The following is a 69983-nucleotide window of genomic DNA, read 5'->3' as shown; positions in this document are numbered from 1 at the left end:
GTGTCTTTCAAATAGTCTACATGGAAGATTCAGTTGAGTAGGAAGCACGTTTTAATTAGCCTCTTTGTCCCACTGCTAGGTCCAGACGGGCCACAGGCCCAGCACGAAGGAGATAGTCCACTTTTCCAAACTCTTTGAGGATCAGCTGACCTTGGAACACCTTGACCGGCCTCAGCTGGTCGCCCTTTGCAAACTGCTAGAACTGCAGTCCTTTGGAACCAACAATCTGCTCCGCTTTCAACTCCTGATGAGACTGAAGTCAATAAAAGCAGATGATGAAGTAAGAGCTTAACTCGAGGTGTAAGGAATCAGCAAGGCGTTGGGGGCTGTCTTAGGGTGGCTTTGTGATGGAGTGCAGTGTCTCCTGGGAGGTCTGCTCATGGACTGGTTCTGGTAAAATGAGTGGTTTAAACAACCCTGACAACCTGAACCTCGATTACTCCTTTCAGGAGCCGTCTGTTTTGCTTGGACCCACATTCTTGAGGAGGCCATTGCAAGCAGTTAGTAATTTGGATGTCTTAGCTGGGGCTATTCTAGCAGCTAGGACCCGCTGGGAAGGAGCAGAAGAAAAGCAGACCCCTGAGAATAGTAGATTCCACTGCCAAGGATAGTGCTTTGCCCCCGCCACCTCTGTTTCCCTCCCGCAGAGCTGGGCCAGTCTGCCTGATGAGAAGGGGTGGCAAAGAATAACTCGGGGGTGAAGGCAGAGCCTCAACACCTTCTGGAACAAGGGTACCATTTGGACCATAGTTACTAATTAGAGTCCTTAAAAAGTGGAAAGGATGTTTTTTGAATCTGAATCAGCTGCTTTAAAAGCCTTCTGCCTGAGGAAGCAGGATTCCCAGAACTGAGAAGGCATGATCCCATCCACCCCATTTGGATTTCAGCTGTTGCTCTCAGAACTTTGGAACAAACAGTACTGGTCCCAGAAGTACCATTGTTTGGGGTCATACCAGGCAGCAAGTGTGTTAAGTTATTTATTGAAGGAGTTTGCAAACCAGAGAGTTAGGGCGGTTCCTGGGTTGGTGGTGGGGTTGGGGGACGAACATTCCTGAAATGTACAACAAATGGTATACTGAAAGCTTTTCAAGTGGAGTATTTTTCTAACAAGTCTCAAAGCTGCTATAAAAGGGAAGAGGAGTAGCGATGTCACAACCAGGCAAAGAGCGAATCAAGAGGGGAAGGAATGACTCCGGTGACAGACTTGAGGAGGAGTTCTGTAAATATCTCTCATGTTAGTAACACCTGTGGGCAGGACTCCATCTCAACCGCTGCACCTCCCTAAGTCACCTTGTTTTATTTAAGTTCCTTGTCTTTGCAGCAGTCAGCGCAGGGCACAAAGCGTGAAAGCGTCAGAGGCTGCGTGTCCCCTGGTTTGCTGGGATTTAGGGATTAGGTAAAACTGGAATCCAAAGACCCAGTGCCATTCCTTACATGTTCTTCAGATAATTGCCAAGGAAGGGGTGAGTGTTCTGAGTGTGTCAGAACTGCAAGCCGCCTGCAGGGCCCGAGGGATGAGGTCGCTGGGTCTCACTGAGGAGCAACTGAGACAACAGCTCACAGAGGCAAGTAGCAGCTTCCCCGGGGCCCCTTCGCCGGCACCCTCTCCCCTCCCCTTTGCAGACCTCGCTCTGTGGTTTCTGCTTTGCCAGCGAACCATCTTACCTAATTTGCCTTCTGGAGCTGGGCAGCAAGAAGCTGAGGAAGCTGGATGTCTGTTAGTTTCCTATTGCTGCTGGCAAACCACCGCAGTGGCTCAAAGCAACATCCATTGACTGGCTCAGGGTCCAGCAGGTCAAGAAGCGCAGGCTGTTTTCCTCTCTGGAGGCCGTCAGGGAGACTCTGCTGCCAAGCTCCTCCAGTTTGTTGGCTGAATTTAGTTCCTCGCAGCTGTGGGAGGGAGGTCCCTGTTTCCTCACTGGCTCCCAGCCCCCTGCTACTCTCAGCCCTGGAGACCCCTCCATCTGCAAAGCCAGCAAGTGAACTTTTCGCATGACCTCCAGGTCCAGATGTAAAGGTCTCACGTGATTAGGCAAGCCCTACCCGATAATCTTTCGATTTTAAGGTCAGCTGACTTGGGACTTTGATTATATCTGCAGAATCCCTACATGGCAGCACTTCGACTAGTGTTCAGTGAGGAACTGGCAGAAAGTGTAGATACACCAGGGACTGGAAGTCTTGGGGCCACCTTTGAATTTTGCCCCCTCCAGGTATTGTAAGGGCTTGAGCAAAAGCTTAACACAGGAGCTGGCATCTGCGTAAACCCACCTGGGGGTCTTAACCTTGCTGGTGGCTCACCTGGGGCTGCTTTCCCAATCAGTGCCCCAAACCAGTGTAGAGTGTCGTCTTTGTAACACATTTGCCCCTCAGATAACAGACTTTCCCTCAAATAACGGATTTTAATTAAGATTGTCAATGCCTTCAAAGGAAGTAGTAACTCCTATTAAAATCCTCATTCCTAGAAACGTAAAAAAAAAAAACTCTGTGAAGTGTACACAGATCATTGAGATAGGAGCCATTGCTGTGACTTTGAAACCATGTCAGGTAGCTGTTTCTTCCCATGCTGGACCCACGCTGGTTGGTAGATGAATATATTGTAGTTACTTAGACATCAATTTATTTCTTGAACATGGAGTATTAAGTGACTTCATACTGTCAACCTGCTTTCTTGAAAGGATGTATCATTTCACGGTCCCACTTCAAGGGGGTGAGAATACCAATCCAACCATGTGATACTCAGCACTATGTATTATTAACGGTAAACTTACAAAACATCTTCACTTCGTAAAAAGAGAAATGAAAACCATGAGATTCCATAGTCAGCTGTTAGGTTGGGAAAGGTCAGGGTTGACGACGCAGTGTTGGGGAGGGTGTGAGGAAGGGGCACTCATGCACTGCTGGTAAAACCCTCCGTGGACGTTTGGCAGGAACTTTCACAGTTTAAAAGTGCATTTACTTTGACCTAGAAATTTCACTTCTAGGAATTTATCCTATATTCCTGCATATGTGCAAAATGATGTATCTGCAAGCTTATCCATTGCAGCACCATAGCAAAAGACTGAAAACTGCCAAAAGTTCATTAGTAGAGTCAAATAAATTATGGCATTTCTATATAGTGGAATCCCTTACAGATGTTTACAAAGAAGGCAGCTCTGCATCTGGTGGTATGAATCAATTTCCAGGACATTTCAGTGAAAGAAAGCAAAGGACGAAGCAGTCTGTCTCATCCTTGGTATAGAGATAAACGTATAGATGCATATTTGTCTGTGCACCTCTGGAAGGTTGTATAAGGTGGTTGCTTCTAGGGAGGTAAATAGGGTAACTAGGAAATAGGGGTAGAAGGCAGGCTCATTTTCACTGATTACATTTTATTTACCTTTTGAATTTTGTCTCTCTTGTATGTATTACTGATCTAAATATATATATATTTTAAAATGTGGCCAATTTGATACTTGAAAAATTACATCTCATTCTCATTTTAATGTTTGTTTCTTTGGTTATGAATGAAGCCGATTTATTCTTTTACACACATTACCTACTGTGTATCCAAGAGAAGATACTTAGCTACTTGGATCCACAATTGGTTCGAGAGTCTGACTGAACGTTCCATCTCCCTCGAGTGTGATCCGTGATCCCACTCCCACTGGGGTGAGGGGCTGCAGGGCCCACGCCCAGGAGATGAGTGTTCCTGGCCTGGTCCAGCCCATGGTACCCGGTGGGCGCCTGGGGGGCTGTAAAGCCAGGGAAGAGCCCGTGACAGTGGGTCAGGCCCAGCGCTAACGTTCTGTGATTGTCATGTTTCACCCCCTCCTGTTCTCCAGTGGCAGGACCTCCACCTGAAGGAGAATGTCCCCCCTTCTCTTTTGCTCCTGTCTCGAACCTTCTACCTGATAGACGTGAAGCCAAAGCCAATTGAGATACCTCTCAGTGGGGAGGTGAGTCCTGGGTCGGTGGGGAATCTGGACCCCATGACTGGGGCCTCGGCACAAATGTCTTATTTCTTTACAGTCGGGTTAGGCTTCTCTTTTGGCATATCTTTTGGAACTTGTCCTACCTGGCTTTAAAATCTTTTTTAAAATTCCTTAAAAAAGTGAAAATCGCTCAATGACCTCTAGCTATCGGGCTGTTACTGTCTTTAACCCCAGCTTGATTTAGAAGTCTTCCCAATAGGAGTCCAGTTTATTCTTTCTCCTTAACTATCTAGTCTTCATTAGCAGACTTTTTTTCCCCATCACTGCTCTTTCTCCTTTGAGACTGAACAGTTCCCATTCTTTTATGTCTATTTCATTTGTCCAGATTCCTATTAATGTTTAAGCAGTGAATGGCCAATCTAGAATGTAAACACATTTTTTGGTCTTCCCTAACCCTCATTTCCTTAATCATTTTGTGTTGCCTTTAACTCAGCAGTTTTTCTTCTCCCCGTGTTTTACTGAAGGACCCAGGATGGCCCAAGCACTAGAGCATCTTGCTCTGGGTCCATCAAGAAGGGCCTCTCACGTCCCTACTTTGTGGCTTCAAGTCTCAGGACTTGAGTGGGTGAGAGGGGAGGGACCATGAGAGAAGTTGCTGCACACATGGCTGAGTGGGGTCAGCTACGTGCTCTGGAATGAGGACAGTCATTCTGAATCTTAGCTGTGCAAGCGAGTCCTGGGGGAAGCCAGCGACAATGGTATAAAGTCCAGCATGAAAAATGCATTGAGGAAAGGCCATCTTGCTCTCCCTTTCCACACCTCCAGAGACCACTCAGGATTTGAGCTTTGTCCAGAAAGGATTCTAGGAGACGAGGAGCAATTCTGGAGCACAGACCAGGCCCTAACGGGCGTCTGGGTTCTTACTCTCTCTGAGACAGACCGGCTATTTGTTATCCTCAGACGGCTCTCAGGAGCAAGGAAATCTTGGAGTAGCACCATGCCTCGGAGCTAAATTTGAGTTTCGGAATTCTTCTAGAGTGGCATAAACTCTTGATCCAGATGTTGCTTTCTGGAATGGTTAAGAAAGACCGAGGAATTAAGAACAAGCTCCTAGACATTTCGTTGTTTTTGTTTTTGAAATCCATGTTTTTAAACTTCTATTCTCCATATGTACAAAATGAGAACGAGTAGTGTGCTAGGTTCTATAGAGAACTGAGATGTCAAACTGAATATACTATAATTTTCGATATATGTAGCCTTTTCCCTCCAAAGTACATTTAGAAATTACTTCCAAAGAGCAATGATATATTTACTTTTCAAATCTAATTAACGTAATTGCTGAAGACAGGTTAGCTAGCTATTCTAAAGCACCACTCCCTGTCTTAAATATTAGAATCTAATTAGAGTACAACTTTTATTTATAGGATGCTCAAAACTCACAGGATAAATTACACTAAGTTTCTATTTCAGGGACATATACTTCATATGTTATTCATAAAGGAAGTCAGGGATTTAGTGGAAAGCAAACTTTGCTAGACAGCTTTGACTACTGCAGAAGAGCTTATGAGCTTCAGAAAGGCTTAGTTTATATAAAATATTTCTCTTTCTAGGCTCCGAAGACGGAGATTCCTGTAGGATCACCCACTTCCCCTGAATCTAAAGAGAACGTGGTGGGGTTAGCACCTCAACTGAACGGAACTAAGGTTAGACAATTACTTTTCACTTGATTAATTAGGTTAAAAAGTGAAAATAACAGAAAGTCGATTTCTCTGTTTTTTAACCCCCTTAACGGTGCTGAAATTCCAGACAATGGTGTTCTTTCAGAAGGAATTTGTATTATACTGTTTGATCTGTTTCTAAGAAAGTTCAACATTTGGCTATATGTATTCAGCTTCCAGATTTTGCCTCTTGAGTCCTGTGCCAGGTGTGAAGTAGTTGTTTCAAGTTCCTGGTAGTCATGGCAGTGACTGTAGCTCCAACACACACTGTGTTTTAAGCCAGTAACCCAACTCTCACCTCTGATGTTTAAGGATGAAGAATTGATACAACTCCCACCAGTGACATCACCACCCACACCACTATCAAAGCCTATTTCATTACCTAAAGGATCCATCACCTCTGCTAAAGAAGCTGTAAGTTTCTAAAAAAAAGAAACCCCTTTCCCTCTAGTTATTTTTAAAGGGCAGCAAGAATCCAAATTTAGAACCGTTGCAGAACAGGGCTCCAGCTCTTCCTGTTGTCCTAACAGGAAGTTGTAGGCTGAACGTTAGACATCTTATAACCACTACATTAAAAAAAACAAAAACTCAATTATCCAAAAGCAAAAAAAAAAAAAAAAAAATCAACAAACACAATCATGGATGCGACCTAAACATGTTAAGTCTAGAAGCTAATTACAATGTAGGCAGATTCTTAACTTTCTTTCACACCAGATGGAAATAGTTCCCATATGGTGTGTATTTCACACAGGCTTCAGATGTCAGGAAATACTAGCAGGGAAGCAATTTAAATCTTAGAAGTGCACGTAAATAAGAAATTACTTATTTACCCACTTTTCCCATTTGGGGTGAGAGCAGAAAGCATGACAGTAAACTGTAGAGGGTCACGAGAGAGCTGATCTGGGGGGCCCTCAACTGGCTCCCGAGGACCAAAGAGAGAACCAGTAGAACACCCAGATCTTTAATCCGGGGGCCTTGTTTGCATGTCTTCTTTATTTTTATTACCAAGGGAAATTATAAGCTGATTTGATGTTGTGATCTGTCATTATTTTGGGGAAAAAGACTCCCCTCAAATTGTGCAGGTCTCATGGTGACCAGCACCTAAAGTCCTTATGTTTTGTGTCTTGACACCCCAGGCCAAGTCACAAAAGACAACCCAGAGCAGCAAGTCTAGTTCAAAAGGAGCCTAAGGACTAGTGGAGGATGAAGCTCCCTCTCTCCAGCCTCCTGACCTCAGCACTGGCCTCCAGAAAGGACCGATGTCCCAGCTAAGACTGCTGTCTCTGGTCTGAGACAGAAGATCAGCTGTTTAGTCCTTGGGGCAGCCTTTCTGAGGTCTCGCAACCATTCAGATGACGTCAGCAGCGAGCCCAAGCTCAGAGCACTTGGAAAACGATCATCACAAAGTCCATTTGCTCTGTAGCATCAGGTCATCCCACTGGCCCTTGGGTGAAGCCCACTCGCCATGTTCTTTTTGAACAGCTGCATGTCCTTCAAGGGAGGAAGTTTTCTGCATAGTGGAATCAGCTTGGTGACCCCAAGGTCACTTGGAAACTCCAAAAGCCAGTGACTGTGAGAGCACCTGACTGGCCTTTTCAGTGACACATCAGCGGGGACAGTGCCCTGGAAACAAAGCAGCTTGTGAGATGGGATGGATAGAACTCCGCGGTCAGGCCTTCTTGGATATAAAGAAGAAAAAGCTTCTTGGAGAAGAAAGTGGGGCGCCAAACAGACTGGCAGTCACAAAGACTTGGCTGCTCTGAGACATTCCCTCCCAGGCCTGCAGGTTCCCAGCCTGTGGGAGCCTGGGAGCTGCCACTGCTCTAGCTCACGTGGCTTCCATCAGCCTCCATCTTGCTAGGAAACGTAATTAAGGGCTTAAGACTTAACCATTTGTCTGTGCTGGGTGTGTGTTTTTCCTGGTCTGTTTGTCTCTCACAAACAAGACTCTTTGTTAGTCATTGGGCTGGTTAGAGTCGGATGTAATCCTTCCACTACCCAGTAACAAGTATTACGTTCAGATATTTTCTGTTGGGTGTCTTCCGTGCTGTCAATACTGAAAAAAACCTAATAAATAGATCACCACGCAGCTGAGCAACAGCTCTCTTCCCTTGCGGGGTGTTTAGACGGGAAGAGGTATTTCAGCTGTGGGTGATGAAATTAGATTTCTTTACTTGCTGTGAAATTGCCATCAGTCAGACGGGAGGCCAGGGAATCGAGTCAAACGCAACCCTCCCCGTCTGCGATCTTCTAAACGAGGAGTGTTGTCAGCACTTGGCAGCAAGGAAATGCATTTTAGGGCGCTGCCTGAACCTCCCCTCCACCAGAGGACAAGCCTCACCACGTCCTGCTGGGGACTCCAGTTCCTGGAGGGTGACGAATCCTGATGGGCGGCGTTCTGTGGAGCTGGCCGTTGGCCTCGCCAAGGTGATTCACAGGCAGCGTTCCCGTTTTCAAAATGATGGGTGTTTCTTTTCATTAGTTCACATTTCAAGTAAGAAAAGGACTAGCTGTTCACGGGCTGGATGATTCACAGGCGCTGCTGGGCTGTCCTCCACGTCTCTCCGGCTTCGCCCATGAGCAGCATGGGACTGGTTAGGTCCAGGGGCCCCCAGTCAATGTGCTGTCAGATGGACTTTGCCCGTTTTTGCTTCATAAACAGGCATCTAGGACACCCGATGCACCTCTCTTCCCATTCTTCTGCGAGTGGCTCAGAGACGTCAGGGTTGCTACTTTGTTCTCATGTAGAGCACTTAGCTGTCGGGTTCCATGATCGTCAGACCCAGCCCCGGGCCGAACCCGACTGGCAGCGTTCTGGTAAATAAATGATCAACAACCCACCCCGGCGGGGCATGGCTGCGGGGAGCCCTGAATTATAGCATCTGCAGATTCCAGGGATGTAAGTGACGCCCACACGGCTGATTTCAAACTCCCAACAGGAGGACACTGAGCATCCCAGAGGTGGGAAGTGATGTGCACAATCAGCTCGAGACCACACTTGACCCATCCCAGCCCTCCTGGAGTAACAAGTAAACCTCTAGTTGGTGTGTGCAGCCAATGTGTCGGTTCTGAGCACCAATACAGACATGTGGGACGCAGCACAACGTACGTGGCCCTAGATACTGATAAGTGCTGAACACCCAGGCTCCTGCTGACCTCCCTCTCCCTGGCTCTCATCCGCGGAGGGGCTAGAAAGGCGCTCTCCCACTCTCCACCCTTCCCTGCAGATGCAAGTGCCTGTACCAGCTGCTAATAGTCTCACTGAGTACAATTTTAGGCATTTTCTACAGCCCCACCTCAGTGGTGATGTCAGGCTTGGCCTGTGTTGCACACACTGAGGGGAGTTCTACTACAACAGAAAGGCGTTGGTGGCACTGGACACATACGGACCTGCACTTGGTCTAATTCTGTATCTCAACCATTACAAGTCACCCCGGTGACATCGAATCAATGCCCTATAATGTTAAAACTGAGGCTAAAGGTCTCCCAGTCACCACTTGTGCACACCTGGAGGTAAGATCGGACTAAGGGAACCTGAAAGCAGACTGGCATATGACCTAACCTTGACTGAGAGTCTGGCCTGCTGGCTCCTCCCAGTGGCGGCTGATAAACACAGCGACTTCATTGTCATTGAGATCGATTTCTTCATCTGAGGTTCAATCTTACTTACCTGGGGTCGATATAGTACATTAGTGGTGCCTGGGGACTGAAGACGCCCAGCCTATGGCAATTAGAAAGGGCAGGAAGGCAGTATTGATTAACTCAGCGGTGATCCCAGGCCCTCGTCTTTTAACCCTCAGGAAACCAGACAGATTCAGTGCCCTGACAGCACGACATCTTCATTAGATGAACTGGATTCCTTTCCTCAGGAGACCCAATCTGGTCATCTAAGTAAAATGGCCATTTCATTTTCTCTCAGGTCAATTTCACTATCTTTTATTTGACAGCCAGCTCGGTCTCTTGGGAAATTTGCGGGGGAGTAGAGTAGTAACAGCAAGGACATCACTGTTATGATAACAGTACCTTAGATCCCCCAGCACCTCTCCTGAAGGCACATGAAGCCCTTTTTAACAGATCCTCCATCCATTCATGCAACATGGCTTCCAGGGAGGGCCAGGCAGAAATTACCATCACTGATTTACAAGGAAAGACACCACTCTCAGGTCTCAAGCAAATGGTTTTAAGAGCTAAAATTCACTTCTGGCTCTGTTCACCAACTTAATGCCTTCTTTAAACATAAACACGAATCACGCTATGTTGACAGTTGCATATTTACAGAGAGACACAGGAGAAGAGAGAACTTTTACAACAGTGGCCAACACGGCAGCTGCCAAGAAATAGCTAGCTCGGAAAGAAAAGTTCAAGAGCAATCCTGTTCTCCCTCTAGAAAAAAGGAAAGGATTTTTCTTTTGTACCCAGAAGGGGTTCAGCAAAGAGCAAGCTTGAGATGTAGAGGCCGCTGACTAGCAGGCTGAGCGCTAAGGTTCCGAGGAGCCAGGACCCACCTCGCGAGGGCAGTGATGGGCCAGGAGGTGGCAGGGGAAGAAAATTTCCAAGCAGCCAAAACACCATCGTTAAGAGAATTTCTACCCTTTCCTGAGGGATGAGGTCTGTACAGAAAGAACTACAGGAAGCCAAGATGGGGGACAGGCCCAACACACGTGGTCTGATCACTCGAATACAGGCAGAATGGGACGGGGAGGAGCATGAACACAGGAAAGTCTGGGAAACGAGAAACCTGAAGCAGGGGGCCTGGAGGTAAAGCTAGTCTCAGGTGACAAGTGCGTGCTCAACGGAACCATACCCACGCCCACACAGAGGGGCAGCTCTGGGCTGGGCTGGAATGTCTGCAGACTCTTGTCAAACCATCCTTAGCTCTCTGCTTCATCACATTCTCTCTACCCCCTGGGCTCAACTGAGCCTGGCTCAGCCCCCACCTGGCCTCACCATTTCCCCCAGGAAATGGTCAGTCATGGGGGACTTCGGGACCTGGCCCTGGACCTCCGCTTCCTGCCCATACTGCACCCACCTTCTGTCCCTGCCTTTCCAAGAGCATCAGAAAGGTAGGAGGCTTGTCCGGAGGCCTGGGGGCAGGACCTAAGGGGAGGAACAGGAGGAGGGGACCCAGGCAGCAAGCTGCGCCCTCGGTACAGACAGCCCCCACCCCAGCCCGTCAGCCTGTCTTCTTCCCAGCTGACGTTCCCTTCCGCGTCACACAGCCTGCAGAGCAATGAAGCAGCAGCAGTTTTTATTGAGGGACCTAAACTGAAAATAGGTTTAGAACATAATTTAAAAAAATAAAACAGCAAAAGTAGCAAAAAATATATGACCTTTTTAAAAACATTTTCCTTTTTTTTTTTTTTTGCTTTTTTTCCTTTGTTTTTCATATATAGCAATGGATGTCTCCCAGCCGCCAGGAGCATCTTACCCAATGGGTAAACCTCTGGTAACGACCCTTTTAAAAAGACATGTAAATATATACTCAGATTTATACACTTTGTGTTTTCTTCATAGCTATGTACAGAGCCCCCGGGTTGGGGCTGGGCCCCAGGGCCACGACACTGCCCCCAGCCTCTGCGTCCCCATCCTCTGGTACCAGGTATTTGGTCAGCAAAGCAAATTAGTATTGGAATTAATAAGCCACTGGCACCATCCATCTGGGGCAGAGGTCGCCTTCAACCGAGGCCTGAGCGCCGATTCCCACCCCTCCCCACACCCCACCCCCGACTACCGCTGTAGCCGGAGGACCAGGCACCCGCCACCAGAACACCGGTGTCAGGGCCACAGTGGAGCAGACAAAACCAACACAGGAAAGCTCGGTGGGCTCTCGCTCGTGTGCTGCTCATCTTCCACTTCCCGACCCTCCAGGCGTCGGGCAGGGGCCTTGGTCCCACATCTGGGAGGCAACGAAGTGGCCTTCAGCGAGTACCTGCTTCCCTGCTCCTCTGTGTCACCAGCAGGCTGAGAGGAGGAGGGGGCGACGGGGGAGCTCAGGGGTGAAGGCCTCAGGTGGGCAGCTGGCTCCTGCCAGCAGGAAGGGGCAGAGGGAAGGCAGTGAGTCCAGCAGGAGTGGGGGCAGGGCCGCAGCTGAGGATGGAGTCCGGACAGGGGTGCTGGGGGGCTAGTCAGCGCCGTTTGAGTCCGCCATTGGCAAGCTGGGCCGGGTGTCGGGGCAGGCAGGGCTCCTCGGGCAAGGGCTCATGAGAGAAGACGGAATCCTCTCCGGAGGAGCAGGTGGAGCTGCGGGTGTCGGGGAAGCTGGGGGAGTATTGGTCCAGGGGCATCGACAGGTCCAGATACTCCTGCGGAAGGAGACAGAAGGACGCTGGCCCCGCGCTCTCCTCTCGGCGGCAGGATTAATTCAGAGAGGACCTGGCTGGTGGTGACTGAAGACCTGGGAAGGGCAGCCTCACCTGGTTGGAGGTCAAGGCCACGATGCGGTCCAGGTCTTCCACCAGCTGCTTGAAGGTAGGTCTTTGTGAGGGGACTGCATGCCAACAGTCTCGCATCATCATGTACCTGGGACAGGACGAGGAGGTCAAGGGAGGAAGGACGAAAGCAGGCTTACGGCGGAGTGACCGTCTGGAGAGGGCGTCTGGCTCGGCACCCCTTCCTTCCTCTCCCTGCCAAGCCCATCCCTCCCCCAGGGCCCAGCCCAGGACTCCGGGCATCTCCTCACGCTTACAGCTCATTGGTGCAGTTACTGGGCTTGTCCATACGATGACCCTCTTTCAGCAGCTTGAAAAGCTCCTCCACAGGTACACCAGGATACGGGGAGCCGCCCAGAGTGAAGATCTCCCATAGGAGCACCCCAAAAGACCACCTGTGGACAGGTGCAGGGCCTCTGGGTGTCACGGGCACAGAGCTAGGCCACCCCGGAGTCCTTGCCCCTCTCCCACGCCAGCACCTGAATCCACCCTCCGCCAACACAAGTCCTTCATCCCAGGGGATGCCAGGGGACAGTGGCCTTTCACCCTCAGGGAACAAAGTGATGGAACACATACAATTTTTTTTTTTCCTTTTTCTTTTTCTCTCCAGGATGGGATGCAGGACTCCCTGCACTGGAAACTCTCCCCGGATATCCCCAGCAATTGCTCATTTCAGACTTACACATCACTCTGGTGGGTGTAGATCCGGTCAAACAATGCCTCGGGCGCCATCCACTTCACAGGCAGCCGGCCCTGCAAGCAGCACGAGGAGATTGGGGGTGGCCCAGGGCAGGGCGGTGAGAGGATGGAGGGGCACACACAGGACGGACGCGGGGCAGGCACATTCTCAGCTCTGCCCGCAGCGCCAGTTTCTCAGGGAGGAAGCCCAGCGGGGCAGAGTCCCGAGCAGAGGACAGGCACCTGGTGCGTTGCCAGCACTTACGTTGGTCGTCTTTTTATAGTAGTCGATGTGGTGGATGTCGCGAGCGAGGCCAAAGTCTGCAATCTTCATCACGTTATCCTCTGTCACCAGGACGTTCCTGGCGGCCAGGTCTCGGTGTATGCACTGCAGAGACAGGACAGGGGGGAGATGAAAGAAAGGAGGGTGGCAGGCAGGGGAGGGTGACCCTCCGGCCCCAGTGTCTGCTCTGCAGCTGCCAGGCACTTCCTGAACATTCCAGATTCCTGCTACAATGTCCCTCTCCTCCATGTCAAACCCAGTCATCCAAATGCCTCCAGCTCCAGGCCTCTTCATCACTTTAGCAGACCCTTCATATCTGCCATCCTTTCTTGCTCCTCACAGCTCTTAGCTTTGGATTTGTACCCAGAAAGCTGAATCTTTATGCTCGTGTCTGCACCAGCATCACGCCCTGTCTCCCTGGGTGCATCACATCCATGCTGGGCTGGGCTTAAACAAAGCAGCACCTAATGAGCACCAAGACTGTGCTGAACTCTCCCACATAGGACCTGTTCCACCCCCATAACCATTCTACAGCTGAGGTGTCATCATTCTGACTTCCCCTTTGAGGAAATTTAAGTCGGTGGCTGTCTGAGGAAGGTAATCCAGTCTGGCCACAAGGTCACGCTGGCTCTCCTGACACTGAGGTCCCCTGAGAGCAGTCCACACGCCCTCCACTCCACCCAGGGGAGCCTTCAGGTGCTGCACCTTCTTGGAGGCGAGATACTCCATGCCTCGGGCCACCTGGTAGGCGCAGGATACCAGGTCCTTGGAGGAGAGCTGCTCCTCCGGGTTGTGGCTGGGGTTGTAGCAGTATTCCAGCCCGGGCGGCCTCCGGGCCTGCAGGTACTCCCGGAGGTTGCCCTTGGAGGCGTACTCCACGATGACATAGAGAGGACCTGGGGGCACGAGGAGGCGGAGGCCATCAGGACAGGCCGGCTGGCACACAGGCTTAGTCTCACCCCCAGCAGCACACCGCAAGCGTGTTCTCCAGTCCTAAGCTCCCCTTTAGGGACCCCGGAAACTCGTTCCACTACCCAAAGAAAGTCAGGGGAATCATTCTTCCAGGGATAGTCCAGGAAGTTCCCAAGCAAAGCTGGGGGCAAGAGCCCTAACCTAGACCACAGTAACTCACCTGTTCCTGTCCACACACTGTGTGTGAATCCAGGTGCCAGTATTTTCAGACAAACCCCAAAGGGCATCAGCCCAGACGCTGAGAAACACATCCCAACTATTGCTAAACCGGGCTCTCCTCCCAACCCGCTTCCCTGAGCGTGGCTGAGAGATGCCCAGCCTGTTGCTGACACCCCAGCTTGGTTGTCTTCTCCCTGAGAGACAGCGAGAGGCCCCGGTGCCTGCCCGAGCCCCTCCCGCGCTAGCACGCGGGCGGGAAGCCAGCGGGGCTCGGCGCCTACCGTCCTGCGTGCAGGCCCCCAGCAGGTTGATGATGTTCTTGTGTTTCCCGATCATCTTCATCATCTCCATCTCGGAGATCAGGTCTGACAAGTCTTTCTCTGTTGCATCCGCTTTACAGACAAACCAGAGAAGGGGGTGAGACTTGTTTGCTTAGGAAGGGAGGAGAACAAGTGAGGGGGAGGGCTAAGATGTATGCCCAGGGCGCCCTCTTCTCTGGGATGTGCTTCTCTCCTCCCCTTTTAACCTCCAAATTTACTTTCCTCTCTCCTCTCCTGAGGGCCAGTGTTGCTGTAAGAGGTAGTGAGCGGGGCAGAGGCTATGCAGGAAAGTCAGCTGGCAGTGGGATCTGGAAACATCTGGGGGAGGGTGTAGCTCAGGGGTAGAGCGTGTGCTTAGCACGCACAAGGTCCTGGGTTCAATCCCCAGTACCTCCATTACAAAAAAATACATAAACCTAATTATCCACTTCCCCCACCAAAAAAATTAAAAATAGATAAACAACAGGTTTCTACTGTAAATACAGAGAACTATATGCAATATCTTGTAGTAACCTCTAATGAGAAAGAATATGAAAAGGAACATATGTATGTACATGTATCACTGAAGCGGGATGCAGTACACCAGAATTTGACACGGCATTGTAAACTGACTAGACTTCAATTGAAAAAAAAGTTGACTAAACACCTGACCACAACCCAGGTGGATGCCAAGGAACAAACTGGGATCACAGTGATTCTGGGGTGCAGAACACCCCCCACTCCTGGACGGACAACCCTAAGCAGGCCATGTAGCAGGTGCAGGCACTGGAAGGGCCCCAGGCAGGGTGTTCTCCTTGGCCCGAGGCCCACACCCTGCTTGGAAAGGGGAAAGGTCGTTTCTGCTAGAACAGAAATGCCACTCACACTTCAGCATCTTCACAGCCACTTTGGTCACACGGTTGGGTTTGTCCTTGTCCAGCCCAATGGCCTCGGCCAACACCACCTGCCCAAAGCAGCCCTCTCCCAGGGGTTTGCCTAAAACCAGTCTTTTGGGGAAACAAGGGTGGTATAAGCTGGGAGTGTAAAGTTCAAACCCAAAAGGACACCCCATCCCCCCTCCACGTGTCCCCCCAGCCGAGAGCAGGAAGAGGAAGTCATGGTTTCTGGATGCACCTGGTGCACCATCACTTCCTGGGAGGTCCAAGCCCATGCGACTTCCACCATTAGAATGACAAGTGGGGACTCCTCAGGAAGGGGAGAGGGTTACCTGTCTCGAGGGAGCTCCCAGCGAGGGTCTTCGGGAAGCTCGTATTCAGAGACCCCAGCCAGCATGGGGGTTCCACTGGAGGAGAGCCGGGAGGGCCGAACCAGCAGGACTCCTGAGTTCATGGACGCGCTGGAGTCAGCCGACACCTACAGGGAAGCGTGGGGTCACCCTTCTAGCGGAGATGGGGGGAGCGGCAGCAGATTCCTCCCACCCCACTCAGCGCTTTTGGCCACTGGCAGAGGGGTGTCCCTGTCATCTGAGTCCCCTCCCCAACACAGAGAGGCAGAAAGACCACAAGAGGTCAGAAGACCTATGTTCTATTTATTATTTTATAATTTGGGGGGGAGGTAATTAGGTTTATTTTTTTATTTTTTAATAGAGGTACTGGAGATTGAACCCAGGACCTCGTGCATGCTAAGCAGACACTTTACCACTGAGCTATACCCTCCCCCTGAACTACATTCTAAAACTGACTTATTTTCGCCACCAATGAGCCTTTCTGGGCTTCAGTTTACTCACCTTACTCATAAGCATTCCAGACTGACGTTTTGTAACTTATCACTGCAATAGCAACTCTACTCTTGTCCCAGTTCATTGTGAAAACCCTGCCTTAGATTCTGGATTGCTGATTCCCAAAGCTCTTTCCAGAATTAGCACGGCTCTGGGTGAAGGCTCCCTACTTTCACATGCCTGAACCTTCTGTTCCATTTCCTGGGACAAAGGGAGGTGGGTGCATGGGAGATGGATGGCCATCTTCCTCTCCCCTACTCTGTACCTTGGTACTGCTAACCAGCCCTCAGGGGGGGCTGTTCAAATGTGTGTTCAGCACAGCTGCGTGTTCAGCACAGCTAGGACTATCTCCCAGTCTGCGTGCCGGGTGAGCAGGGCACTGTGGGGGGGTGGGGTAAGGTGGGCACAGGGAATCCATAGGCTGGAACAGCCGACAGCGTGGGTCTGAGCACTGAGGTCAGGATGTTCCCCTGCCCTGGCCCAGAGGCCAGGAGCAAAGCCTGGGGTGGTCAGTTGAAGACAGTGCACAGGACAGGGGGTTAGAGGGTCCCGGGGAAGCCCCTGGGGCACAGGGAGCCGGTGTGGCAGGGAGTGCAAATCCCCCATCTACTTTCTGTTACCTGTCTGCGCAGAGGGATGCTCTTGGCCAGCTTGTGCACGGCCATCTGGCTGTGGAAGTCACTCTTTTTGGTGCCGCTCTTCATCTTGTAGATGATGACAGACCCCACCATGCAGGAGATGAGGAAGGCCCCTGTGCAGTAGATGATGATCTCCAGGTACAGGGGCGAGGTCATCACCGCTGGTCGCTCTTCCAGGGCTGGGTCAGTGCGAACAGGGTGTTAGCGAGCTTGCAGGGCCCAGTCCACTAGGGTCCCAGCTCCTTAAGAAACTCAACACCCATCTCCTTTCTTCTGCGAATCTTAAGGGCAGGGAAGAACCAAGCCAGGTAGTAGCTAGGATGGGGTTCTGGTGCTGAACAGATGACACAATCTGTGATCTTTGAGGCTTCCTGATGCTGACTTGAATCCCAAGAGGGATGGACTAGAACTACTGCTATACCAGGCCCATCCTCATGAACTCAGGGGCCCTCCGTGCTCAGCCGCACTGCTGGGCTGGATGGGTACCAGGTACCCTGTGAGAGATGGCTGGGAACCCACTTCCGCTAGATGCCTTCCTCAGCGTCCCCATGGAAATGTGCCCCTTCTCTGCAGTGCGAGCACCAGGTCAAACACCTATCACTGGGGACAGCCGACCGTCCACGAGTCTGTTGTTATAGACAGTCCTCCAGTATCTTGAGGGCCCGGATGGCACCTCACTTGTGTCTGGAGGCCACGGCGCCTGGCATCAGGGGCACTCACAGAACGAGGACACGTTGGTGGGGGGAGAGAAAACCAGCCCGTGTCCTGACTGAATTCCTCCCCCTCGCCTGTGTCATCTGTGCAGGTCAGACACGTGCACGCCAGACCACAGGCAAGACTAACTTAATTTCCAAACATGTCTGGGCGGCTAAGGAGGAAAATGTAAGCTTTACTGCACTTCTTAAGAATTCTACTCACAGGCCTAACTCCTAAAACCGAAGAAGGAAGCTGGGGAGGGGGGAACTGTCTGATTCTCTTCTCTATTGAGAGTACGCCCTGCTCTCACCCCCACAGAAACTCGTGCAGTTCAAGCCCCCTCTCCCTCCCAAACAGAGGCTGGGGGGGGTCCCATCTAGCACCGGCTTCATAGAACGCCCCCTCCCCGACGTGGAGGAGTCCCTCTTTCCCCAGAGCTCTCCTCCCACTCCTCCCCTTTTAAAGACCCCAGCCAGCCACAGGGGCTGGCACCCCGCGGACCTCCCCTGGGAGGCCCTAAGTGTGACCTCAGATGAGCCCAAAGAGAACTTCCCGAGGCCTGACAAGGGGACGGCAGAGCTGATAACACGGAGAAGTGTTTCTGTTTTTCTCTTTCCCCAGCGTCGAGAAACAGAGACAATGGACTGAGAGCGCACACAGGACACTGACAGCGACGATGATAAAAACAGAACGCTTCTCTGCCTCCAGTGGGGGCGTTATCAGAGGAGGAGACGGTGAGAGAGAAGACAAGAGGCCCGAGTCTGCAGAAAGCACAGCAGCAGAGCGCCCAGACCACGTGCAGCCCCGCAGCCACCAGCCCGCCACCCTGCACGGGCTGCAGTCTCCTTCCTTCCCGGCCCCGCACACACGCCTCCCTGCCGGAGGGTAAATGGACACCACCAAGCCCGCTGCGCTGTGCTGCCCGGGACAGGCCTTGCTTAAAGCAGCTCAGGTCTGCTCATCTGAGCTCCCCTCCCGCTCCGCTCCGAGGTCAGGGCAGGGCGGCAGCGTGGGAGTGTGGAGGATGTTGTTCCTTGCAAGCGGCAACCCCTCCTTCCAGCGGGGGCCTACATTCAGTTAGAAGAGGAGTGTGGCCTTTCTGAGACCTTGGGGGCTGGCCATAAAGGATCAGATGAGAGAAGGGAGGCCGCTGGACCTGAGGATGGAAGGAGCTTGCCCTGGAGGAGAGCCCGGCTGCAGGTTAAATCCAGATCCCATGCATGCATTGCACTGGACAAGGGGAGAGCCAGTCGCAGGCGTGCAGGTGGGGGAGGCCTCCGCCTTCCCGCACCACTAGGAAAAGCTCCCGTGTGAGCTGGGAGGATTCGACCCACAAGGCCGGACAAGCAGCTAGAGCCGCCTGCTGGCCCTTGAAGCCCGGCTCTGCGTCTTCCCCGGCCCCTCAATGCATGCTCCCCCCGTGCCCGTGGTGAGGGCGGGACATCGAGAGGAGAAGTCCAGTGTATACCTTCCAGAACGGTCAACCATGCAGAGTGATGGGAGAGTCCGATAGAGTTACCCGCCAAGCATGTATACTCCCCCGCGTCCTCAAAGGAGACATTCCTTAAGTGAAGCACCTCCATCTCTTTGTCGGTGGTATTAACTCCGGCAGTCTAGAAGAGACAACGGAAGCAAAATGGACAAGCCCGGGACATGAGACCTCTCAGAGATGCAGAGAGAGAGGGAAGGAGGAAGAGCAAAGAGGGGATTAAAAAAACCCAGAGGAAGAAATGCTCCCCAGCATCTCCTTTGCAACAAGGAACAAACAAAAACCACCAGGCAGCGCGAGACCTGTTAGAGGAAGAGAGTGAGACCCTGAGGGAGGAAGGCCGGCAGACCTGAGACGACGGTGGGGTGGCTGGTTATGACCCGTCACCAGACGCTGGCAGCCCCGGCCCATCCCAGCATGCGGCGGCGAGCTGCATGGAGAAATGCGGCCCGGCGTGCGGGCGGCTGTTTGGTTTCCAGTAAAGAAAGTCTCAGAAGGCACACACAGGAGGGATGGAGGGGGCTGCAGCCACACACACACTCACACACACACCCCTGTGGATGCTCGTCCTTTCTCTCCTCCATCACTGAGGACGCAGCAGGACCATCCCCCACGCAGCCGAGGAACACACACAAGGCACAGAGGGGGCGACACCAACACAGAACCAAACCAAACCAGCCTCCCAGGCCAGGTATTTTTCCATGGCTCCGGGCACTAGAAACACAGCAGGACAACAGGGAGGGCTGGGCGCTGGCCTCCCCACCTGCCCCAGCAGCTAGGGGCCCCCTCCGTATTCCCGTTACCTTTTGCCACAGGTCTGGTGACAGTGAGCCACGCAGACTGGTTAGCTTCACCAATATAGTTGGAAACCTTACACACATACTCCCCGCTCTGGGCCTCTGTCACATTGAACAGGGTCAGCACCTCTGCATCCGAGCTATTTATCCCCGAATGCTGGAACAAACCAACGACATGCCATCAGTTGGGCCAACCCTGAGATGTGGCCAGATTTTGCTCCAAGGCAATGTCACAGGCAGGCCCAGGGAGCTGAGGGAAGGGAGGAGCAAGAGAGACTTAGCACCTTTCCCTTCTGAGCAGGACGCAAGTGGATTTCAAAAGTCCGAAGCCCTTGACTGAAAAATGAACTTCAAAACGTCACTACCCACCCCAATCAAATGTTCTGTCTGTGTTAAACCCTCTCCTCCAGGACGAGGGCAGGAATTGTGAATGGAGACATGGTCACAGCCCCACTTCCTACGTGGCAGTTTCAGCACCAGGAGTGAGGGTGGCCAGTAAATCTTTGGGGGTAATCAGGCCAGGGAGGACGAGGTCTAACGCTGGGACCAGGAGGGAAACCACTTTCCCAGCTTCTGGTTACTTCCTGTTGTAGGATCCACTGGAGAATTAGGTAATTCTCTTCCCTGGATTAATGGGGCATTCAGGGACAAGGGCTGGGAGTGAGAGGAGAAAGGAAGAAAGAGCCATTACTCCTGAAACTCTGAGGGCTGACCTGTGGCCTTTGCCTTTCCAGCCCTACCTAAGTCGTGCCCGGTCATTCACCCCACGGGCCAGAAAGGACGTGACTCAGGAGCCAGGGCAGAGACTGGGAGACGCCTGCTGGAGAGGCTTTGGTCGCGGGCCATGGGAAGGCAGGAGTGCACACACCTTCCTGGAGCAGCTGCCCCGAAAGCCTGGGCACAGTCACTCTGGAAGCTCTTTAGAAGCCAGCAGTGCCCACCCTCCAGCCCTCCGTGCCCCTCGCATCTCCACCTGTGACCTGCCTCTGGTGGTCCTGCAGGATGTGGCTAGGTCCCCATTTAAGTCGGAGCCCGTGCGTGGAGGGAAGGGATGGGTCCCTGTCTTGGGCCCTGAGCTCGACCACAGCAACCTGGACCCTGGGAGACACAGGTCTCCTCCCCAGAGCCCAGCCCACGGAGACTAGGGCCAAGATTACCTTCAAGATCTGGACATAAGGCAGGTTGTCTGGACCAATCTTACTCCCGTTCACCTCGATGTGCTTCAGCCACTGGATGTGGGGCTGTGGGTCACTGTACACCTTACACATAAACTCCACGTTGCTGCCCAGGGCCACTGTCTTGTTGGCGGGCAAGCCTGCCTGAAGGATGGGCCGGTGAGGGGACCGCTCTGCAGAGGAAAGGAGTACAGGATGGAGGCCCATGAGGCTCTGCCGTGGCAGCTCCTGCCTGGGATGCTGATAGAGGGCATCCCGAAGACCGCCGAGAAGCGTGCACCCGCCTCGGCTCTCTCGGGGATGAGCAGTGCGCTTCCCAGGCCCTCGGACGGGAGCTGGGAGAAGGGATACTACCCTTCTCTATTAGGAGCCTGTTCCCTGAAGCAATGCATCTACATTCACAGGCATAAGACGTCTCTCTTTGCTTAAGGCAGAACCTCATACCTTAGTCGCTCCCAGACCTCAGCCCAGCCTACCTGCCCTCAGCTAAAATCAGTCACTCAGAGACGTGCTGTTCAAGTGTGGTCCACCAGCAGCAGCACCAGCATCTCCAGGAGCTTGTTACAAAGGCTGAACCTCAGACCCCACCCCAGACCTCCTGGGCCAGAAGCTTATTTTCACACCATATCCTTCAAGCCGAGGCAGAACGCTGGCTGTGTAACTATTTATTTACCTTAAGGTGCTAGAGAATGAGATGCAGAACCTCTAGAAGGAAGAGGCTGAAGCAGTAGCACCCAGAAGCATGATGTTCTTCCTAGTGTCTCATGCAACACCTGGAGCTCTGCATTAACTAGGTGTCTGACCTCTCTGAGCCTCAGTCTGCTCTTCTGTGCAATGGGAACAACAGCATCTCCCTTGTAGAGGCGCCATGAGAGCTGCCTGTGGTGTATTTATGGTACCCAGCAGGGCAGGCTGCTAGCATTGCGGAGTGATAGCTACTATTATCCTAAATTTAACATCACTACTCCAGTCACCGCCTGCAGGGGAGACTATCAACAGCACCTTTCACTCTACGAGTCTGTGGTACAGGCTGATCCCTGCAGCTCTATTCACAGATAAGAAAAGGGGGTGGGGAGGTTGCAGTTCAATGACAGTGTGCTTAGATGCACGAGGTCCTGGGTTCAATCCCCAGTACTTCCGTTAAAAAATAAACAAATAAATAAACACACCTAATTACCTCTCCCTGTAAAAAATTAATTGTACAAAAATAAATGTTCTAAAAAGAAAAGAAAAGGGAGGCACAAAACAGGAAGGTGATGGAGCTAATAAATGCCACAGTGTCCTGACTGCATCCCTGAGTCAGCCTGGCCCCCGGCTCGCGGTCTTACCCACGACGTCCAGCTGGTAGGTGTGGTTGATGCTACCGTATTCGTTCTCCACGATGCAGGTGTAGTTGCCTTTATCTGAAGGCACCACTGAATCCATTATGATGCTCCAGGTGGCATAACGGACCTGAGGGGAAACATGCCAAAGGGCCCCACTGTGGGTCTGGAGGCAAACGGGAGCAAAGCCACGTGGCAGCGGTATTGGGGCCCAGTGGCTGTTACCGTCCCATCAGAGCACAGAGCCGAGTGCGGGCTGCACCATGAGCCAGGACAAGGCAGGCACTGCCACCCCAGCCCCTTTACACTCTGCAGGAGAGAAGCAGGCAGACCAGGGTGAGAACTCTGGAGGTCTGCCCACAACGGGCAAGGCCATCCATGATCTGGACAAACGTGCCGTCCTCACTCTCCCAAATACACTGGGAACTCTCCCAGCCCTGCACCTCTGTCCACGCTGTTCCTGTGCCAGAACGGCTCCCTGCTAAGAGTCCAGCCCTGTCCGCCCGCCCTTGAGATCTCATTTCAAAAACCATCTCCTCCAGCCCCGTCTCCGGCCAGAACTGTCCTCTCGTCCCTCTGTGCCCCACAGATGCTTTCCATGGCAGTGGTCACGGATGCCTGCTGTCCTATTAGGTGGAATGCTTTATGCGCAGGACGCTGCTTTGCAACACTCAGAGCACAGAGTCTTGCATACAGCAAGTGTCTGGTGAATTAATTTTAAAGGTTTCCTTATTTTTTCTGATCACCTCTGCTTTTCTTACACAAGATGCTTGAGAAAAAAGCAGCCAGGTGAGATGCGAGAGAAACAGGGATGACATGCGTGATCAGAGACTCTAAAGGAGGGATTCTGATGTTCTGAAAAGCGTTAAACAGGCAAAGGACACGAACAAACAATTTACACACCAGGAACTGGAAACTGCTTATTAACATGTAAATTCTAACTTTGTTACTAAGCAAAACAGCCAGTGAACAATGAGATATTTTCATGTGTCAAATTTGTTGATGAAGGTAGAGTGAGCTTGTCATTTTCATACTCTGCCGTGGGAGGGCGAATTCATTTTCCGTTTTAAGAAAGTAACTGTTACCACAATAAAATAAAATTAAAAAAATAAAATCACACCCTCAACTCATGACATCGCCCTCCCTTAAGAGTAATTTATCACAGTAAAATTTTTTGTCTTCCCATTGTACTTTGAACTCTGTTGCCTAGTACATTTTCTGGAAAGACATGTGTTCAAGAAATGTTCACGTAATAAATGAACAAGTGAATGAATAAATAAAATTACCTAATTATGGGGGAAAAGTAATTGGGTGACGTGCGTCAAGGGCTTAAAAAAAAATGCTTGTACTTTGATCTAGTAACTTCTAGCAATCTGTCCTAAGGCAGAATATTTTAAAATATGGTAACAAAGACTTAAGTACAAAGATATTCACTGCAACTTTATAGCAGTGAACAACTGGAAATTAACTTGTATCACAAAACAGTTCATTAAATGATGGGATATTGTAATACTGGAACATTATGCAGCCATGAAAAATTATCTTTCAAACACATGGCAAAAGACATATGTTATAATGTTAACAACTGACAAGAAATTATATACACAATGTGATCAACCATGTAAAAATCATATACAAAGAAAAAAAAGACTGAAAAGATTGAACTTTACTGGCACTTTTCTGTATCTGAAGATTTTCTAATTTTACAGATAGAAAGCATTATTTAAAACAATCAAAGGCATATAAAAAAGGATTTTCTAAGTAGCATCTCCTGCTCCTCTTACTCTGACCTTCATATGAACACATGTACCTTGTAGCCTCCGATCCTGTGGTCAGGTTTGAATTCCTTGCCATTTTTCAGCCAGCGCAGGGTGGGGTTGGGAGTCCCACTGGAGGGGCATTTGAACTTCACTGTCTTGGCAGCTGGCACTGCGTGCAATTTCTTTTCCATCTTTTCTGGGGACGTCCAGTAGGGAGCCACGGCTGCCCGGGGAGAGACGAGAAAGACGGGCAGGGGCTGGTCAGGCTCAGGAGCGAGGACCCCCGCCTGCACACCTGCCCACCAGCTGGGAACAATGCCTGCACTGATCTGATCCCCCGAGGGATCCCACCGCAAGCATCGTGATGCCACATGTCCTCTCCTCCCCTTCTCCAGACAATCACCAGAGCTTCCCCCTTGCCGGTTCAAACCCGACACCCAGGCCCGGAGGGCAGTAAGGTAGGAAACAGTGTCTCACGCATACGGTTTGGTTTGGTGTTATCCGTCTCTTTCTCCTCTGAAGAGGAGTCATCATCGTCATCGTCGTCCTCCGAGGAGGGGAGGGCATCTACGGGAAGGAGAAGGGAGCACTGAGGTCCCTCCAAGGGAAAGGGGGCCGGCGAGCTTCCCATCCAACCCACAGCCACCCCATGAACAAAAAGGCCAGTCAGCTATAGATATACTGACTCCAGTCCCCGCCTCCCTTAGTGACTGTCCCTCTGGAATAGAAACCGTTTGTTTAAGAACTGCAGGCTCTACGCCTGTGCCCCTCCACCCCCAGCCCCAGCGCACTGCACCCCTCTGCCCAGAGGCCTTTACCCCGGGCAGTTCCATCACGGGCAGGTGAGTCCTCTTTCATCTAACTCCACCCTGCATTCAGAGGCTCACTCAACTCATCATGCCCCAGATGCGCTGAGTCTCAGAACTAGCAGCCAGGGAAACTGTCTCCTCCTCTGGAGACCCAGACAGATCTAGGCACTGCAGCCAGAAGCCACTTCCGAAGCCACGGGCCGAACTACCTCCAGTCAGAATCTGTCCAGCACGTGTCTGCTGAGGTTTGGAAACTGCCCTTCTAAACCAGAGCGGGTAGGAAGCCCACCACGCGGTCCGTCCACCAACACCTGCCCCCAGTAAGTATCCATCCCTTTTAAAAGGCTTGACACACATGTGGTCACCAATCAGGGTAATGCCAGATCTTTTCCCAGACCTTCCTAGTACTTTTGGGGTCTGGAAAGAAATAAAGAAGGCAAGTCCTCAGGGAGGGGCAGGTTCTGGATGATGCCTGGGGGAGGAAGTTTCAGACCCGCACCCTGGGATACACGAGTACAGGGACCTTCAGCTCGACTTCGTTTAATCTAGGGTTTTGTAAAAGTCACATTCGACAAGTGGCAGATCCCCAAAGTCACTGAGTCCCAGGGTTCCCTCACGGCCCTAACATAGCTCTGGAAGCTGGGTGACAGATGTTTCTCATCAAGCTGTGGCTATGGCGATGCACCTTCGTCACCCCTGGTCACAGGAGGGACCTCACCACATATTCGGGGGCTCTAATCACTAAGCCAAGTCCCAAGTCCAAATGGTAAGGGAATGAGAGGATGGATGCTGTCTGGGCCCCCGGAGCACCCCAGAGACCTCACAGTGTCTCACTGCCCCGGGTTCGTCCGCAATCGCCTGCGGGGTGGAGCCCGGAGGCCCGCGCTCTCTGGCCCGAGGCCCGCACCATTGGTCACCCCCCAAGAGCTAAGCCACGCGGCGGGCGGGGAGCGATGTTAGTGGGCGGCAGCTTCTGAAGCAGAGTGGGGGGCAGATCACGGAAGGGGAGGAGGTCTGGCTCCCCCTGAAACCAGCAGAGAGGCTTGGAGGGGTGGGGGGAGGGGAGGGCGAGGGTGGACTTGGCTACCAACCTGAGACGTTGACGGAGAAGTAGGTGGTGTCGCTGCCCGAGGGGCTGCTGGTCACACAGGCGTAGAGGCCGGAGTCGGCGGGCACGGAGTCCCGCACCTCCACCTCCTCCCCTGTGATGCGGGTGCGGTTGCTTTCCACCAGCTGCACCCCGTCCCGCAGCCAGTTGATGCTCTGCACATCGTCCCGCAGCCGACAGCGGAGCTGCAGCAGGTCACCGGGGTGGACCAGGAGGGACTCCACTTCCACGGGGGCTCCCCAGGGCTGGGCTGCAGCCACCACAGGGGCCGCGAAGAGGGCGCGCGGGGCAGGGGAGGAGGAGGGGAAAGACAAAGGGCATTACGCCAGCCGCACTGAGCTGCAACATCCCAGGGGTTACAGAGCTGGGGAAGTGGGAACGGGAACACGGGTCAGTCGGGAGACGGCTGGCTATCTGGGCACCCCCATCACTGCGTCTCTACCCCAGTCCTCCAGAGGGCAAAGGGAGAAAGAGGCAAAGTTAGGAAGCAGCTGCAGCAGCATTAAGCGGTTCACGTTTCATTTCCCTCCATCCAAGGGGTGACTTGTGTGTGTCCAGAGTGCCCCCTCCCCACACACATAGTTCTTTGCCAAGAATGGTGGCTTCCCAGAGGAACACTCCGTTTGCTTCTGGCTGGGGCGGCCTCACCCCTCGCCCTAGGAGCCCTTGAACAAGCCCCCCCAAACCCAGGAGCCCCCACTCACGTCGAGAGAAGGCAGTTTGTCACTGGGGGGCTCTGGGTTCCAGTGATTCAGCATTGGGGGTGGGACTGAGCCCCGCAGAGTCAGTGCATAGGATGCATATGTGGGAGAGACAGCCCAAGGAGAGGTCAGCTCAGGGGAGCCTCTAGCTAACAGGTGTCGGGCCAGCGGATTCGGAGCTTTTGACTATATTAGGAACGAAGGCCTGCAGCTGCCACAAAACCCACACTTGCTCTGGCAGCAAAAGCCACTGCACACAAAGCTCCTTTCTCCTCACCCGACTGCAGGGCTCCCCCTCTGGGGCCCCCCACCTTCCTCTGCCCTGTCCTCCCCCAACGCACTGGCACTCACAGCCTCTCCCCCTCACCGCTCCTTCCCTGGAGCCCGGGGGGCCACACACCCAACCCCCTTGCCCAGCAACACCACAGTCAGGCTAACAAGAAGGCCTGAGGCTGGACACACCGGTGAGTCCACCGTCCCGTGCTGACCGGTCCTCTGAGCACCCCTGTCTTCACTAACAAGGGGAAAGGCAGCGCCTAGTAACTCTTGGGACGTGCAAACCTGCAATCCTGCTCCCGGCATCCTCTGCTCCCTGCCCATCCCCCATCAGAAGAACACACCTGTTGAGCTCGCGTCCACCACCTGACTAGTCTCTAGCACCTTCTACAGCCTTCTTTCCTTCTCGGGTACCGGTTCACCATCAGAGGCTTGTCGGGGACCCCTGAAGGTCCCCTGATGCCTGAGGCTCTGCTGGGCTCTCTCCACACCCTCCTGCTCTCATCCCTTTCTAACCCCAGTCTGGGTCAGGTGCCCTCCCATGGCACTGGTCACACTGAAGGACAGTCCCCTTTCTTGACTGAGTTGCGAGGGTGGGGACATGTCACATTTACCTTCAAACCCCAGCACCTGGGACGGCGCTTCCTGAATAATGTGATAACATCATCTCTTCATCACCTCCTTCCAGACTCCCTTTTCTCCTTCACCACCTCATTCTAACCGACTCTTTCTGAGATCCTCAATAGGTTTCTGCTGGAAACCTCACCAATGAAGAAATGAGTTTCCAGGCATTGGCCGGGGCTAGGGACTAAGGGCAGTTTCCCCCAGAGGGGCCAGGATGGGGCTCAGGGGCCAAGAATGCGGGCCCCAGCGCCTTTCCACCTGAGGGCTCCGTCTTAAATTTGGGGTAAATATTGAGTCATCCAAGGGGTTGCTGCTTGAAAAGGGTTTGGAAACCACTCGGCCAGGACTCATTTATTTTTGTGAATCAGGTCAGGAGGAACACCACAAAGGTGAACAGACCGCACAACTGATTAAAAATAAGCCTTTGTGGGTCTTGGGGAAAAAAAAAGTTATTCTTTCCATTTTTAATGGTTTGTGGTTTTGCCAAAAGGAGGTAGAAGAAAAGCCATTCAGACTTGACCCTGAAGGAAAACAGAAGACGCTCCGAGGGATCAAATCTCACTTCCCCGCAGTGACCTCACTGATTAAATATTTTGCAGCTCGTGATCTGGACCAGCCGTTGGTCCAACAGTAAACTCCGGTAAACTCAAATTCTTAGCCGTTGGCATCACGGCCTATTTTGACAGGTCCCAGAAACAAAAAGGTAGCCAGGAGAACACGGGCGTTTCCCCAGGAAGAAGCAGCGAAGGGAGACGGGCCCTGCCGAGGCCAACCCCTGGTGGATCCAGTCTGGAACTTCCCGCTCATCCCAACCAGGATGCGAACACAAAACCCTTCTGCGTGACCTATAAATCTCCTCAAGAGCCAGCTTTCTTCTCCCCGCCCCTGGAGGTCAGAGTCACCCTGAGGCTCCAGGATTTGGTGAGAACGCCTCATTCATTCTCCTGATCAAGGTTCTACACATTTTAAAGGATGAATTCTAACCCCGTGATCACCTCCCCATGTGACCTTCTTCCCCCCACCTTCCACTACAAGTCTCTTCTCTGCACCAGCTGTATTCTGCCCACACACAGCAAAACCTCTTTCTGCTAGAGGCTGTCAGCCATCTCTCTAGAGCCCCCCACTCTTCTCAAAGTGCACCATCAAAGACGTCCAGGAAGACTTCCTCTGGCACAAGTGTCTTTATCCACGCTTTCTGTCAGTTACTGTCTGAACCACACATTTGCACTCAGTTCCATACCATCTTGTACTGCTGCTTTTTCAAACATCTTGATTGAGACAGAATTCACATGCCATAAAGTTCACCCATTTAGAGTGTATAATGCAATGTTTTGCTTTGTTTTGCTTTTTAGTATATTCACAGTTATGCAATCTAACTTCAGAGATTTGGATCACCCCCAAAAGAAACCTTGTACCCAGGCGCAGTCACTCAGTATCCCCTCTCCCTCCGCCCAGTCCAGGCAACCACTGATCTCCGCTGTCTCTAGATTTCCCTCTTCTGGCTATTTCACAACAGTGGACTCATACAATATATGGTCTTTCATGTCCTGCTTTCATTTAGCATGATGTTTTCAAGGTTCTCCCATGCTGTACCATGTCTCAGTACTTCATCTCTTTTAATGGCCAAATAATATCCCATTGTATGGATATACCATGTTTTATTAATCCATTCATCGGTTGATGGACACGCGGGTGTATTGTTTCCCAATTGTCAAAAGTGTCCATATCTTGCCTCTTCTAGGAAATAGCAAGCAACTCAGGGCAGATTGCCCATTCTAATTTTCCCACAGTGCCTAGGAATGTCAGAAACACAGAAAATGCTCTGCAGGTCTTGAAGTGGATTGAGCATCTGGCAAAGGCTAATTTTTGGAAGAACCAAAAACCAGCCTACGGCTCTTGGGTTATACTGGATTTTCCCTGGTTCTTGAATGTGTGTCAAAGTCTCCATTTACAGGACAGAGATAATGCCACTTTCTCCTAGGAGGTGATGGAATGGTAATTGACCATTGCTGGTTTACTGCCGAGAGCAGCAGTCCTGACCTTGGGGAGTTCCACGTAAGGCAGCTGATGTGGGACATCTCTGGTCGCCTGCAACAATCAGGTCACTCCCCTACATTCTCTTTTAGTCTTTCCAGTGTCCTCCATTTGCGTCCTCATTGGAAAGGCCCTTGTATCTGTGGCTCCATCTCTGCTGAGCTGGCCTTTCTCTGGTCAAGACCAATGGGCCAGGGTGATACTTGTTGGGGATCACTTAGCAAGAAAGGAGCTGAGTGATTTATTTATTTATTTTTATTGGGCTGTTCATGAAAGACGAAGAAAAGAAGGCAGTTTATTGCTCAGCCACTTGAAAAGACATGCCAGCTCTTGAGCCCCTGATGAATTGGAATGGGGACACTGTGAGGGAGGCAGCAAACCAAAACACTTGCTCTATGTGTCTTGTTTCCTGAGAGACGAGGTGGGGAACGGAGGCTGGAGGACATTCGGTATCTGGATTCCCTGGTGACCAAGCCTGAGGCTGAAAGCGGTTGGCCTGAGTCTCACTTGTACGGCCTCGGAAACGCACATTCTGCTTTCACGCCCTCAACACAGTCGCTGTTTTCATTACCCTCCGGGAGTGGGGAGATTGGGGTTAGGGTTGGGTTTGATTTGAACACACTTGGAGGATTAAGGCTGTCAATGCCTTGGTCATCTCTCCAGAAAACAGGAGAGAACAAAGGCTTCGGCTCAGTGGTCTGAATCGAGACTGAGGAGGACTCTGGACCTGGGGCAGTTCCTGGGACAGTGCAGAGGGCAGGTGGACCGCGGAAGGCTGTGGATCCTGTATCCCCATTAGTGGGAGTGAAAGGGATTCATACAGCCATCCCTAGTCCCACCCTTCTTTCTAATGGAGTCTCTCCATTCCCCAGGGGTGCAGACCAGGGACCCACACTTTTGAGTAATCTTCAGGAACACAGCTAGAAAGACAGAGAGGTAAGGGGTGGTGTTGCCAAGTCAAGGAGCATGATTAATGTCAACAGGGCCCTGCTGAGTCCCTCTCCCTTCCTACTTTCCTCCAAAATACCAGGGCTTTGCAATTCCCACCAAGCCCAAAGGTTGTGGCATTTTGCTTATGGCAGGACTGGCCAGAAATCTGCCACTGTCACCTAGGAGGGGGTTCTGCCTGGGTTCGTCAGGTCAGATCCAAGTTCTGGATTCCAAACTTTGAGTCTTCTGCCAGCCGTGAGCACTGTGTGGGGTCGGGCCCAGGCTTGAGGAGGCTCAAATCCATACACACCTTGTCATTCTTATAAGAAGATGAGACCCCAGCTCCCCCAAATCGAGGGAAAAGAGAGGGAACTTTCTTCAAAATAGCTATCACTGGAGGACTCTGCGAGCCCTTGTTACTGTGAAAAAAGAGAAGTAATGGGTAAAGTAAGGAGCGGAAGACCCGTACCTTGCGCTAACCAGGGTGATACGATGTACGAAGCGCTGTATCATGAGACACGAGGACCGGGAGAAGAATGGCGAGCCCAGGACAGCCAATCCAACACAGGATCTGAGGTTACAGAACTCAAGTACTGGGGCTCAGAGCAGACAGCAGTGTTCACGGCGGAGGTGCTCACAGCGGTAGGGAAAGGGAGCAAAAGTTGGCGGCGGGGGCGGGGGGGGGAAGAATGAGGTGCTTACGAGCAGGGCTGTGCCTCAGGATGAGGGGGAATGAGAGATGCGGTCAGATCGTACGGTTGAAAGCTGGGCGTAGACCACAACCACCAGAGAAGTCCCAGGGAACACATTTCTCTGCAGAGACTATGAATGCAGGCCTTTCATGCCCCAAGGATGAATATACCTGAAAACGTATTTTGAAATACCGTGTTATCGGCCCTGGTCCCATAAGAACCAATTTGGTCTGGAAGTGATCCCTCCCCAAGCCCCATGACTTAACGTGAACCCCGTGAAAAGTTAATAGCTGATATTTGCATAGCGCTTTGCAATTTACCACGTGCCTTGCCATATATTATCTTGGGATCCTTCCACAAGTCTGAAAACAGTAATGCTAATACTGGCCAGTATTGGCAGCGTGCTTATGATACATCCCATATAGTGTGAGAGCTTTTTTAACACCGACCATCATTGAATCCTATGAGGTCAATACCAATGTTATCTCTACCCGATGGGCCCGGAGGCTGACAGTGTGCCAAGCAGAGCTGCTTCACAATAACCCTATGAAGGAGGTATTATCCTCATTTTATGGCAGGGACACTGAGGCACAAGCAGGTTCAGGGTGTGTCCAAGATGGCCTACCTAGTCAGGAAGTGGCTGGGCAGGGATTCGAACCCAGGTGGCCTGGCTCTCCAGAATCCACACGCACTCCAGAGCCCTGGTCTACCACTTTGAAAGGCAGCCTCTATTTTCACTGTCTTTGCAACCCATGACTTTCAAAGAGTGACAGAAACCCTTTCTGGTCAGCCCACTGGTCCTGTCCAAAGGCGTCCAGGTTTCCTACCGTCTCACGTGAGATTCTAAAGTTGGCAGCTTTGGCCTCAGCCTCCCCTTTCCTTCCCTCAGCCCCCCCACCACTACTTTGTTACTTAGTGTTTTTAAGTTAGAAATGCACTTTCCCGGCCATGCTCACCTGCCCTGTAACGCTGAGCAGGTATGACTGTGCACACTGGCAGATGAGGAAATTAGGGGTGGCACTGTGACAGTGGCAGACTCAGGACTAACCGTAATGCTTTCTTTGATGTGGCACCTGAAACTTCACCAGGCATGTTGATTCACAATCGTGTTGATTCGTCTTCACTCTCATTTAAACGTGAGAAAATGGAGGCTGAGAGACTTCTCCCAAAGTCACAAAGCGGGGCTCAGCCCTGGCTCTTGGGGCTGGGTCTGCTGGGTCCTGGGCTCCTTACCCAGCACACGGGACAGTGGCAGGGACTTACAGCCCTGCCTTGGCCATGGGTACACAGCCTGGCCCCTCCCTCCCACCTGGGTCCCTGGCTCAATCCCGGACCAACCAGCCACCTGACACCTTCTCTGGTCCCAAGCCCCTCATCTTGAGTACAGCTTACAGCTGAGCTGATGGCCGCAGATGACCCCTGCCTGACTCCACTGAGAAGATTAAGGACATCAGGCAAAGGGGCTCTCAAACCTTCACTTGGGCCAGCTTGCCTGATCACACATCCTCAGACTGTCCGGTTCTCAAGTGCTGACCCCTCAGCGCAGGCTCTCTGCATCCATCCCTGCACGCTCCCCAAGAGCCCCGGTTTGGTCCTCCTCCTCCTCCTCCAGGACCTGGGCCCACTCAACTACCTCCCCTGCTCTCCCCGCCCCCCAGCTCCCCTGGTTCCATCTCTGCAGCCAAGCTAACATCTTCTCTGCCCCTTTTTCTTTTGCTTTCTCCCAAAATGCTTTTCTCCTCCTATCTCCCCATCACTTCCCCAGATGTGAAAATTCACTCTCTGGAGGAGACCTCCTCAACTCCATTCTCCATCTCATTCTTAATGGGACTTACAAATTTTCGTGGCTTTTATCATGCACTCATTCAAGCTGTTATATATAAGTATATATATAACATACATTATATGTACACATATGTATATATAATAGACATGTTTTATATATATATATGTGTGTGTGTATATATATATATATATACACACACACATATATATACATACATGTGAATATGTCTTTTCTACTCTCTGAGGTCAGGGGCAGCATCATCTATCATTCCACACTCCGAAGGGGAAGGACATAGTGTTTGGATAACCAGCCCCCAACAAAATCCAGGCGTGACGCCTTGGGGTCCCCACTGAGGTCATCCCTAGGAAATCCTTTTGATTTTGCATTTCTGGGCTAAGAAAATTAGGGGAGAGTGGCCATGCTCTTCAGGAACGTGGGGGAACTGGTGGTCCAGGCTTGTTTACAGTCTTGGCACTAACTCCCCAGAGATAAATGAGGGGGCAGTTGTGGGCAGTGGGGAGGAACTCGGGGTGGCTTGGAAAGCAACTTAAAAGGAACACAGAACAGCCCAGCAGGGCTCCAGGAGCCCTCTGCAGAGGTTTTTATACGTTCTTTTGGCTTTGAAATGGAACTGAAAACTTACTTTAGTCCGGCCAGGCCAGAGGGAGATCTCGCCGAAATCCTGGGGAACAGCTATCATCCGGCAAGGATGGGGGGTACCGAGAAGCCCTCCAGTCACGTGATTCCCTGAACGTCCCCAGGGGACAGGGAAAGCGGCAGAAATGGGGAGCAGAGGCATGTGTGGCAGGGGAGACAGGAACTCCAAATCAATTAGTGGGTTCTGACACCCTGACCCAGCCGCGTTCACCAGGCCCCGACCCAGGGGGCTTGGAGTGTAGGATGGTGTTTTTTTGACAGAAAAGAGGGAAAGAAGTAAGAAGAAGCATTTTGCATGCAAATGGGCCATTGCCAGAAGAGCCCATTAAAATGTAAAAGCGCCACATTCAGCCTGACAAAGCGGTGCAAACTGCTGTGTTTGCCAGAGGGGCAGCGACACAGCTCCCGACAAAGGGGCCGGGGAACAATGGGACCTGAATGGCCCCAGTCAGCAGGTCCCCTCTCGCGTTGCCATGGGGACCCCACCGGGGCTTACTAAAGGTATTTCCTGAGGAGAAAGGCAGCGCACACAGGCCCAGGCGGCCCGGCTAATCCTGACAGGAAGCCATCACCATTCAGCAGCCCAGGGGCTTGGGGCCGGGACTTGTGTTTTGTTTTTATTAAAAAAAGCTTTTGGGGCTTTTGTGTGTCCCACCTCGTCACTGTAATTTACTGCAGAGCTGCCTGCGCTGGCCAAAGCCACAGCCGGGGGCCCTGCACCCACTCCAAGACCCCCCAAAACCAGCTTCCCCAGGAAGGAATCGGGAGGGGAGGCCAGTTTCGTGCACACCTTCCAACAGATGCGGTGATGGGAAACCCAGCATCAGACTGGAGTCCGGCTTCTACCTGAAGCCTCCGTGGTACCTGGATTTTCTTCCCTCCTAGGGATTGGGCCCCCCTACCCCTGCTTCCCCAATACCTCCCACCACGGGGAGCACGCTTGCAGGCTGGGGGGAAGACCTGTAATTAAGTGATTAACAAAGGAATGTGCCCAGGAGTTGTTTTAAAAGAAATTTCCCCTCTGCCTCTCTCCCCAGGTGTTTACAGACACGCTCCAGGCAAAGCCGAAAAGGAAACTCTTCCTGCGCCCAGTTCCCAAAAGGATTCCAAGGATTCCCGGTACCCTTGGCTGCTCTCCTGCCTACCTCTACCAGGAAGAAAGAGCAGCCCTGGGCGGAGGCAAGCTCACCTTAGACGTGCAGGAATCCACTCACCCAAGACCAGCAAAGGTAGGTGCCCGGCGGCTACCAGGAAGGGAGGCCCAAACTCCCGGTTCCTAGAAGCTGGTGTCACTGGCTCACATTTGGCACCAGAGGAATCAGCCTTGGCAGATTCAGGGAAGAAAGCCAACAACACAGCTGGCAGTGGAGACAGAAACTCCTGTGTGACAACTGCCCCCCTCGGACACAGTTTAGGGTCAATGAACACTTTCTGAGTAAACCTGTAAGTGGAAGGAGCTGGCTCCAGTGTCGATGGTAAAACCAGGGAGGCTCTACTCACTCAGGTCCGTGTGTTTGCAAAGCCCACGCTCTTGCCTCTAACTGACCCCCCCAAACACACACACACACACAAATGTTTTGAGCCTGGCCATTTTGATAGAATCATAAGGAGTTAAATTGATCATCTTGGCAGCATTAAGACTATCCTGCAACAGCCCTGAACACCTGGGAAGTTTCGAGAGCCACGCATGGTGGGTCCTATTTTGGGAGAAGGCGCTGGAGAGCCTTGTTCAATGATGGAAAACTCCCCCGACTCAAGCCCGGTAGGCACACTTATGTGGATGTAAACTGAGCAGCTCGGGATGCTCAGGTGGGGGTCTTCCCTGACTTTATTGAAAATCACGTCCCAAACTCAAAGCAAAAGTTATGTTACAACTGTTGCAACTCAGAAGGAACAACACCTTCCACTGAGTTGTCAGGGAAAAGCCGGGCAATTAGCTGAAGTGGGGTGTGCGTGTGCACGCGCGCGTGCGTGTATGTGCAGGGGTCCCGCTGCTAGAAGGGGAGCTCAGACCCTCCCACCACTGGCCCGCAGCCCAGGCCTCCCAGCCATGTGTCTGCAGCTGTGACCTGTCATGCACTTCCTGGTCTGGGTTCTGTAATGGAAAGATCATTAAGAGTAGGGGGAGGGAGGACAGTGAGGAGGTAGCCCCGCAGCTCCCACTCCACCAGGCTCTGACCTTAAAGTCCGGTCAGGTTCCTTGAAGAAAAGAATGTATGGCCCCCCCACCCCCACCCCCAGGGCCTCTGCACGGCCTCCCCTCCCCCAGGCTCAGCGGAGCTGGTTTGGGGAAGGAAACACCAGCAGCTGGGTAGGAAAGAGCTGCCGCTCCTGAAACTTGCTGATAAATTAGTGGAGGCCACAGCTGTTTCAGAACCTGCCTTCTGGCCCCCCCAAACCTCTGCACAATACACCAGAGCTCTCGGCAGCCCAGTGGGTCTGCCATCTACCCTCCCTGGCTGTCCGATGGATGGCAGGTCTGGGTCACCGCCCACTGCCGTGGGCAAAAGAATGGCTCTTCATAAAGTCCTATTTTCTTTTCCAATGTTAAAGAAATGCCCCTTATTTTTACATTATGAGAATAAAGGTGATAAATATCCTTTTAAAAGGAAGTGGTGTAAAAAAGGTGGTTGCCAGGAGCTGGAGGAGCGGAGACTGGGGAGTTAAGCGTTTAAATGGGTAGAGTTTCAGTCGGGAAGGTGAACCGTTCTGGAGATGGATAGTCATGATGGTGGCTCAACAGTGTGAATGTACTTAATGCCACAGAACTGTGCACTTAAAAATGGTGAATTTTACATTATGTATATTTTACCACAATAAAAATGGTAATGGTAGTGGACATGACAGCATTGGGTTTTTAAAAAATGTTCTTAAGTGGCAAAGTAAATTGTCAGCCCAAAATACCAGGGGGAAATGTGACCCATGAAACGTCAAAATCTGGAACCAATGGTCTATTCCACAGATTGGCAGGAAAGCGGGGACTCCCAGGACCCATCGACCACATAGTCATTCTCTCCCCATCACACGCACCGTGAGACTTGAGCGTTCAGTACTGTTTTCAGAAGCTGAAAGAGCGTGGTTTAGGGATTTTGCTACCTGAGTGGGTAGGGCTGTCAGGCACAGAGCTGGTAGAGCAACCAGGATCAAGGCTTGGGGGGGACAGCATCTGCAGTGGGGACCCCTTCACTCACACAACCAGAGGGGTCTTGAACCATGAGGCTCCTGGGGGAGGTTCCCACTCTGGGCAATGTCCACATTCCGGTGTGTCCTAAGGGATGAGAGCCTTGAAATCCTTGGAAAAACCACTTAGTCCCAAACTTTGCTTGAGCCACAGGTGGTTGTAACCGCAGAGTATCTACATGGAAATGGCGGGGGTGACTGGCCCCGCCACTGACCATGTGACCCCGGGCACGTCATCTCCCCACTCGGCCTCTGTGTCCTCAACTGTGAAATGGAAGGGCCGACTGGTCCAGCGCGAGGCTCCCTACAGCTCTAACCCACATCTCGGTGCCACTGGGCCTTCGGAGCTGAGTACCACCCACCGCCCCGCCCGCCCCCCCAGCCCAGGGCTCTCTCTGGTGTGAGGGGTGGCCAGAGACCAAGAGACCTCGCATTCATTTTTGAAGAAGAGGGGATGCTCTTTGGTCACAGAGTTCCGGCCACCAGCACCTTCAACAAACATCTCTCGCCATCTTTTCCCTCTGGCCAGAGACATTCTCCCCAGAAGAATCCCTCCGCATCTTTTACACATTAAAACAATGGAATTTTATTTTGATGAAGAAGAACAGAGGATACAGAGTTGCTAAGAGGCTAAGTGACTGGCAGAAGGCTGGGAGCCCGGGGGTTCTGGGAGGATTTATTCACTGTCCTTTTTTGATGCTCGTGATAAGCCCCAGAATTGGCTACGCACATCAATGTTAAAAATGGACTGGGAAACTTTACAAATCAACTACACTTAAAAAAAAAAAACAGACTGGGGGTCTGAAGGTAGGAGAAAGGGGTAACGTTACAAAACAAATGCTGCTTCCAGTGTACGCTTCAGGCATTAATGCAGGTTTTTTGGGGGGATGGGTAGGGATCAAATCATTTCATTGAGGGGCTTCAGGGTAGGGTTGAAGGGCTGGGAGGACAATTAGATCCAACCGGGATCTCTCTGGCTTCACAGTTGCTGAAAGCATATAGGGTTTTTTTTCCCCCCTAAAGTTAAAACACCAGATTTTATTCTAAAAGAATAAAAAATTTAAAAATTACTTTACAAGTGATATATGACTTTTTAATGACATTCCAGCCAAAAAAAAAAGAAAAAAAGGAATAATGACTTCAAATCCAAGTAGCTAGAAGTTATTCTTATTAAACAAGTGATCATCAGTCGAGACGTCCCTATCTATATGTGTAAATACAGAGAAATAATGGAGACATGACTATAAAATAGCGTTTGTTCTATGCGTGTTTTAAAATCATTTAATCTTTTGCAGTTAACAGCAAAACAGAATTGAAACATGAAACATTCTAATTTTAGATAAATGTTTACCGCTAAAGCTGATAAAAATCACAATGGAAAAAAATTGAGTGGTTGGAACTTAATATGGTCTTGAGGTTCACATAACATCAATGAAAGTTTTGGATGCCAAGGGGAGAACTTCATTCAGGAGGTTAGTGAAGGAGCCCGACACTTCTAAGGTTCAAAAGCTAATTCCTAAAACCCAAGGAAAATAAACCTTAATTCCAAAAGTAAACCCTGAAGTTTGACAATCAAGGGGCAGATATTTCTGAATGCCAAAGGACCCTTCCAAGGGCAGGAGAGGTGATCAGCATTCCAAAGGCAGTGATAATTGACTTAAAGCCCCCAGCAAAGCAGGAGGAGGGCGGGCCAGGAAGAGAGTCTCCTTCCTTCCAGAAAAAGCTTTTAGACAACTTTCTAGCCCTAGTCCTTCCTCCCTCCCAATGCCTCCAGGCAAACGGACTCAGTCTACTTCTGCCAGCCTCACCTCCCCAGTCTTCCCAGAACAGAGGTTAGAGTCCTAGGCAGTGATGTCAGGTAGACCTGCGTCCGAACTCAAGCGCCGCCATGTATTTTTGCTGTTTAACCTTGGCAGGTGTTTGCCTGTTTGCCCTCTCTGAGTCAGTTTCATGAACCATTCAATGGAAACAACATCTCCCTCACAGACTTTTGGGGGTGAGAAGTCACTGATATCAAAGATGCTCAAAGTGTGGTCCCCAGACCGGCAGCATCTGCATCCTCTGGGAACTTGATAGAACTCCCCTGCTCGGGCCCTGCTTCAGAGTCCAGAACTCTGGGGATGGACGGTGAGGTGACGGGTTTTAACAAGCTCACCTGGGTGATGTCCCTGCTAGGAAAATCTGAGAACCACTGCACCAGGTGGTACAAAGCGTTTGTTACGTGGCAGCAATAACGACTTCTCACCTATTTTCCTTATCTTTCTGTTGAAAAGGATTTTATTTCTTTTTTTTTTAAACTAGAAATTGTAGGTATCTCTTTAAGGAAAGAAAAGGGATAGTTACTTCCCTGTGTGCTCATGTATGCATTCATTTATTCCAAAAGCCTTAATCAGTACCTGATTTGGAGCAGACACTCCTCTAAGGCGTGATGAAAAATCAGAACAAAACCCCTGCCTTCACAATGTCTGTATACACACACATCACAGCCCGCAGACGATGGTCAAGTTGACCCTCTCCTGTGGCTTCAGATGTCCTCATAATTTGGGTTTTATGTCCTTATTTGAGGTTGTCTTTGGATGACGCTTCTTCAATGAGTCACTCATTGTTTTTGCCTCTATGGAGTAACAGTTACACTGGTCAGGATGGGGGCCTGACCGTGATGAGGCTGGGGTAGCGGGTGGCATTTGTCCCGGGCCTCCCATCCAAGCCCGGCCTCCAAGGATTTTCGTGCTTTTCCCCCAAAGGTTACACAGATAGTTACTGACAAAACTGAGAAAACATTTACCAGACAACTCTCCATAAATCTGTGTCCCATTTCTGGGGCCCACGTCAAGACAGTATCCCACAAATTAATATATATATTTTAAAGTCCTATAATTATTCAGTGACTAGCCCAACTACATTGTAATGTATATTTTTGCTTAAAACATTAAGTTGTTCAATGTAAACACTAAGAAAAACAAAATTTTAGGACTCCTCCCCCACTGTTTTTTTGTATTTCTTCATGTTTTAAAATTATATATAAATACATATATATATATACTTTATATATATATATATATAGACACATACATACATACATACTGGTAGCCTCAAAACAATGCTAATGCTTCAGGCTTCCTGAACCTTTTATTTTTAATTTTTTTCTTATGGAGACACTGGGGATTGAACCCAGGACCTCGTGCATGCTAAGCATGCGCTCAACCACTGAGCTATGCCCTCCCCTAGGCTTCATGAACCTTTTAACATGCTTATTTCCACCCATCAGTCATTGCTGGACCAATGTAGAAGCAATCTAGGTGGATTTCTGCGCCCCAGCAATCTGACTATATTCTAGAATAAGTGTGACCTACAAGGAAAGCTCAGGTGGGGCATCTGACACTTCAGAGACCTCTGATGCCAGACCTTCTCCCAGTGGGTCTCAGCTACAGTGGAAGAGGCAGCCTCAGTGGGGTTTTTGTTCTAGTGACTATTCTAAGCCAGGGAACCGCTTTCATTAGGGCAGCTCACAGACCTATGACCGATGCACAACCTTGCGGCCAAGAGCAGAGTGTCACACAAGGAAGGACACAAGGCAGGCGGCTCCAGCTGCCCTTACCCCAGTCACACACGTACGTACCATCCCAGAAAGGGACCTGGAGCCTGATTCCTATGAGGTAAAGGTGACTGACCCAGCCATGTTTAAATTCCAGTGTTAGTCTGTCTGACTTTGGAGGAGAAACAGGGACATAGTATAATACACTGGGAAAAAAAATACTGGATTCAGACCTACCTGAGCCTGAATCCCACACCCACCTCTCACCAACTAGACGACCTGAGGCAAATTACTTAACTTCTTGAACCTCAGTTTCCTCATCTGATTATGGGAATAAAACCAATGGCCATGGTATCAGTGTAAAGACGTAAAAATGTGTAAAGCATGTGGAGTGTGCAGATGAAATAAATAGTATTTATTATTATTTTAAAAGACCTTTACTGGTATTACCTTTCTAGGGCAGTATGTAATCAAAACTTTCAGAATATAAATATCCTTTGATACATGAACACCTGGACAAATTTTATTTGCAAAAGTATGTTACTTAAGTGCAAATTATTGAAAATAACTTAAATGCCCAATAGTAGAGGACTGAGTACATAAATTTTGCACACCCATACAGTGGCATACTATGTAGTTATTTAACCATGATGGAAAGATCTCTGCATGACAGTAAGTACCCACTTAAGGTACAAACCAGGACATAATGTGTAAATTCCATTTTTGAAAATGCAATTTTTAAATGCAAGAACAAGACTCTAAAGAAATAGTCGCTGTTAATAGTGATTATTTTGGGAAGAGGGAATGTTAAGAGCTTTCCTTTTTCTCTTTACAAGTCTATATTTTCTACAATAAACCTAGATTACGTATCAAAATATCCATGTTTTAAAAGAACAAATTAAAGCAGTCTTTTTGATTGCACAGAACTTTGGTCTAGTGGAGGAAACAGCCACATGTTAAAAACTCCATCTAATGTAAGGGAGGGAAAGTAAAGTGCTGGACTGAAAGTTGCACAGAAAGGGGGAAAAGGAGTGATTAACTTGGAGGCAGAGGAGGGCTTCAAGAGGGAGGTGGCCCTTAAGCTACACCTTAAGCTAAACCCAAGCTAGACTTTAACCTAAGAGCAAGAATTACAAACAGTGAAAGGAGAAGAGGTTAGGGATGGAAAATCCCAGCTCAGAGACTGGAATAAACAATGGTTGTGTATGAATGTGTACGTTGTATTCAACCAGAAAAAAAGAAGTCTTGTTTGGCCGGATGGATGGATGGATGGATGGAAGAGAGGGAAGGAAAGAAGAAAAGAGAAAACTAAATCAGTAAACAAATGAAGGGACCATTAACCAGAGGCTAGTTTTCGATCCTGGAGGACACAGAGGAAGACCTAAGCTCTAAATTCAACTTTCTTGGTTGATTAAGTATTTGAAGCTTCAGTGTTGACAGTTCTGAACCCCTTTCCCCGCCCAAGCACATCACCACTAATGTCCACTCTCTGCTGAACTCCCTGACCCTCTCACCCACTTGGGGCTCAATGCGCCTACACACCCAGGGCCTGGGAAACACGGCAGGGCCCCGCTGCCCCAGTATTCACCTCCTTTTACACAACCCGCCCCAGGAGGCTTGGCCACCACACAACATGTCAGTTCAGGAAGGAGCCCTGGGTTTCCAGCCAACTTTCTCAGTGCTTGGAACAAGCTGGGCAGACGCCTGTGCCCAGCAGCCCCGTCTGCAAGGAGAAAGGCTTTAAATGAAGGCACTGGGCACTTCGTCTGGCAAGGGGACGGGGAGAGTCGATGTGAACTGAGAACAGGACAAGGTACCACCAAGAGGCACCCAGCCCACCCTGGAGGCATTAGGCAATTGTCCCCACTACTTGGCCGTCACCAGCTGTGAGTCAGAGCAAACCACCAAGCTCAGGAGCAGCCCACACTCCAGAAGGCTTCTCCTAAGAGGACGCAGCTTGGGATTTACCCCAGGCCTTAGGAGCCCAGGTGGAGCAGTTAACTTTCAGGGGAATCACGTGGGGAGGGGGGCTGCGGCAGGGGAGGTGGTGGGCAGAGAAGGGAATGCCTGCAACAAGTCTGCAGATGGACCGTTGCTCCAGAATGAGCAGGGAGGCCTGGGCGGCTGGATCTGGGAGACCGGCAGTGCCAGAGCAGCTGGACTCTCCCTCCCGGTCAGCAGGGAAACAGTTGTCCCGTGGCCAGGCTTCAGGGAGGGAAGAGGCAGAGGTGGTGTCTATAGACTGAGCTGGAGCCCCCAGTGGCTTCCAAGGAACGAGGTACTGTGAAAACAGGGCGCAGCTGCCGGTCAGGCTCTCTGACCCTGGACCTCGCCCTCCCGGGTAATGACTCCCCAGAACTCACTTCTCCCCGGGCCATCCATCACCGCCCCAGACACAAGCCATCACTCACTGCTTCGGCCTGACCAGGAGCAAGCGTCCCAGCCGGGCCCGCAAAGACCTCTCTGGCCCTCTCTCTCCAGTTCCTGCTCACCCCAGACTCCAGGGGGTCCCAGAAACCGGGGTGGGGGGTGGGGAGGAACGGGCGACAGCATCCCAGCCTGATTCTTTGTTTGGGCTCCCTCCCTTCCCCCACCCCAGCCAGGGCTCTGGACAGCCATTTGTTCTTCCCTGAGAAATTCCTCCTCCCTGACTTCGGGGAGCTGGCTGGCAAAGCCAGAGTGGAAAATCGGTGGAGCTAATGGTGTAGCAATGCGGGAGCCGGAGCCAAGAACACGGCCCTGGGGTGGCTCTGCTGCACTCACCCAGCGTGGTCAAGCGGACACGTGAGCCTCCACCCTCCTCCCTCTCATGCTCTCACAGGCTGGGTCCTCCCTACCCCCGCCCTCTGCAAAGCTCAGCTCCCGGAACACTTGCAAACACACCCTTCCAGAGCCACCTCTCTCTGGGATGTGGCAGAGAGCAGATCCCCTGGGAAAACCGGGCAGCCAAGCGCACTGCAGATTCCCACAGACCGGAATCCTCCACCCTGGTTCTCAAGGGGGTCACCCCACACCAGTCTATGTGCCGTGTAATTCCACTCGCCTTCTGGCAGAGGGTGAAGAAACTTCTCTTAAACATTCAGTGTGAATTAGAAGTAAACAGGTTCTTTGCACAAGGAGAAATTATGCTGGGGACCGGGTGTGATGGAGGAGCCCTCCTGTATGTTCCCGGGGCAGCCACGGGACACTGGTCCTCCGGACATTGGTCCCCCGGCCTCGCCAATCAGCCACAGCCAGTGGGATCACAGCCTGTGCGAGGCTCGTGGTGGGATGCCCTCTGGTACATATCTGAGGTCCCCCCACAGCCAGGCTGCAATGCCTACCCCTTGGGGCCAAAGACAGCTGCAGGACCACCTTGTGGGGGTGCCTTGGGCAGCCAGGGCCCTGGACTAAACTTGAAGCTGGGGCAGTTTCTCTGGCACACTTGCAGCCTCTCCCCCATGGGCCCAGGTTTCTGCAGGATGCAGAGACAAAGGCTTGCTTTGTGGCGCCCGGCATCCAGGGGGCTCACAGCCAGAAATGGAAACGTGCGGCTTTTCCATCAAGTGTAACCTCTCCCCCTTCAACCGGCCACCAGACTCCTTCAAATCTGGGTAGGTGGGAGGAGCTGTAAAACCCCAGCCATTAAATCGTTTATTAGTTGCAGGTTTCTGAGCGTGTAGGCAAGTATTTTGAGGCTGCAAGACTCATACGGTGCCCTCCACCATGGGGCCTGGGGGGTTTAACCCCGGTTACTGCTGAAAAGGGGGGCAGGACCCCCCACCCCCAATTATGAGAAGTGGCCTTGCAAGCAGTTTTGGATTCATCCACTTGCTTTTCTCCAACTCTCAGTCTAAAAGAGAGGAAAAATACACAGAAACAAGCCTCTTCAAGCTCAAAGTGTCTTTCAAGCTGGTGCTTATCTTTTTAAAGGGGTAGTCTACCCACACCCTCTGTCCCACCCCCGCCCCAAAGCCTGGTTTGAAACAAGCGGAGCCTCTTTAAGATCCCAAACTAGAGAATGGGAAGGAGAAGGGAGGGAAGGAGGGAGGCTGGTTTTCCTGGAACCCTTATTAAATCAACTTTCCAAGGACAGCCAGGAACTCCAGGCCCTCCCCACTCCCCGAGGAGCATTTGCAGACTGGGGGAGGGGCTCCCGAGACACACACACACACACACACACTCACAGCAAAACTTTCGAAAGGGGAAAAGCTCTGTCAGTGTGACAGAGGTTTTGGGTGGTTGGCTTTAAACTTTTGGGCAAACCTTTTACACCCAAATTGTAGCCTTTTCTGGAGGACAACAGCAGCATTGTTATTTAATAGTTAGGGAATACTTTACATTTATGAGATACGTTATAGTTTACAAAGGATGGAGACAGACTTTCCCTTAGGATGGATTTCACAGCAGTTCTCTGAAGATGGTGGGGCCTGAGTTCTGCTCTCACAGAGCTCAGAAGGAATCATCAATGTGAAGAGGCCAAACCACCAGAGGGGCTGACAACCAAACAGGGACCTGGGACTCGATCTCCAAGTCTGGTGGATTTCCACCTCTGCATCCTAAGACATTCTGGGTCTATCCAGGAAACAAGCTCCTCACTAGAGCATCCCCTGTGGGCAAAGGGACCCACAGGACTCCCACTTACGGCTCATTGACTGTGTCATTTGCACCTGATATTTGCAATGACCTTAGGAGAGATTATCATGACCAGTACATTTGATGGAGGCGCAGAGAGAACTTTTCCACCAAGAGCCAACAGTCAGTAAGAAATGGGCCCAAAATTAAAACCACGGCAGTGTAGGGAAGACTCACACCCACAGATATGTACTCGAATGTTCACAGGAGTTTTCGTAATAAAGGCCTGAAGTGTTAACAACCCAAAGGGCCACCAACAGGTGAATGGAGACACGTTCACCATGTAATTCCATTCTGGGAAATTCTAGAATAGGCAGAACTAACCAACAGTGGTGGGAAGTAGATTGGTGATAGCCTGAGTCCAGTGCGGGAAAGGGTGCGAGGGAGGTTTTGGGGGTGATGGATGGAAATCTTCCATATTTTGATTGGGGTGGTACTTACGTGGGACGTTACATTGATCAAAACACATCGAACTGTACACTGAAAACTGGTGCACTTTGTAGAATGTAAATGCTACCTCAATTAAGTTGAGCTTTTAAAAATAGTAGTCTAACTTCACTCTTCATTGCCACGGAGCCTAATAGCCCCTCCACCTCTCCGGCCCAGTCCCACCCCTTCCTGGAACCTGTACTTTGTTCTCAGCAAGACCTCCAGCCCCCTGGCTCCACCCTCCATCACTGCCTCGGCTCCCTTCCCTGTCCCGATGCACAACCAGGCGCTTCAGTGTCCATCTCCTCCCCCAACTCCTTACGCTTGGACCCTTGGACACCCCCTTCCTGCTTACAGATGCGCCAGTCCAATACCTACTATTCCCTTTCTCCATCCTCCATTCTCAGGCTGCAAAAGGGATTGTTAGAGAAAGTTTAAAAAAAAAATGCTTTAGGGTCCACCATAAATTCATATTCTCAAACGTCATCCAGGCGCTCCGTGCTTTTGGATTCACCACCGTCTTACGCTGTGGCTGACCCAAAGCTTCTGCATCCAGTCCGCACAAGCCTCCCAGCCGAACTCACTCCCCTCTGCTCTCATCAGTCCCCCAGAGATGACATCCAACCTACTCAACCCCACAGATTCCACTTCTACGGTGTCTCTGCCATTTTTCCTTCCTTTACATCCTTTACCAGAGTCCCTACCCTTTCTTTCTCAAGCTAGACATTCAAAACAACCAGTTAACTGACGCGTCAGTCTAGCAACAGTGGTAGAGGCAGTAATAACTACTAACATTTCCCCTGTAAGTGCTTTATCTGGATTATCTCATTTAATCTGGTCCCTGTTTTAAAGATAAGCAAACTAAGGCTTAGTGTGTTTGAGTCATTTGTCAAAGCAAGTCCCGAGCATGATTCACCCATAGGTCCATCTGACTTCCTCATCCCATCCATCCAGACTCAGCTGCCTGAACATCTGAAAGCTGGATCATGTCATTATCAGCTCAGAACTTTTCAAGACTCCCAGTATCTCCCCATTTAAGCACAGTTTCCAGAGCAGGGCATTAAGGTCTTGCATATGCTAACTAACTCAATCCAAGCTTTACTTCCACGACTCCTTGCTCACCAGGGAGGTGGTTCTCTATACAGCTTATACATCCTGCCTCAGCACCTCTGCTCATGCTGTTCCACCTGGAACACCCTTCATTTCCCTTTTGGTCCCCTACCCATCCCTCTAGACCATCTCAAATGCCCTCTTCCTTGGCATTCCCATTGCACTGTGTTATAATTCTGCTGTGTGGTTTAAACACGGTCTACTTTGTATTTAGTTGTCTCGGTACTTGTCACCCTCTACCCGATAGTGAACTCCCTGGGGGCAGAGATGCTCCCTCCTACTCTGGTCTTCATCAACTTCTAGGTCAGGCCTTGCCTTCAGTTCTGTCACGGAATGCCACATGCATCTGCCTGCTCCAGCCAGTGTACCTTCTAGAAGGTCCACACACTCTTCCCTCCTCCTTCTCCACCACCATTCAAGTGGACAAAAATTCGCACTCCTCATTCGTCATTCTAGCACGTCCTGGCAGTGAGGCTGATGGCCCTTTAAATGCAGCCACCACATCACCTGCACACCTGAGCCCCCTACCCACTGCCTGCCTACCTCCTCTGTTTATGTCATCAGCCACTGAGTCACAAGTCACACTACCCTTTGGCAGCAGAAATGCCCAAATATTAGTTCTTAAAGACCTTCGAAAGCCAGCAGGTGTGCTGTACCTGTAATCTCCATGAAGTTATTTTTCCAACTACAGAAAATCCCATGAGTGGGAGGTGGTGGGGATGGGCAGAGTCCTTCCTGTTACTAATAATTGCTTCGAATTTCCAATAAACTGTACGTCCCTCCCAGCTCCCACGGCCAATAATGCTCCCCAGTTTTCCATCTCTTCCATTTCCTTCAGCAATACATACCCAAAGCAAACCTCTCATCAGGCCTCCAAACGGCCTATGAGACTCCGTCAACAAAGATACAATGGGGGGCACGTAGGCAAGAGATCTGCCCCTCACAGATGTGAGAGTCTGGAATAATCTTCTAGAAGCCAGAGGTCTTTACGGAGCTCCCACATCCCTCCATGAGCCCTGTAACCAGATTCACGTTCAAAACTCGAGTCCATAGGTCACGCACTCCCCACTGCATCACCCAACCCCGTCTCATACATCATCCAGGTTAGGGAGCTGGCCCTCGGGTCCCAATCAGACGTTCTTTATTTCAGGAGGAGAAAAGTATAAACCACCCTGGCTGTGTCACTCCTGGCAGATGGATGTCCTCCATGACCCAACCTCTGATGAAGCTGGTGACGTTTATGGCCAGGCCTCAAGCAGCCCAAGGAACCTGGGAGTCTCTCCTCCAGGCCAGGAGCCCTCTGCTCCACATGGATTGGAGCCTTCCCAGTCGGCCACGTCACGTCTGACCTGGACCACGGACCACCCTGTTTCCGAGGGCGTGGAGCCCAGGCTGACCCGCAGCCCAGGCCCTTACCTTGTTCAGGCAAGGTCGGGGCCGGCCTGGCCGTGCAGAGCGTGGCTGTGACCAGCACAGCCCAGAGGAGGAGGCACTTCCAGCTCCACATCCCAGTTCTGCAGTTAGAGGTCGGGGACAAGGCTCCACATCTCCATGGAGACTCTGCTGTGGGCTTGGTTCTCCTGTGCAAGCTGACCCTGGGGAGAGAAGAACCCAAGAAGTGAGGAGGGTCTGCATGGGGGCAGGGAGCCCAGAGAGAAAGAGGTAAAGCGTGTCACACAGCCACCCTAAGTTAGGATAACTTACTCCTTCAGGCAACAAAGAAGGGAACTGTGGTCCTGCCCTAGTGCTGAATTTGAGGTTATCGGCCTTAATTCGACAAAGGAGTAAGTTAATTCAGTCCTACAACTATTTACTGAGTGGGGACTGTTTCCCTTGTTGGGAAAATCGTCAGAGGTTCCCGAGGCATGAGCCCTGAGATCATTTGTGCTGCGAAAATGAACAGCCTCAGGAAGGTCCCCTAGGAGACGTGGGTGTGCGGATGACTCCCCCAGTAGAAGACTTCACCCCTTCTAGGGCACCCCAACCATTCAGTGAGGGATACAGAGAGAGATGAAGCTTATGGAATAAGCCCCAAACCAGGGAATGGGAACCGGGCGAGATGCCGACCCTCCCTGGACCCGTGTGACGAGGAAGCTGAAATAAGCCATCTCCAAGATTCTTTTCGTCTCTAAATCCGGATGCCTCCCAGGGACCTCTGGTTCTACCAAACACAAGTCTCACCAACTGCTTAAAAAGGATCTCCGAGTGTGGAACCGTGAGGCGGACCCAGTCCTCCCCGATGCTGAGAGGTGACGGCGGACTGTCCAACAGAAATGAATCCAGAAGTGGGGAAAGGTCGCACTGAGGAAGGAGGGCTCCCGCGAGCCCTGACTCAGAGGTGGCCCACGCCCGCCCGGGGAAGCGGGGGGTGGGGGGGGGGAGCACAGACTGCAGCCCTTGATCCTTCTCAGACCCTGACTAGTAACATTTAAAACAACCCTCCAGGGTCTCTGGGAACCACAGGTCTTTGCTGCTCAGCATGTACCAAGTGATGAGACTTTCTGGGCGCCGTTTGGGCTCCAGTCGGGGTGACCGCCTCCGTCTCCCAGGTGGCTTTTGTCCTAAATACACCAGGGAACCATCCAAGTTATTCAGAGAATCCACTTCCCCGGAACATGCCCTAATGTGGTGCTCGGCCCGGCCTCCCCCCCACCCCCAGCCAGACAGGGCCCCTCGTGAGTGAGTGAGTCAGTCCCGGCTGGCCGAAAAGCCCCGGGTTCCTGGCTCCGCTCACCAGCCCCTGCCAGTGGGAAGACCCTGCCGGTGGGAAGACGCAGGCACCACCGCTAGCTCCCTCCCCAGGCTTTCCTAACATTAAAAAAACAAAAAAACAAAAAAAACCTTCAAATCAAAGGAGAAGTAAACACTTCTCTTCCATTTTTCTAAATTTAGGAAAGGGACTAGACGAGACATAATCGAACAAGGATTTACTGAAGACCTACTATGTGCCGAGCATGGACTAGTAAAACTTCATTTCTTCCTTGCTATAAACTTATTGGGGGCAGGGTAGGAATTTTTCTGGCCCTTTAAGCAGTAGGGAAACTGAGACTCAAAGAGGCTGAGTGCTTTGCCCAAGGAGATGCAGCGAGGAAGCAGCAGCCCTGTGGCTCCATCACCTGGGTCTTCCGATGCTGGAGGCCAGGGTGGAAGCAATGAAGGGGTTGATCAAACCTAGCTCTATGGGATGTGAACTCATTTCCTCCAAAGGGTGTGTCTGTGCCACAAGGAAACCACATAGATAAGGACAGATCTGAGGCAACTCTGGTGACAGGTGAGCCTTGATTCTCAATTCCTTTGCTTGAGAGAAAGACCCTTGGGAGCAGCTCACAATGTACCACGTAGGACACAGGATGGGGCAGGATCTCTGGCTGCGGACAGAAGCAATGCTTGCCAGAGGACATCCTCCTAACCCACATTCCACATCTCATCTCCTCCCAAAGATACACCAAACAGATGCAGGCGGAAAGCGACACCTGACTTAGCACCTAAGCCCTGCAGGAGCAGCCAGAGTCAGGAATGAATTTTTAGTGTCCAATGAGAAAGGGTGGTATTATCATCCTTAGAGGATGAAGCTTGTTCTCCCAGGCAGACAGGCAGCTTCCACCAGCACTCGGCCACTGTGGCCCCTGAAAAGCCTGCCCACCTCCTCCCAGGTGTGGTCTCACTGCCGGCTGCCCTCTTTCAGCTCTGAGATTAATGCACTTCAAACTAATCTGGCAGCTTCCCTGCAAAAGTCTCTTCCTCTCTTTCCCCTCTGGGCCCTTAGTCCCACATCTGTAAGACAAACGACGGTCAGAAAACCCAGCCCCCGGGCACCCACTCCTGGTATGAGCAGCAAGTGGGCACACACCCCATTGCAGGAAACACAGTGACATGAACCCCTAGTCCACATACTCACTGTCTAGGACCCCTGGGACTGCCACCTCCTTCCCATTCTGCTAATTAATGAATTCTTCAGATCCCTTAGGAACAGTCCCCTTCCTTCACTGCTTGACAGATGTGACCTGTAGCCCTGCAGGTGCACACAGCAGCTGACTCCATCAGCCTCCTGGCATCAGTCACATCCCCTGGGATCGGCAGCCTGGCTTCCCCTCTGGGTGCAGAGGTCCTCACTGGGGAATGGTGGGAGATGGGGGACACATGGTATCTCAGGTTTCCCACTTGTCCTCAGAAGGACCTAAAATAGTTGCCTTGTCTACATCCCCTGGGGTTCTGAGCATCAAATGGGCAGCGTGGGTGAAAGTACCTGCTCTCTCGTCTCGAAAGCACTAATCAAATGTAAGGAATTATGTATAAATATTGTGCTTTGAGTTACTTCCTGGTAGTACTCTCAGGAGGCTTTAGTACTCGGCACAGGAAGACATGAACCTCCTTCCTTTAGAGGCATTTCTCATTATCCCCCTTCACACCCTAGTCTCTAGACCTGGCTGTCCCACAGGATGGCCACTCGTGGCTACTGAGCACTTGAAACGTGGCTAGTGTGAGCTGGGATACACTAGAAAGGAAAAATACCTACAAGAACATAAAGTCTTCCAATAATTTTTTAGACCGATTTCATGTTCTAATGATAATATTTCGCATATATGGGGCTAAATCAAATATATGATTAAAATCAAAACAAAGTAATTAATGAAAATGAATATCACCTGTCCCCTTTTATATTTATGTTCTTCCCCCCCCCCCGATTCCACATATGAGCGATCTCATATGGTATTTTTCTTTCTCTTTCTGGCTTACTTCACTTAGAATGACATTCTCCAGGAACAATCATGTTGCTGCAAATGATGTTAAGTTGCCGTTTTTATGGCTGAATAGTATTCCATTGTATAAATATACCACATCTTCTTTATCCAGTCATCTGTTGATGGATATTTAGGCTGTCTCCATGTCTTGGCTATTGTTAATGGTGCTGCTATGAACATTGGGGTGCAGGTGTCTACCTGTTCCCTTTTAATTTCAAACGCAGCTCCTAGAGAATCTGAGACTCCATGTGGCTTGTATGACATTTTACAGGATGTTGGGTCTTCGGAGGATCCTCTGAATTTCCCAAAACATCACGGGGCTGCAAGCACCTTAAGAGCAAGGACAATACTCTCTCTCTCTCTCTCTATATATATATCTCTATATAGGATTCTGATACAGAAGCGCTTTCAGAAAAGAAGTTGACAACATGGGAGAAAACCATCATGCACTCCCTGTTAGCCAGCCAAACTCTATTTGAAAACGTACCAACCCGGACTTTTTCTAAACATCTTGATTCCTGAGCAGTGAAGAAGTAATGCCAAAACTTTAATCCCTTTAGACAGGAATAAAACTTCTTAACAGAAATGGTCGCCTTTCTCCAAAGTGAGCATTCTCTACTCACTGTTGAGAGTAAGGGCAAGTACTTAACAAAAATCTGAAGAAAAAAAAAATGTATGCAGCTCAGCTTCCAAAATTCTAGTTGGTCCAAGGGAAGTGGTAATTTAAAAATGTTGAGTCCCTGTAAAAATGTGCCCAAATGTCCTCGGGAGTGAGGTATATAAAAATTGAGTAATGATAAGTGAAACAGTTAACTGCTCCACCATAATCCAGGCATCCTCGCTACTGAAAACAGGATGGGCCAGTGGACCACCGCCATATTCTTGGAGGTGTTCACACAGGCAAGGGCTCTTTACTTGGAACCCAAACATAGCTTCTTTCATTGCAAGCGGGGAGAGGTGGTGAGGAGAGAATTTCTGTTTAAGGGAGATGCGGCCTTAGGGGGAAAAGCAAATATCCTGGCCCAAGTCTGGTTTTTAATCCTCTCTGGAAACACCAGAATGTTCTCTAAATCTTCTATGTCTGGACTCCCACCAGCCCCTGGTTGGCTCAGACCTTGCACAAAGCTCTCGGGAAGACAAAGGCAGGACGTATTTCCCAAGTGGAAATTAAACTCATCTCAAGTGATGCGAGGCCCTTCCAGAGCAAGATGTTTGAATCACTTCTCTCTACCTCCTCTTCCTCCAGGAGCAACAGGCGCAAACTTTCCTAGCCCTGAACTAACAGCCATTTTGATGAGAGACTTAAAACATGGAGGCAAGAAGAAGACGGTCAGAGGCTGCTCCAACCCCAAGCTCTGAGGAGCAAATTTCCTCTTTGAGGAGTCTTGTTTCAGGTCAACATCCAAAACAAACAAAAAGCAGACAACAAAAAGCAAATCCATGGCCTTTTTTTGGTCTACCTACTCAATGCTCAACTCAGTTTTCCTGGCCTCTGGGGTCCACCAGGAATAAAGCTGGACCAGGCTTAGGGGTGCCTGGGGATGTTCCAATCCTCTCCCCATCAAGATGGGTAGGGCCGTAGCATCCGCCATGTTCCTTCTCCATCTCATCCTGAGCTTTTGCTTCCCTTGCTATTCTGAGGGTGCCTCACGGAACTTTCTCACATCCTCTATGGCGAGGAGCCAAGGAAAAGAAGCACCCAAGACTGCCTACTTTGGAGCCAAAGGAAATGTGCCCACTCTGGCCCACATCCCATTTGTGAAACTGCCTCCAATATGGGCATTTCTACGGGCATGGTCAGAGCACAGGCAATGAAAGCACACCGTCCAAGTGGCTCCCCACCCGGATGGCCCTCATTAAAAAGCTGACACCCAGCTATGACTAAGAGTAAATGCAACAGATATTTCAAGGAGCTCGTCACTGATGCAGTACACAGGCATCCCAGCTGGAGCCAGGCCCCCGCAGCCTCCCTGTCCCCAAACACCCAGCGCTCCTCCGGGTGTCAGTGGCAGCCTTGGAGCCTCTCCCGATCAACTGGGGGGAAATATGTAAACAAGCCATTAGGGAGACAGGCCATGAGGACAGACAGTCAGTAAGGTCGCTAGGTCCTCCACAGTGGCTCTTCCCTGGTCACTGGAAGGAAGGGAGCTGACCCAGGCTTGGGGGTAATTAGCCAGACAGAGGCACGTCCCCCGGGGCCCTGCTACTTAGCTTTTAAACAAGCCTCAGAGAGGAAACTGGGAGCCTGGGCCAAAGTGGGAAATGGCCACTTCTGCTCAACCGTCTCAAGGCTAAGGTTCTACAATTTAGATGGGATTCCAAAAAAAGCCCTGGGCCGGAGGTGCAAAGGGCAGGGCACATCTGTGGAGGAAACAGTCACCTTAATTACCATGTCTAGAGAAAGTGCGATTTCATTACAGCCTCCAAACTACCGCCCAAAGGAGGAAACCAGAGAAGTGTTTTCAATTTGAAAGAGGCTGGAAAGGAGAGGGTGAGAGACCAACTATCCCCACCCTCCCGCAACTTTGGAACCAGAAGGTGCTTTCCTACCTCAAAGGGTAGAACCAAAAAACCCTCAACAATCCAACCCCTTTCAAACCTGTCCCCGGTATTGACATGGTAAAATGCCCCACTTAAGTTTCCGGGAGCTGCAGCCCAAAGAACCCCTTGAAAACACCCAGGGAGGGCCAGCCCCAGGGCCCCCCTCCCTCGCCCCTGGCTGCTGCGCCCCGAGCTCGCTCCAGGGAGGGTGGAAAAGGGACGTGTGACGCCACTGCCACCGCCGGAGACCTGGCGCGGGCTCCGGACAGGGTCAGACGCTCCCGCTGCTCCAGCTGTAACTGAAGGGACGAAAAAGCAATGCTTTGGTTCCAGAAACGTCCGTCAGGGCCAGTTCCGGGTCAGACCGATGGCCAAAGAGGCCACCTCTAGCACATGTGCTATCGCCTAAAACCTTGACCCCAATTCCTATGACGCCTCTTTTCTCCACAAGCCAGAAAGCACCACCACCATCAGATCCTAAAGAACTTGGGATCCAGGGTAACTTCGTTTCTCCCCAAATCCCCAGGTCTCATCCCTATGTCTTGAGAAATTTTAAAGAGCGAGGTGGTAAGGACAAGTTGAAGGATCTCAGCTTTAATCTAGGGGAGGGGGAAGGGAGAAGAGCTAATGTGGCTGCGGTGTACTCTGGTGGGGTGAAGCGGAACCAGATGCGGCGGCTACATCTGGAAAGTGGGGGGGAAAGTGTTGGGGGAGAAAACACCGCAGAAACTTTTAAAAGGGCTAAAGCTTCTGGGCCCAGAAAGGAGAAGCAGGCTTCACCGCTTCCCCCCCAACCCCAAAGGCGTCTGGCTGCCTTCAAAGGATATGTGTTAAATGAACTCCATCCACAACGTCAATAAATTCCTCTGCAAATGAGGGTGCCAGCCCCTCTTCTCCCAACCACAAACATAACGGGAAAGGGGAGCGAGGGCAGAGGGTTCTGGGCCAGAGAAGCAACATGCATCGCTCCTGAGTGAACCGCACCGGACAAATCCCTCATCCCTTCCCCCACCTCCCAGAACCAGCTTGGAATTGAACATTCCCTTCCCCCCCGGCCCCATAATGGGGCTTAACATCACCCGCTGGGCGCCCTCCCCTTCCCCAGACTTCCGACCCTTTCAGAGATGGACTAAGTAGAAGATAACCGCCTCTGGAAAAGGGAATTCCTTTCTCGCTCTCCACTAAAGCAGATTCAGCCATTTGGTGACGACACCTCCTTAAACCTATTCGAAGCGAAGCTAACCTACCCCTCCACTTCCTTCCCTCTTCAGGCCCCCAGCCTCCCTCCCACCCGTAAACGCGACTCCAGATTTTCCCAGAGGTGGAAAAGGGCTTAGAAACACCCCGGAATTTTAACGTTCCACCCGAAGCTACCTGCTGGATTGGGGTGAGTCCGCACGAGTGGACTAAAAAGAGAAGGAGTGGAATGCAACACACACATACACACACACACACAACCCCATCTCACTGCCCGCTCCCGCCTGCCTCCCCAGTCCCAGGAAACCGAGGGCCGCCACCGCCTCGGCCCCGGCCCCGGCCCTCCCAGGACTCACCGCCGAGCCGCCGCCGCCTCGCCAGCTCCCCGGCGCGAGTTGGCGGAAAAGTTGGGCGGCAGGAGGAGCGGCGGGACGAGCGCGGGGAGGGGGCGCAGAAGGCGACGCGAGCGGAGGGAAGGGAGGGGAGACAAAAGGGGGGCGCCGAGCGCTGGGGAGGGAGTCGGAGGTGGAGGGGGGGCGGGTAACGAGCGGAGGGAGGCGCCGGACCCGACCGCGCTGCTGCAGGGAGAGCGCGCAGCCGGGAGGCTCGGGCGCCGGGGGCCGCTCGGGACGCCGAACCCGCCCTGGATCTGGGGCCGCCGCGGCTCTTACCTCACTCGGCGCTGCGGTTCCGCCTCTGGAGAGTCCGCCGTGGCTCGTGCGGGCGGGCGAGCGCCCGCGCCCCCGGCTCCGGCCCGCCGCCCCCGGGCTCCGCTCGGGTCCTGGCGGGGCCGCGACAGCCCCGCGGCCGGCGCTCGATTCCCGGTGGCGCTCGGGGCTCGGCGCCTCCAGCCCGGGCGGGAACAATGGAGCCGAAGCTGGTGCCCCGGAGGCGGGGCGGGTGGGAGGGCTCCTGTCCGCCGCCCGGGGTCTCCAGACCCGGTGGCCCCCCTCTCCAGCACCGGGCGGCGGCCCTCACGCTTCTGGCAGACCGGGCTCCATGGCCCTGCGGGGGCCCCGGCGCCGCGGCGAGCCCGACTGCCGCACTGGTCCCGTGCGCCCCGCGGGGCGCCCCTCGGACCGGAGAAAAGTCCTCGGGCTCCGCCGCTCTTCCAGCTGCGGCGCGCGCTCGCGGCCAGGGAAGGCGAGGTCGCCGCAATGCGCTAAGCTGAGTGTCGGTCCGGTCCGGACGTCGCCGCCCAGCTCCGGGCACAGCCCGGGCTCCTTCTCGCGCTGCGGCTGGACCAGAGTTCGCACTCCCGCTCGCCGTCGCCCGCTGCCGAGGCCACCGCACCAGTGCCCGCAGGAGCGCTCCGAGCGCTGTGCGCCGGCGAGGCGCGAGGGCTTGCTCTCTCACTCCCAGCCCGCGCTGGTCCCACCTCCTCCTCCTCCCCCTGCAGCTGCCTGCTGGGCCTTGTAGTTCCCGAGATGCGGCCCCCGAGAAGGGGGAGCGGGCTGAGCCGCCCCGCGCTCCGCTGCTCCTTTTCTGCGGCCTGACCTCCTTTGGCGCGCATGTCTCCCATCTGAGCACCCCCGGAGGGGCGCCCGAATTTCGGGCGGGAGACAGATGAGCAACTGGGGGTGAGGTGGGGAGACGCTGTGTCCTGGGGTTGGCCGTGGTAGCACGGACTTTGGAGTCTGACTCTCTGCCTCGGGGAAACGATGTTCTCTCTTTACATCTCAGTTTTCTCATCTGTAAAAGGGAGCTAATAATACTGTCCATATAGAGTTGAGGATTAAATGAGGGCCTGGTACATAGTTACTCAATAAATCCAAGCTGTTTTTATTCATGAGAAGCTGTATTTATTCTCCTCCTGAGACCCTTCTCTTCCATCTCACTTCTCCCAGCCAAACAGTCCGGGTTTTGTGGTCCTCCGGGAGCTTGGTCTTGTAAATTCTACAGCACAGTTCTTGGCCTCCAGAAGCCTTCAGCCATCAGGGAAGGTTCTGGAAGCAACAAGGGAGCAAGAGAAGTTGGGAGGTGCTGTTGGTTTGGAAATTAATCAGAGCCCACCCAGCTCACACTCCAGTACTCTCTGGAACCCAAGAAAAAGTGGCTAAAATGCCCTTTCCCCTGGTCTTCCCGCAGAGAGGTATAACTTAGTGGTTCCCTCTGGGGAACTTCTGAAAGATACAAATTTTTGGACCTACTCAGACTTAAGGAATCAGGCTGTCCCAGGAAGGAGCAAAGAGTCTATTTTTTTTCTCCAGCACACATGGTGCCAGGTTGGGACCACCAGTAGGTTGAGAAGTATGCCACCCTCAGTATGAAAGATACCACCATTCTGGTCCTTTACTTATATACTGTGTGATATTAGACAAGTCATATATCTGAAAAATATTACGACTTGTTTACACATTTCCCACCAGTTGGTTGGGACTCCCTCACAAGCTTGTCACCAGAATCAAATAAAATAACAGACGTCAGTGCACCAAAAGTATTACTTTTTGGTATAAATAAAGTTCCTGTGTACGTTCACGGTAGCACCTGCTCCCCCATCCTCACCCTACTTAAACCTACGAGATCATGGAAGCTCAAAAACCAATTTAAGAAAAGGATCTCCAAGTTATTTCTTTATTTGACTAGCAGGTAAAAGAATAGTGACACCACATAGTAGTGTCATGTACATAGTAGGAGCTCAATAAATGTTTATTGACTGAAGAGTAAATAAATACATATATGTGAATGAATGAAAAATTTGAAATGAAATAAAAAGCAGGGACTCACATATTTGTGGAATAAATGAACTTCAGTCATTGCTTATAGGGTTAATTCCCCTATGAGCCTGTCTCTTCATCTTTCAACCCCTCGGCTCCTGATGAAACTCTATTTAACCTTTCATATAAGCTGCCCAGCCACAGGCCGTCTTCATTTTAAATAATGCTCATTCCAGGCCTGTAAGAAGGCCAAACTTACATCTCTCCCCCTCTTGGAGGGGCCTTCCCAGCCAATCCCAGCTCTCCCAGTGCCTGGGGCCCCTACTGACCTTCTGGTCTATTCCACTGATTTGAAACTTAAATTTGTTAGTTGTCATTTTCACTCTTTCTCGGTAACCAGCTCCTAAACTGTCCTAGGGCCAGGAGGCCAGGATCGCATCTGTGGATCTGACCTAGCCTAGGGGTCCACTCAGGAGGTGTTCCATCATGCTTCTTGTTGGTGGACTTGGTTTCAAACCTGAGAGAAATACAATTCGAGGGGATATGGCTGGGACGACAAGCCATGGACAGTCCAGCATTTAATGTTAACACCCAGCTGTTTTCCCACTTTGTTACTGAAAGAGAATAGTTCACCCTTCCACTCTCTGATTCTTCAAAATAGGATTTTTGTGTTTGTTTGTTTGTTTGTTTTAAATCCAGCCCCTTTGCCTTTTGATTTGGAAGCATTTTAGGAGTATCTTGAACCCAAAAGACAAGGCTGAAGAACATGTCCTGGATTTAAGCAGAAAAACAATGGGATCTCAATGCCTGTCTATTTGGCGTCCGGTGGCATTGACCTGGTACCGAACAACTTTCTCTGTAGATGTAGCAAGAAACCAGAACGAGAGCCAGTGGTCAACTTGTGAGTTCTCTCTCCCCCTGGTCTCAGGGAAACAGCCAAAGACAGCGCCACAGAGAAGGTGAGAAACCCAGGGAAGGAAAGGGCCGTCCACAGACCGCAGACAGGCCTTCTCCACTGAGAGCTCGTGGCTTCTCTCCTCCCAGCCCAGCTCCCCTTCTGTGCTGCTCTCCGCTCCCTCCTCCTGAAATGCAGACCATCCACTTCAGGACAGGCGCTGGGCCAGTGGAGGGAGAGCCTCCCCAGGGCAACCATGAACCGCTCCAGGCCGAGGGGGTCAGATAGCCACTCTGCTGCCTCCGTCCTGCTCCGAGGACTCCTGGCACCTTGCCTCTCCACCCAGAAATGTGATCTGCCCTCTGAGATAACAAAGCGCTGGGAGGGTCAGGGACGATGTGTAGGCCCCTTGCCCTGCCAGCTAGATGTCTGAGGGGGACAAAGGCCCTCACGGCTCGAGGACCTGATAACCAGCTGGGGGCCTGTCGCCTCCCGCGTCTGAGTGAGGAGGGGAGTGGTGCTGAATGAAACCCAGGGAAATAGAACTCTCCCCAAAGATCAGGTCTCTTTGTTTGGGAACACTGCAGAAAATCCCTTCCCTCTTCCTCCAGGTCCCTCAGCATTCTTCCACGGAGAAGGCTGCCCTCCTCTCCCAGGGCTCCCCTGCTCCATCTGAGTTAGGTTATTTTGGGGCTCAGCTGTTCCTACCAGGAATGAGCGCCCCTCACTACCCTGGGTTGGTCCTGCCGGGTTAACACCTCTCTGTTGTGGGAAAAGTGGGGGGAGGCAAGCATCTGGGGCAAGGGTGGGCCAGAAGGCTGCTCCAGCCGGCTGTGGGAGTCCCTCAGGCTGGTGGGGACCACCAGAGGCTAGGCACTGAGGACTGGCTGCAGGGGGCAGGTCGGGGAACTCAGGAGGAGGGAACTGCCTGGGTTTCTCCCTCCAGAGTGGAGGTTCCCAGGTCCCTGGGAGCAGGTGGGCCTTTTGCCCCAGGCCCCTGGAGTTAGGGAGTGGCAGTCACCATCTGGCTGCCATTTGGTGACCCCTGGCTGTTCTCAGCACAGCTTCAGCCTATCAGGGAAGGGAGGGTCTTGTTTGGCTTGGTGTTTCTGTAAATAACATTTCACTCTCTCCTAACAACTGGGGGTGGGACAGGGAGCTGGCGGGAGTGGTAGCGCACCTTCTCTGGCCCTAGTGCAACACTGACTCATCGAGCACTGGGGCGGGAGGCGGGGGGCACGGCTCGTGGGGCAGACACTGTGCCGGGCAGTGTGGACCCCAAGATGAAAGAGACGAGGCTGCAGCCTCTGGGAGCTGACAGTCTTGCAGGGGGAGACCAGGGGCACCTGCAGGGTGTTTGGGGAGAAGGCATCAGGAGAGGAGACGACTCAGGGGAGTAGTGCCCAAGAATCGTGAAAGCTGACAGCATGTGAAACTCCACAAACTCCTCCAGGATAATTGAGGAAGGCAAGACTGGAGAGAACGTGCGGGGGTGTTGAAGCTTCCGTATTATCTTGCACTGAAGAGATGAACCCACTGCTTGGCATGGAGTAAGTGCTCAGTAAGTGCTCAGTTCTTATATTTTAGCCCAGGAACACCCCTTTTGGAGTCTTTTTAATCCAGGTATCTTTGTGGTGTTACCGTCAGTCATCACCATGCTCAGATTCTCTATCCCCTGGTATCTACAGGAAAGGATATATTTTTCCCACAGATCTCCCCCTTCCTTGCTGAACCGTTAAAAGATGAGCAGCCCTCTTTCTTACAGATCTAACTGCGAAACAAGAAGAAAAATAACATGAACACGTATGGAGAAGTAAACGAGGCTTATAAAATCTTGGCAGTCACAACAGCCATGGTCCCTGGTCTAGGTTTTAGACTCCTTTCAGGACACTGACAGCAAACTGGCTGGCCTTTCGTCCTCTGCTCTTCTTCAGAGCTCCCTAAACTCTCCCCTCTTTCTGACCCGGACTTACAAACCCTCACTTGCCCAGTAAAAGCTGCCCATCCAAAGCACGGTGCAGGGGGCTGGAGAGGTGACAGAGGAGACAGCGGCCCAAAAGTGGACAATTTGCATTTCTGAGGACTCCCCAGGAGTAGAGAACCCCCCCCCCCCCCCCCCCGTTCCTGAGGCTTCTGCCCTGCCCAGGGACAGAGATCAAAGTTGCAGGGTTAGACTGGGAGCCTCAAGAGTTCCGCTTTGAAATGGATTCCATCCAGGGATGTGCAAACAAAGTTGCAGATGACCTCTCCTGGGCTGTTAAGAACTTTTGGTGATATTGGGATGGATGAGGTCAGAGAGGAAGAGAATTTTAAAATAGTGTTCTCCCAGGTAGGTTAGGAAAGATAGATATGCATTTTATTATTTTTAAAAAATTTTTAATTTTTCCCTTAATGGAGGCATTGGGGATTGAACCCAGGTCCTCGTGCATGACGAGCACATAGGTGCTCTACCACTAAGCTATACTTGCACCCCCTAGATGTGCATTTTAAAAGCTGGGAAGATAAAGGTGTTGGTGAGGGTGTGGGGAAATGGGCACCCCAAACCCTTGTTGGCAGGAGTGCTAATTGGTTACCCTTGGGGGCCATGTCATATTTATCAACATTTAATAAGTATATACTTTACATACTCTTTGACCCAACAATTCTTCTTCTAGGAATTAATATACAGATGTCCTTGCATACATGTAGAAAGACTATGTATAAAATATGTATATATATATATATACAATGGTAATCATTGCAGCCTTGTGGCTGCAGAACACTGAAAACAATGTACTTATTCACCACCTGACTCTTCCACAGGGGACTGGGTGAAATAAATCATGGTACATCTGTAAATGCAAAGTTATTCATCTGTTAAAAGGAATAAGATGGATCCATATGGAAAGGAACGAGCAAGAAGCTTTGCACTATAAATGTAACAGATCACTTGGGTGAAAAAAAAAACAGAGGGGCACACACACACTTACACATGCAGATACCTACTTTATGTGTAGATTACCTGGAAGGAATCTCACACACACGCACAACAGGTGAATTGAATGCCTAGGAGGTCAGATACGTCAAGGGGACTTTCAAGCTATCCTTTTTGGCCCTGTTTAAAAATTTCGTCGTGTGCCTATATTTTCCTCCCTAGTTGGATGTCACTATTCTGTTTAAAACGAAACAAATTTCTGTTCACCAAACAGCTACTAGTGGTTTTCTCTGCAATGTGATGACAGGAGGCTTGCACTCTCTTTTTTACATACCTCTGGAGCGTTTGAAGTTTCTGCAAGGAATGTGTTTACAGGGTCATCTGTACGGTTGAGCAGGTTGCATCCAGGGTGTGTGTTTCAGTGACTGAAATTCTGTGCAATGCTGCCGTTACATCTGCCCAGAGGAGGCAGCACCTTCTTCCGCCCCTGACTGTGTACCACTTTTATGATCAGCAAAATGACTCTAATAATAATAAATATTACCATAATAAAATTATTATTATTGCATATGTAGGAAACGCAAACGTACAGTGAGCGCTATGATTTCATCTTAAGGGAGGAAAAGCGATCAGGAAGACACGTCTTGCCAACGCATGTCCACTTGGACCCCATTTAAGTGGCCGTTCATTCTCAGGCTGTCACAGACGCTCTTAATCCCTCACCCGCAGTGGCCACAATGCCAGCCACTCTGCAAAATGGCCCCTCACGAAAAGCCAATTTCTGACATCACAGTTGATCAGACAATGCATTGGGTTCAGGAAGGACTGGAGATCCCTCTGGCCCTGAGTCTTTCCTGAAACCTGCTCTCCCTGATGCCAGCCAGCGCAGGGCCCCGGGGAGGCCTGCCAGAGTCAGAAGCCAGGTGTCGCCCGCAGCGCCCTGCAGCTCATCCGAGCCTTTGGTCAGCAGCTGGGGTGGATTTCTGAAGCCGAACTAGGAAGCAATCTGGGTCGGTGTTCCATCTTTCAGGAAGTTTCTCACTCAGGCTAGGTAGAGAATAAAAAATTCACCACTGGGTTCCTAAAGCCACTTGTTTGATAGGTCTCCAAGCATGTCAGCTTATTTCTTAAGAGGTGTTAGAAAATGCAAATAGCAGTGTTAGGTTCCATCTCTCTGCTTAAGGCTTTAAACAAATGTTTTGTTTGGAGGCCGCAACAGCTAGGATTTAATGAATGCTTGCCATGCAGACACCTTGCTAAATGCTTTTACGTTTGCTAAATGACGTCAGTGCCTTTAAACCTCACAACAATGACATGAGCATTGTTAGCTCATTGTTGACTCTTAGGGCTCATTTCACAGATGAGAAGACTGAGGCTTGGGGAGGCCAGCTCCACCTGCAAGTGGTTGGGTAGGAAAGCAAGGTTACTGATGCAGACAGTCTGACTCCAGAGTCTTCACTGCCAGCCATCCCATCTTGGGGAAGGAAGCTGCTCCTGATTCAGCAGTGTCTCCAGAAGGGACTTGAAAACGCTCTTTCTTTAAAAATTCAATTATTAAGAAAAAAAGTTTAAACCACACCAAACATAATTGTAACAGTCTGAGTATGTATTTTAAAGAGAATTTGTTACTAATCTGCTTGAAGCAATACCAGGCCATTTTTTTTTTTCCTAAAACAGTTTTGCCTTGTGGGATCTCGTGACTGTGTGTGTGTGTGTGTGTGTGTGTGTGTGTGTGTGTGTGTGTCGGGGGCAGGGAGTAGGGTGGTAGGAAAAAAAAAGAGCTGAAATCTGACACCTGTGGGCCCAAGTCTCTGTGTCACGTAGGGGTGTCACTAGGTTTCAGAATCGCTCTGCTTAAGTTCAGCTGGTCCTGTGGGAGGTGTTCAGGAATTATGAATTAATGGTGAAGCAGGAGCTAGGGGAGAACATGGAGGCATTTTAAAAGAGACTCAACCAGCCAGCGCAGAAACTGTATTTTAAGTAACCATATCTCTGTTATGAATAGGCCCACAGAGAATTGAGATGGAAAGAATCTTTCAAATCAAATGCACTTTCTGCTAGGTATGTTTCAAGTTTATTTTTCATTTTAATCTTTTCCCATACCCCCACCCCCAACCACTTATAATCCTGTCTCCTTCAGTCTTTCAGAGTTTTGAGAAGAGGAGCAGGGGACAGTGTTCTGATTAGAGAAATGATCTGGTCTTTTACTTTGCTGCCAGTGTCAGAAACTCCTGTTTGACCAGAGAGTTTTCTCACTTCTATAAAAGATCCCAGAAGCGTGTCCCCTGCCCCCCACCTCCCACTCTCCCAAGGGTTACTAGTTGTCCCAATGAGAGCTGTGCTTAACAGTGTGATTCCAAACCCCAGTCTTACGTGCAGTCAGCGTCATGAAAACAACCAGTCAGAAGGTCTGTCATGGCAAACGGCTGAATCTGGGGGGGAAGGAAGGGAACCATCAGGAAGATGAGTCCCCAACTCAGACTGTGTGTCCCCGTCTGTCACCGAGCCTGTCCCCCTGCCAGGAGGGCCGCCTTCCTTGGCAGCACCCTGGCCATCCGCGCTGATGCTACAAAGTCCTCTCTTAATGACTTAATGGAGACTCAGGGAGACTCGCCGCAGCCGGGCTCAGCTCTGTGATTTCTTCCTTCCTGCATTTTTATTGAAGTGCCGGGAAGGGAGCCAGGACATTTGATGATGTTTGTTTCTACAGATACTCCACTCCCTTTTTTCCCTTCCAGATCAGATTATCAAGTGTTGGTGGCAGCAAAAAACCTAGAGGATTGATGACAGGTAGAGAATTGCTGGGAACACACTGGGACAGAGGACCAACACCCGGCTTGATCCAGACAGCAGGTTGAGTCGCCCCTGCCCTGGATGAAGGTGCTTTGTCCTGCGACTGCTGAGCTGTCAGGCCCCCTCCCTGCCCTCCTTTTCCTGTTTCTGCTTCAGGTGGCCTTTTATTAAAACTCTTAAAGCCCGTTGGAGGATCTCAATGAGACTTTCTGTAGCCTTAATCAAAACTACAGGAGAAATAGAGGTCTCCTAGGCTTTTGCTTCGCTGACTTTCCAATATTCCCCTGGGGAGAGGGAAGCATTGGTGTATCTGGTATACAGATGTTCTGTTTTGTCACCTTGGCAAGCTTAGCAGCCTCTCTGGGCCTCTATTTTCCCAACTGTAAAGTGGGTGTATAGGGTTGTGAGGATGTTAAAAAAAATTCATCTAAAATCCTGCATATGGAGCCTGACACATAGTAGGTGTTCATTAGATGTGGACAGCCTTTACCTGAGCTACTATACAGGGTACCAGGAGTATCACTGAACCAGGAGGGCTGAACAAGGCTCTAGCTTAAAATTCAGACAGGTGGGGGGTAGGAATCAAGCCACCCCACGGAGGGATGCTAAAGCTATCACCCAGATTTATCCCATTTTTGGGTCTAAAGAGGCAGGGGCTTCATGCTCCCTTTGCCTTCCTTCCTCTCGCTGACCACCATTAGGGGTCTTCATCTGCCCCAGCCCCGCTCAGCACTTCATCCTGAAATTACCCACAGCGCCCAGGTTTCATAAAGATGGATGTCAAAGAGGACGATTGTAGCTGAGAATAAAAAGGTGAGCGATTAAGGAGAAGGAAACAGACTGGTGATTCTCAGATTCCTTTTTCTCAGTAAACTCCTTGGCCATCACTCTCTCTTTCTCTCTCTCTCTCTGGCCTCACAGTCTCCATCTCTCTGTGCCTGACAGCCAGGTTTCCAATGAATGAGGTCAAGCTGAAGATTTATGGAGTGTCCACAATGTTCCCAGCCCCGGCTCCTGCCCTCTGCCTCACTTCTCTCCTCCTGGACAGGACCTGCTGACCTTCGTCTTTCAGGAGGTCCCTTTCAATCCCTCCTCAATTGTATTATCCTTCTCGAGGGAATCAGTCCACTTGCAAACTAAGGAGGACCCTCAGCATTTCCTGACCACGTCTTGCAAAACACAGAACTCAGTCCTCCCTATTCATCAAGGCTGATTTTTCCTAGGGTCTGTTTCCTATGGGGAGTGGGGGAGGGTGGGGCGTGCAGGGGGAGGGTGAAAGGTGAATGAAAGCCAGCAGGGGCAGGGGCTGACCCTCCCCAGCAGTGGGGCATCTTATAGACTCATTGGCAGCCCCAAGCCAGGCTTCGGGGATGGTACCCAGGGGATGCCCTGATGGGACCTCGTGCCCAGGGTTGGGTCGGCTGTGGCTGTATGTAGCCTCTTTCACTGCAGATAGAGGAAGTGGGAGCAAGAAGACACTTTCTGGATCAGATCTTTCCGATTCTCCTTCATGGCAAAGAAAAGAAGCTGTTTGGCTCGTGCAGGGGGGAGGGGGAGGGGGACGACTTTGTTGTGGGGGGTGGCAGTGCTTACAATTCACTTACATTTCAGGTGCTTCTTCTTTTCAATCACTAAACCTTGCTGACTCCCCCACACTCCCAGCGGCAAAAGCAGGAGAAAACAGCCTCCTTAGGGTGGAGGTGCAGGGAAGGAAGTAAGGTCTGTGCCAGGAAGAGCAGCCGTCCAGCTGTGAGATCCAGGAGCGGCCACGTGGCATGGGGAAGGGTGATCTTGTGTCTAAGAGGACAGAACGGAAGACAGAACGGAAGTAGGGGGTGTGGAGAGGAAGGAAGAGGTCCAAAGGGAACAGGAGAATTAAAGTAGCTCCAAGACAAGCACAGTAAGAAAGGAAGTGAGGGGAGAGAAATGCGGGGGGGGGGGGGTGGCGAGGGAGAAGGTTGCTGCTCAGCTGCTGTCACTGCTGGGAGAAGACAGAGAGCCTGGCTGCGGGGCCATTGTGGGACTCCAGAAGGGGCTTGCTAGGGGCCATCACATGGGCCACATGGTCTCCAGACAAAGGTTCCACCAGATCGTCCGTATGGCTCAGGCTACTGTCCTTCTGCGGGTTCAGGCTCCCGGGGCCACGTGGGGAGCTGTTCCCCAAATTCTCTCTGTTACTAGGATGACACTTCCAGGGAAGAACACCTTCCTGCCCCCGGCTGATCTGGTGCTCGCCTCCTCGGGGGTCGGTTTATTAACACTACTCAAAACCAACCAGTGGAATCTCTGGACCTCAGAGTACAAACATTAAATCCAGTGTCCATTAATAGGAAGACTTTACCTACAGGTACTGCAAGGGCGTCCAGGATGAGCGAGACGCAGCTTTCGCTGCCGAGTGACTTCCTCTCTGCAGTGGATGAAGGAAGGAGGCTCTTCCCAGCTTTCTGCTGGCAGCACCTGCCAGGCCCTGTCACGGTGACAGAACCTCCAGAGGAGGCTTCCTTTGCTCATTAGGGGACAGGAGGAAAAGGATGGTTAAACGAGTGCTATGGTCCTCGCATCCCAGGTATCAGGGGTCACCCACCGGGAGGTAGCAGCCACCATCCGCTAGCATCACTGTGCTTCATGCTTTGGAAAGCGCCAAGCATGGGTCAAAGGGAGGTTGGGTGATTTGCCCAGCTGTGTTTCAGATAATGGGATCTTAGGAGCTCGGAAGCTAGGAAGTTCCCAGTTTCTTGAATTGGTTTTCCTCTGTGATGAAGCTTTCAAGAGTCTGCAATGAAATGAGAAAAGAAAGATCAATAGAAGATTTTTCCATCTTTCTTTAAAGGATTCTCCTTCATAGCCTAAGATGGTGTCTCTCCTCCTTTTTTAGTACTGAAATGTGCTTTTCTTTTTTTAACTGATAATGAGAGGAGATGGCAGTGTTTTAAAAATATTCTGCTTTGGCAATGTAAAACGTTTTTGTCAACTTTTAGTAAATTGGGCTGGACCAAAATTGGGGACTCGCTGATCAAATCCAACCTCTTCCTAGTGGAAGTTGGGAAACTGAGGCCCAAGAAACTCAAGGGACCTGTCCGAGGTCACACGGCAGGTAGGTGTTGGTTCTCAAAACTGCTTCCTGCTACCTACGTGGGCCCTGGAAGGTGTGACGAACGCTGCGAGGTCCCTGCACGTCTGACGACCTCTCCATCTCTGGTTGTGGCATTAGAGCCTCAGTCCCTCTCTTATAACCAATTGCCACCAACCCTGCATTTGCTCCTTTGCATGGAGTCCCTCCTCCCCGCTTATGAAGCAGACAGCAGCCCGGCCCTCCCCTTCGTAAGGCTGAGACCGGCCTCCTCCATAAAGTCATCCTTAAAAGGCAGAAATGAAATGCACCCATAGCCGTGCTGCCAGGTCCGACCCGTGGACCTGTGTGAGGGGTGCGCTGAGCAGCTCACTGGCTCATAAATTCTGTATTTACCTGGCTTCCCCTTGTGCTCACCTGACCTCAATGAAACTTCCTGAGGGAAAAACGCAGTTTCTTCTCTTTGCTCTGTGACTCTCCACCCCTTTGGGTCTATTATTGATAACAATACAACACACTCTGTTCTGAGTTCCTGGAAGGTCAGATCGCTTGAATAATGAGGCAGACTGGAACTGGGAGGTGGGGGAGGGGGAGAGGAGGATCGGACGGAAGGATGCTTAAAGCCAAGCTTGAGATGAGAGAGGATACCCTAGTCCGAGGAAACCCCGGAGCTTAAAGAGGCTCCATCAGTCCCAGGACAAGGCTGCCCTGGGAAGGACTTAGGTTCTGATGCTTCCAGACATGGAGGAAGGAGCTTAAAGCCCCCGGAAGTTGGAGAAAGTCTCGTACGGAGCGGGAAAGCTCCTTCCTGTTCTGGAAACTTCCAGCTTCCTCTCCCTAGCAGACTCCTGAACTGGGGAGTGGGTTCCCTCCAGCTCCTAGGCAGAAACAAGAATCCGTGTCCCCTCCCTCGTGTTGTTAGTCTCTGGGGGGACCACGGCCAGCTTTCTGTTTATTTGTCTTGACCAAGGAGGGTGGGGCTCAGATGAACACAGAAGTTGCATTTTGCCTTGGGGTTTAAAAAAAAAAAGTAGAAAAGAAGAGTGCTCCCTATTCGGGCTGCCTCCTTCCCCGCCAGCTTAAAGGGCTCTCAGCCCAGTTTGCAGATCAATAAGGACTGGATAGATCATTCAGCTTGAAATGGGCCCATTCAGGTCTTTGTGCGGTGGCCGTGGCCGGTGGTACAGCCCTTCCCTGGGGAGAGATTCTGCCGGAAGTGGGACTTGTACCACCTCCCGGAATTAAAGCTTTCAGAGAGGGAAGAAGGCGAGAACACTCACTGCAGAAGGAAAGCTTCAATAAGTTAGGCGAGAACTTCATTACAGAGGAGCACCCACTCTACCCGAGGCGGACGGTGTCCCTTGTCCAATCAGAGAATCCGAAGAAGTGCCCGCCCCAGGCCCCCTGGCATATGAGTGCTATTCAAGACAACTTGTTTTTCCTGGGTTTGGTACTCAAAGGCGATAGTCTGGAGTTACAGAAATAAAATGTCAATTTTTTGCATTCCGATACCCATTAGGTTACAAGATGTGATGGATTTTGGAATCGGGCAGGCTTTGGCTCTAATACCAAGGTAGGGAACTTGATCGAGGTCATGGCTGCGATTTACCTTTGTGGATTTGGTCAGTGGCCCAGCCTCTTTGGGGACTCAGCTTCCACATCTGTAAAGTGGAGAGGAATAATGATAATACAGCTGGAGCTGATGTCAAGATGACGTAAGGCTAAGGCACACGAAAGCACTAGCGCTTAGTTGGTCCTCAGAACTGCTTCCTGCTACCTGCCAGGCCAGAATCAAGACTTCTGAAAAGGGGAACGTGAGTAAGCGAGGAATTCTGTCATTTCAGAAGCTGTAGACTCCCTGTGGCTGTGTGCTGTCCCCAGGCTGCTCCGTGAAGGCTCTCGTCCTTAGAACTCATTTGTCCAGCCACTAATCTGTCTAGAGGCATCTTGGCTTGCTGGAAAGACCAGAGAATCAGAATCCAGAAGACAGGCTCTCTTTCTGGTCCATCACCTGGTCTCAGAGACATCACTGACCCTCTGGACGAGACGGACCTTCAAAGTCATGTCCTCCAACTGCACACCTGAAGCTTGATCCTCACTCTGCCCCCCTCCATCCCTCATAAAATGGTTGTCCAGCTTCTGCAGGAACAACTCACTACATTTAAAACTTCTTGCTGCATCTTTGAGACAATTCCAACTGTGATACTGTTTTTCTTTCTGTTCAAGTGCAGTTTGCTTTCCTGATGTTTCTTCCTATTCATTGTCTTTCTACCCCTTAGGGCCACAAAGAAAAATGGACTTCCGCCTCCTCCCACGTGACAGTCCTTTTGTATTTAAAGAGGAGAGTCTCATCTGCCTGAGTCTTCTCTGGCCCCTCACATGCTGTCTTGAGTTCCTTGGCCATTCTGGTTGTCCCCTCTGTGCTCAACCAGATTCAGTGACTTCAGTTCCCTCATTTTAAAGCCAGGGATCATTATTCCTGGCTCGAAAGATGGCAGGGAGGATTTATCAATGAAGTGTGCCCTCAGACCAAGGATGTGCTCCATCAATATTTGATGATAAATGAGTGAATGAAATAGAATGTGAAAGCACTGTGTGAATGTAGTGTGTTCACTGTGTTAGTCTG

General features: G+C 51.2%; 2 protein-coding genes across 20 annotated transcripts in view; one reads left to right on the top strand and one right to left on the bottom strand.

The window, feature by feature from the left end:
- Positions 1-7723, top strand: part of LETM2 (leucine zipper and EF-hand containing transmembrane protein 2) — a 16750-nt gene extending 9027 nt beyond the window's left edge. For 3 of the 5 annotated variants that reach the window (XM_072950231.1, XM_072950230.1, XM_072950232.1), the window contains 7 exons: positions 80-280; positions 1446-1565; positions 2100-2210; positions 3822-3935; positions 5522-5614; positions 5942-6043; positions 6766-7723. In XM_072950231.1, the coding sequence (XP_072806332.1) occupies positions 80-280; positions 1446-1565; positions 2100-2210; positions 3822-3935; positions 5522-5614; positions 5942-6043; positions 6766-6819 (795 nt within the window). In that variant the 3' untranslated portion in view covers positions 6820-7723. The remainder of the gene's footprint in view (positions 1-79; positions 281-1445; positions 1566-2099; positions 2211-3821; positions 3936-5521; positions 5615-5941; positions 6044-6765) is intronic. The other 2 variants (XM_006201119.4, XM_072950233.1) reach the window with 1 other exon arrangement.
- Positions 7724-10860: 3137 nt separating this feature from the next.
- On the bottom strand, positions 10861-56381 carry FGFR1 (fibroblast growth factor receptor 1). Of its 15 annotated transcripts, none has more exons than XM_072950218.1 (18): positions 55700-56381; positions 47965-48143; positions 25964-26230; positions 24541-24630; positions 24114-24286; positions 22310-22433; positions 20964-21154; positions 18989-19133; positions 16807-17003; positions 15677-15822; positions 15334-15455; positions 14431-14541; positions 13724-13914; positions 13001-13123; positions 12740-12810; positions 12315-12452; positions 12043-12148; positions 10861-11931 (listed from the first exon to the last, which is right to left on the bottom strand). In XM_072950218.1, exons 2-18 carry the CDS (start codon positions 48053-48055, stop codon positions 11755-11757), a joined length of 2463 nt encoding a protein of 820 aa, XP_072806319.1. In that variant the 5' UTR covers positions 48056-48143; positions 55700-56381; the 3' UTR covers positions 10861-11754. The 15 variants fall into 15 exon arrangements, with proteins under 15 accessions (XP_072806319.1, XP_072806322.1, XP_072806323.1 ...); XM_072950221.1 differs by lacking the exon at positions 18989-19133 and adding an exon at positions 19813-19963 and having other exon boundaries at positions 16801-17003; positions 55700-56180; XM_072950222.1 differs by having other exon boundaries at positions 16801-17003; positions 24547-24630; positions 55700-56180.
- Positions 56382-69983: the final 13602 nt, after the last annotated feature.

The sequence above is a fragment of the Vicugna pacos genome, chromosome 26 (assembly GCF_048564905.1).
Source record: "Vicugna pacos chromosome 26, VicPac4, whole genome shotgun sequence".
NCBI lineage: Eukaryota > Metazoa > Chordata > Mammalia > Artiodactyla > Camelidae > Vicugna > Vicugna pacos.
Note: the sequence above shows the minus strand (reverse complement) of the source record. Positions and strands in the feature narration are given on the sequence as shown.

Excerpts from the sequence above, each read along its gene's own strand:
- FGFR1 (XM_072950221.1), bottom strand. The coding sequence starts at position 48,055 with ATGTGGAGCTGGAAGTGCCTCCTCCTCTGGGCTGTGCTGGTCACAGCC. Across the intron at positions 13,124-13,723 it reads AGTATCTCGCCTCCAAGAAG|TGCATACACCGAGACCTGGC; the intron begins GTGCAGCACCTG and ends CTGTCTCTGCAG. Across the intron at positions 12,453-12,739 it reads TACACCCACCAGAGTGATGT|GTGGTCTTTTGGGGTGCTCC; the intron begins GTAAGTCTGAAA and ends ACCTGTCCACAG.